This window comes from Hydractinia symbiolongicarpus, chromosome 3 (genome assembly GCF_029227915.1).
Source record: "Hydractinia symbiolongicarpus strain clone_291-10 chromosome 3, HSymV2.1, whole genome shotgun sequence".
NCBI lineage: Eukaryota > Metazoa > Cnidaria > Hydrozoa > Anthoathecata > Hydractiniidae > Hydractinia > Hydractinia symbiolongicarpus.
Window position 1 is genome coordinate 21,469,209 of NC_079877.1, and position 50,665 is coordinate 21,519,873.

Sequence of the window (50,665 nt, forward strand, 5' to 3'; positions counted from 1 at the left end):
TGGGTGTATATTTAAAGTGCGTTAAAATACCATTCGCGTTTATTTCAGGTAATAAAAATCTTGATTGCCGGTGCTCCTTTACTATCAAGACAGAGTTTATAATTCCCCATCGGTTGCCAATATATTTGACGCCATGACGTCAGTATTCCAAATTTAACGCATTATTGATTTTTGATATTTACAGTTAAAAATCTCTTTAAACCTCATTCAAACACTAAAGATAAATATATAATGTCTCAACAAATAAATAAACAAATAAATATCAGGAAAAAATCTATATACATCAAAATAGTAAAATTGAGCTTCTGATTCGTATACTCTTTATTTCTTTTTTTCCGTATGCGAAACAGAAGTGGTTTAAAGAATTTGGAGATACACTCGACTCTCCAATTAGGAGACCCTTCGGTACAATCGCTCTCTGTCTGCTAAGAGGTGCCCACTAAAGAGTCATTTTCCCCGCTCTAATTCGACACGAAACGGCTTTCAAGAAGCCCTATAACTAGGTATCCCACGGTCAATTTAGCTATTTTAGAAGACTAGTCATTAGCCCGTGGAAAAATCCACGGGTTCGCCGTCCTTTTTATACCTAATTGCATTCGTCTCGTTACTTGCGCAGCTAAGCTACTATTTTGCGTGACGGACAGACGTATACGGGTATTATAATATAGATGCTCAGATCGACATAACTCTTAAATTGTATTAAAAAAAACTCTAATAGAATTTGAATCATAAGCCACATGAAAAATAAGTGTTTAAAGTAAAACATTAAAAACAGAGACTTTCCAGTAGCGAAATTCATTTCGTGCAACGGAGAGCTGTCTTCTAATTACAGTGTCCGCTAATCGGTGTCCGCTATTTAGAGCCTTCTATTAGTAGTTGACCGTCGTTTCTGTCCGCTGATTAGGTGTCCGTTAATTAGGGAGTCGACTGTACTAAATATACCTTGTACAAAAGTTACATGATTTTTTATAAGCTTAACGATTATAGGCGTATCCACAATCAGATATGTACCCAGCCTTGGTGAATCCTTCTGGTGTGATTTTTTTTGCGATATTTCTAGACATACCTTCTAATTCGTTATATATAAAAACTTTAGTATAAACATAACGCAAGCATGCTCACGCTTGATTGTGTTTTTTTTTCTGCATAAGCATGTGCCAGCCTGATTTTGTATTTTCTCTTGCTTATAACATAAGCAGAGAAAATGTACTAATTTTCAACTATTTGTAAGTTTCATGTTTCTTAAAACTTTGAATGAATTTTTTTTTTCTAACCTTTAAATTCAGTATAGCTAAATTAGAACGAATCTAAATTTTCTAACTCATTTGAGCTTAATGAATTGTTGTTACAGTCAAACGCTTCTTACTTTCCAACAAAGATCAAATATAACGTAATTAAATAAACTGAATATTTTACGAGGATTTCAAATTCTTGTTTTATTGCATTTCGTCAGAGGAAGGTAGTTCTATGAATTTACTGGACGTAAGAACGACAGCTACATTGCATGACGATACGGAACCCTGTTCTTCTAACCCATAGTGCTCGGACCGCATGTGTCTGTTTAATTTCGGTGTCGAATTAATATGGTCTGATGAAGTTATAATGTTGCGTAGAGGTGAGTGGCTCTTTAAGTCACACTGGATAATACTTCCTTCTTCCTTCCCGGATTCACGAGACTTCACAGGGGAGCTGGTGTTTAGCGCAGTACTCGTGTACTCAAAAGAAGACTCAGGGGATAGAGACTCATCCGGCGAAGAAATGAACCGCTCCGGTGAAAAGTGTGACAAATCTGGCGAACTTGAACGTTCCGACGAAAAACACTTATCATACGACAAATCCATTGAATGATGTAGGTCAGTTTCTACTTCCATATCTGCTGAAGCAAACACAGTCATCGAATTATCCTCAAGATTAATTTCGTTTTCAATACATTTTTCCCTTATGTTTTCTATACCCTCTTTGTGTTGTGTGACAGTGTTACCAAACATGCCAAACAACTCATCTTTAGGAGCAAGCATCCGTTCGCCTCTTAAACCGAAACCCAGCGCTTTTTTTTGAAAATTTGAAGTCTCCTCTTCTAGTGGCGTTTTGTCGTGTTTCGTCGCAGACGACGAAACATTAGTAACACTCGGTATCGACGCTTCCTTGTGATCTGATATCGCAAACTCTAAAGTATTTTTTTTTTGTGGCAACAAATTTCTTCGCAGTGACTTAAAAATAGTTTCCAAAACAGGGCCATGAGTAATTCCTGCTGCTTCCACCGAGCTATCTTCTTCGTTAGTCGAAATTTTTGCATGCCTCTTTCGATAGCTTTTTTTGACATGTTTTGGAGGTGTTGGCGGAGATACTTTACCAAACTTATTATCAGTAAACACATTATCACTAGCATAGGATGAATTTAGATCAGCAGATTTGTCGTCAATACTATCCGGAGAATTCTTGACAATATCAATTTCCGATGTGAACAAGCTACCTCCTTCCTTCTGATTGATCATAGGTTTATCATGGTTTTGCTTTCTGTTTAAGAAAAGCAAAGTGAAATCTCGAACCGTATTCATCTTCTTCAAACTTTCAGCAAACATCGAACGTAAGAGACTGTGTTTTCTTTTTAACAACACTGGTGATGTCACAAAACTAATAAAGAATTCCTTGACAGGTTTTGGGAAGAGCAAATCCTGTACTTTAAAAAACATTGAACTGTCAAAAATGACTGCATTTGTAAAAATATGGGCAAATGTGGATATACCCTTCCAAATATGAGTGAAAATACTGAAGACAGATTTCTCCAAACCCAGGCACAGAATCTTGTTAATGAAAACACAAGCAAAAATAATGGAAAGTAACTTTAGAATGCCCGGATATCGGTAGCTGAATATTACGTGATATTTGCCAGCAGGAAGTGTTACACTCATCAGGTTTGGGGTCACGTGATGCACAGTTACCAACGAATGCCTTCTCGGTCGATTTTTTTGATCATACTTTATAAGAGTGTAGTTCTCATCCACAGGAAAGTAGAAACATCTCCAGAACAGGTGATACGATACCTTCAACAACAAACTTTCTGCCCGTTTATTCTAAAATAAAGATTAAAATGTTATGAAAAAACTAACAGATGTAATAATGATATATATTTAAGAAAATCAATTTCGTTTAGAATAAATAAAACACCAAAATTAAATAAACGCTCCCGTTATTCAAATTTCTAACGTCGATTGAGTAATTCAAACGTTTTTACAACGCAACGGATTCGCAAAACAAATCGCAATTTTGTGATTGAAATTAGTTATTTGATATATCAGAAGGAAAGAAGAACAAGGTGGCACTTTTTCATAATGGGTATGACGTCATAACTGCCACAGACAGCAAAAAATGAAAGTTAACATTTAAAGCTGGATTTCCACTTAGCAGGTTCGGACCGGACCGGATCGGATCGGATCGGATCGGATTTCGGTCCGCGCATGGGCACTATTGACGGATTTGATCCTGTTTTGATCCACACTTTGATCAAAACGGATGTTAAAAAAGTTTAAAAAGTTTCAACTTTTTTCTGATCCGTCGACCGGATCAGGCCGGATCTGTTTTTTCAGATCTTATGTCCATAAGGAATAATTTAGTAGAAATAATGCCTTCTTTCCCTGCTTTGTGGAATACCAGTCTCCGATCTTACAATGATTTAAATAAAAAGGAGGTTTCTTGGAAGGAACTTAGCAGTAAATTGAATATACATAGTAAGTAGCTATTCTAGAATTCTTTTTTATTTAGCTATCCTTTTTACAATAAAGACACCATAGTTACCTTGCTTGTAGCTTCGTATTAAAGTTGTCAAATCACCAATAAAATGTTTTTAATTATACCGTAATGCTTCCAATAAACGCCCCCCTCTATTAAACGCCCCTTCGAATAGATGCCCCTCCTTTTCAGTTATTTTTTAAATAAACGCCCCTCTCGAATAGACGCCCCTCCCTCACACGGGGGGTTTATGCGAGGCGATAGTAATAGTATACTTACTTACTTACTTTTTCCTAAATCTTAGGTTTAAGGAAATTTAGTTTTTCGCTTTTCAAGTTCACTTCCTAAAACATGTGAATATCTTTTATTTTCTGTTGTGAAGATATATATTATAGGTATCCTTAAAAACTGGAGACGAAGTGTAAAAAATTTAATAAATGTCCCCCTCTTTTAAACGCCCCCCTCGAATAGAAGCGCCCCCCCCCAAAAAAAATGTCAAAAAATTTAATAAACGCCCCGGGCGTTTATTTGAAGCATTACGGTAGTTGATGTTTTGAAGAAACAATGGGCCAAATTAGGAATAACTTCAGAAAGACTTTGAGCAAGAGGAAAAAGCTATGCGATCTGGAGCTGGAAATAAAAAAATGCTACCAACTTGTAATTATTTTACGGAATTGTCGTTTTCCGGAAAAGCTTATCAAACAGAACCTGTGAAACGAACATACCCTCAACAAGACTAAATCCCCTGTCTAGCCCCTTAGATATAAATGAAAAATTTGACATGGAGAACCACAATATCAATGATGATCTCCCAGGTATATCACCTATGACTTCACCTTCACATAGCTTTCGTAGCAGTAGTGCTGTTGGCACAGGTTACAATCAATATGCTTCTCCCCCCTCATTAAACAGTCGAAAAAGAAAGCCGCCAAGTGATGAAAGTGCTGATATAATGCTAATAAAGGCTATTAATAGACATTTACTATTGAACTATTGATCCACAGGTTTTACAAGAAAAAAATGAAGACAATGACAACCGACTTTTTTGTTTGAGTTTGGTAGAAACATTAAAGGGCATGGATGCAAAGAAAAATGTAATGGCACAGCTAAAAATTTAGCAAGCTTTATTCGAAGTCAAATTTGAGACATGACACTTATTTTAAAAACTAATACAGTATTATGTGGTGGTATATATACAGATTTTTATGTTCCACATATTTTGTTTTATAAGAAACCAGTTTTTTTGTATTTTCAGTATATACTGAAAGTTTCTTATTGAGTTTCAAATCTTACAGTAGCCAAACAGTCTGATCTACTAAAAAAGGTTAAAAATTCTACTTGCTGTCTTTGTTTTGTTTGTATTTTGATTCAGTACTGCAAATTTCTTAATTATTTTCATGCTTCAGCATCTAGTTTCTTAAAAAGGTTTCTTATAAGAAAATATTTTGTTGCCAATGTACAGCTTCTGCTTCTGTCATAAAATAGTCACAAAAATTATCCCGGACTTCCTTTGCACCAAAAGTATGATTGTTTGTACCAATTCTCCCAATGTCTCTGAATGATTTGTGACAATTTACTTCTTTCTCCAGCTACCTTCTGTCAAAATGCCATCCCTGACGTTGTCAGAAAAACCACGAAGAGAATACATTTTTCGATCATCCATTAAAAAAGTGTGCAAAGCCACAACTGCTTTGGTCGCTTCCACAACGTGTTCAACCTTTCCGATAACTGACCTTCGAAAGATTCGAAATCTCGCAGCACTTATGCCAATACATTCTCTATAACCCTTCTGGCTCTCGATAATCGGTAATTGAATCTAGTTTCCTATCATTAAGCACATTACGCGGATATGGTTTGATTAAATTTGTTTTCAAGGGGAAAAGCCTCGTCACCAACAAAAACAAAAAGAAATTTTGTCATATCGTCCCCATTGAGGAGTCTTGGTTGAGGTAGATTAAGCAAATTTTCGTTTACAGCGTGTCCTATATTCCCATTTGAAAATACTCCTCCATCACTTTGGCGACCACTGTCACCAATGTCAACTAGTAGGAACTTGTAGTCGGCATCACAAACTGCCATCAATACGACACTGTGTGTTTTCTTGTAATTAAAAAAAGAAGAGCCAGTACGCGCTGGAGCCTGCATAACAATATGCTTCCCATCGATTGCCCCTACACAATTGGGGAAATGCCAAAGCTTCTCAAATCTAATAGCTACCTTTTTCCATTCAATATGCGATGTTGGGCATTTTAGATAATCTGCTTCTAACAATTTTGCCCATATAGCATTACAAGTTTCACTGATTATTCTACCAACAGTCTGGTCCTACACGATAACTACTTGCAATAGTAGCTTTGGCATCACCCATTACTAAACATCTTAGTGTGATACAAAGATGCTGGTCTGCAGATATGCTTTCTCGTCTCAGCGATGATTTCCTAATTAAGGGAGCAACGTATGATAAAAGTTTTTCGTATTTATCAAGTAGAATGCGAAAATATTTAAAGAATAACTCGTGGTCAAACAACCGTATATCATGAATAAGCAAATGATATTCTCCTTTTCGTTTACGTTCTTGGAAGATTTTTCGAAACCAAAATCCTTTTTTGTATTTGTTGTTCCTCTTTCTTTGCCGAATTCTTCTTTTAGCAAGCAAAAAGAGTAACAATACTCGTACGTTTGTAGCCGCCATATTTGTTTATGAACTTTTGCCGCTCATAAAATTGATTGAAAATCATTTTGGCGCCAGGACCGGATCGGATTTCGGTTCAGGCCGATCCAGTCCAGTCCGATCCAGCTAAGTGGAAACCCAGCTTAATGATTTAATTTAATAATTGTTTTCTGGTATAAGGTTTACTCTTTGTTCAGGGCACTGAGTTCCGTCTTTTCTCAATAGTTGATTCTAATTCAACAATAGAGTTCTTTTTAAGATTTCGGATTACATCCCAGATCTTAACGATACGCAGCATTTTTTCATTAAATTTACATCTGTCCAGCTTTTACTGATATTTGGTTGGCATGGCTAGCAGTCGATAAAGTTGTATTTTCTAAAGTTTTGTATTTTCTAGAGTTGTATTTAGCCTAAATTTATGCTCTCGTGTTCTTGTATGTTACAGAAACTTGTCTCTTTTTTTTACAAATGACTTTTGTTTGGGTATGAGTGCGTACAACTGCAAAACAAAAATATGAATTGCCAACATACTGAAATTAAACCGGCAACTACCATGCCACATCTGCAATTTTGCCGATGTAAAATATCTTAATCCGGCAAGATATGTCTTCATTGCATTCAAAGTTTTAAATCCTGCACAATGTTATGTTCAATGGTTATTTTGTCTGCTTACTAAATTGAGAACGATTCAATTGGGAGATGTCACAAAATGTGTGAAAACGGAACCAGTCCAAAATTGCTTATAGGATAATTTTTTTCCTGTTTAAAATACCTCAGTAATATTAACAACAAACATGTGAGTACATGTACTAAAGGGGATATAAGCTAAGAGTATCTAGCAAAGTATGAAAACGTACTTCTCGTTCAAAAATATAACTTGGTGAAAATTGAAATAATGACTTAAAATTTAGTATAGCATGTTTTTACACCGATTTGATAGAATTGAGCCAGAAATGTGCACATTATCATGGTTCCTAAATTCCTAATTTTAAACTTTTTCAATGATTTTTGACAGTATATTAATTTTACCAAAGATACATGTGCAAAAAATGATACATGTGCACAAAAGATTAAAATAAGTCAGATAGGGTATAAAAAGAAAGTCATGTGAGTTAAGGCCGAAACAAACGCATCCTACATTTTGATTTAAATGTTGGATGAAATCGAATGTGTTTTACAAGTCATCCAACATTCGAATGTTTTGATTTTGGTCCCAATCATTCTAATTTTCAAGATGACGGACAACGTATGAAAAAAAGGCAGCAAATCTAATTTTAGGTGATTTAAAGGGGCTACGAACCGGTTAAAATGCTCACATTCCGCATATCCCGCGCACATATTAAAAATCCAGCAAACGCGTTTTGCGCAATGAAGAGACCAGCGCACTTTGCTCGCTGGTTCAATATTTTTTTTCGAAAAGTATATTACAAAGAAATATTTCAGCAAGACTCATTCTGGATGAAAACATGACCAAGGCTGGAAAAGATAAAAATTCTAGATATATCTATATGTTTGAGTCTGCAAATTACATACATGCCGGAAAAATAGCCATCTTTGTTTTTCGCCGCCATCAGCTCGACTTTCGTGTAAGTCACTAAAGTGGAAAACCAACAGCCGTTCCGTAGCCCCTTTAATGGTTCCGACGATGAAACAACTCGTCGAGGGGGCTGGATAATAGAAGTGAAAATAAATAATTTAACAACATTATTGCGGTGTTATAATTAAAAGACATCGCCTGGTTTAATAGGATCGGAATCACCTTCACTATCACTCATTATTTTTCACTCCTCGTGTCTTCCTTGCTGTAAGTTAAAATACACCTTTACGATAATTCGGGAAAACAAACACTCCATGGCAGCTTATATTGCGATCGGAGGTGGTAACACTTTTATAAGAGATTATTAGGGAGAAAACACGCTTTATCGTGATAACTTTTCTTGGCGCGTTTTGTTTTTAATGAAAAGTACACAAAGTTGTATCCTATTATGATTAACGTTTCCTGAAAATTTGATAGAAATTAATACAAAGGGTTTAAAAACAGGATAAAACACGCTTTCGTTTCTAAAGGCTGAAATACACTATCATTTTTCAATGATCATTTTCCAATTATCATTGAAAAATGACAGTGTATACAGAAGAAAATGTCATTTTTTACACTCTCATTTCCAATGATCCTTAAAAATGAAAAGTTGAACATGTTCAACTTTTAATTTTTCAATGACATTTTTTTTCTATTGTTTTAAATCGAATCCATTGTTTTCGCACACGTGTTTGTTGCACGCGATGTAGTTTAGGCGTAAATATAAATAAAAACAAAGATTTAAACAAGTAATTCACCCGAGAATGAAGACGCAAGAAGCGACCGAAATTTTTTTTGAGATTTGGAGAAGCCAGCCCAGTTTGTGGGATGTTAAATCCCCGTTTTATAAGAACAGAAACGAGAAGGCAAAAAGTTATGAGATATTCAAAGGCAGACTAGGAATGGAAGGTTTGTGTTATTTCGAATAGTTTGGATGAGAAAAGAAAAACATGTATATTTTTATGATCTGTTTTTCTTTTTAGAGAAATTAGTGAGGAGTAAAATGAATACAATACGAAGTTATTTCAGCGCAGAATTGAAGAAAGTAAACAACAGCAACAAATGTGGAGCAGGACGAGATGATGTTTACGAAAGTTAATGGCCATACTTTCAGTCCTTGCTATTCCTACGTGACTCCATCGTCCCAAGAAAAACAACTTCTTCGATGGTGGGTATAAATTTCAGACAAATTTTTCATGCCATGGAACAGCACCGGTGGAGTTAAAGTACGCACAAAATTTATCCCCGATATCTTTCGCATCATTTCTGTAGTAGTTCAGATAAGATTACTCGCCGTAACCTCTTTCAGAACACCGCCCATTCAATCTCCGATCCCAAGGAACTCTTCAACACATGCCACACAAAATTACCCACCCTTTGTGTCTCCGCCGTTATCGCCTGTTTTACAGAATATGTACCGACACCCAGTGAACATATATCAAAACACTTATTAGAGTCGAGAAAGTTTGTCAGATCTCAACCCAGAAGAGGGCTCACAAAGTGCAGGGTATTAATGTGTGACTGCTAGTTTAGTACGTTTGATAAATTACTGAACGAAATATATATTTACCTTGAGGTATTTTTCTTTTAATCGCATGTAAATAGCTTCGCAAACTTCAGCGATGAGCTGTGACAAAGTACTTTTGTGAACGCGAAATAAATACTGTAATTCGGTGTAATTTATCCCACATGAGAAAAACTTCAAAGTTGCAGCTACTTTGACTTTAGCAGGAATTGGGTCTCGCAAATACGTTGTTTTTTTCTCAATGGCAACTTCTATGAGATTTAGGAGCTCCTCAAAAATATTCGGCGGCATTCTTATAAAAAAAACCTTGCAAGAAAAGACAGCATTGTGAAATCCAATGTAAAACTCAACCAACAACCTGTGTCTTTGATTGCTAATAGATTATTATATACCTTATTCCCGGGAATTAACAGGACACAAAATTAGAATGTCGCAAAGTTACCTTTACCATGATCAAAAGAAAAGCTGCCTGGATTCAACGCCTTTGGAAGAAGGGGTCAGAGAACTCGACAGCCAATTCGCCAGTCTAACACTCAATGGGTCAGGGTGTCATTCATTCTTTGAAAAAAATACAGAGCCAAGTTAGTCCGAAAAATGCTTTGTTTAATGCAGTGAAAATGCTTTTCTTGGGACGACGAGGACAAGACAAAATAAAACGACAGACTTTTCACTTATTCTTAAACACATATGTTATTTGATTTAGTTTTCTGTAACGGTTGTAGTTTTCAAGCTTTTTTTATCCCTGAAGACACACGGTCAATGAAAAAGATATTTGCAGTTTTATTAATTATGTATCCTTTTTTTCTCTCCTGTAAAGGTTAATATAACTAAGAAATCTATTTTCAGAAAATCTTTAGAAGTGGGACATTTTAAGACTTTTTCGAAAAAGTCTCAGCTAACAGAGAGGGAAAGTGAGATACTTGCTAGGTGGGACGAATTTTCACAGTCTCTGGAGTGTCTCACTTAATGGACTGTACTGTATATTAAAGAGCATAAGCATAAGAATAGCGGCTTTTGGTACACCGATCAATATTCCAATCCAATCTCTTATATTAACTAGTAGATAAGCCTGTGGAAAATCCACTTACGCAGAAGAAAAGAATCGTCATTAAAATTTAATGACATCAGCAATGACCCGTTTATATCCAAAAAAATTTTCAGAAATTTTATAACATGTTGCCTCTATTGTATAGAGCTGGAAGTGCTGATTAAGATAATGTATCGCATCATGTGCTTTTGACAAACAGTTAGATATTGGGTTAAAAAGTCGTTTGACGATGTTATCAACCCGTCCATTTCCTGGTTTAGGAAACCTACTAAATCTGGTCCCAGGTTGTATCTAATTACACGGGCAGTGAAAAATGACTGACGTCACTACCCCGTTTCCAAATTATTTGGCCTCAAAATTTTAAGACCATTGTAATGGCTTTATTAATTTAAATTTAAGCTTGATGTTAAATTATTGTTATTAACGTCGTGCCGTAACATCAGAAAATTTAACATTTGAGTCATAACTTTTCAGCTACATCATGCGTATTGAAAATAACATTTACTTACAGAAAAAAGGATTTCAAATCCCTAAACAACAACAGCAACAACAAAAGTCAAAATATGTTCGCGTTGAGATTGAAACTCATTATTGTTTAGATATGATAAATAGGAATGGTTTAATGCCCCACGAATACGTGCACTACTATTTCCTTGCAAAGAACTGACAGCTTTGGAAGCGAAAAGAAAAATTGTTGCAAGGTGGTGCGGAAAATGATTGACTATTACTTGCATCCATTTCTCATACAATCTGCCATTTGCGACATTGCAACGAATTAATGCTGCGAATACAGTATTTGATTCCTTTATTGATTCACATAGCTGACATCGAAAAAGGGCGTCTTTAGATTCTTTGAGAAGCAAATTGTCTCTTTCTTTTACATATAATTATTTGTTCTAGGTGTTTTTTGTATATTCTTATTATCCATCCCTTGATTTTACTACTGGTACTACTGCAATGACGATTACCATTTGTACATTGTTTACAACCGTCTTTGTTACCTACTTCTCTGATGGCTGAAATACTTTCATTGACACCGGTAATTTCAGAAGACTCGTGATCAAATGGTACAGGTTTGGTAGAAGCAGTTCCTCCCCAAGTTCAAAAAACTCAAAAACTTTCCACTATTATAATGTCCCTTGGGAGCATAAGTGGTAGTGAGTAGTGGGTTCTTTTGTGTTTTCTAAACATCTAAAGCAACATCTGGATCAAAATATAGAGACAGAGAGCAATATAACTGTCGCCGATTATTTTTCTCGCTTTTCGTATCGCTGCGATTTCTCTGCGTTTAAGGCAAATTCTATAGAATCCTTGAAATCTTTTAACACATCGATTAAATCTGTACCAATTGTATTTGTCCATTTGGAGTTAAAAGATACTAGAGCAGGAGGCGCTCTCCCTCATCTGCAATTCTTATTTTTATTGGAGCATGCGTATTTTCGCACTTCAATTCTTGTCCGTTCGAGCCAGCCTGGTTGAAACGTAATTACATTAACTTCGAAAACGTTCGGACCAAAAAATGTCGGACATTATCGCAACTATTTTTCGGACATACTTAATGCTTCAACAAAATTAATTTAATGGTTAAACCAAACAAAACAGCAATATTTATCAATAATCTACCCGTATCAATAATCTACCCGTATCAATAATCTACCCGTACCAATAATCTACCCGTATCACACCTCTAAAATAAAGTATCTAATAATAATACAAGGTACATAGTATAAATGTGAAAATGAGCAATTGTTTCCAATAAGATGATACACGATCCAATTAATCGAATTCGATTTGTCGAAATTATATTGAGCATTAAAATAAAATCGAAACTTCACAGGTGATACACAAAGACAGATTTTTGATATTTTCCTTTTGATAAAATGTCTTCAGAGAGCGAAGACGGAGTTGAACTCGCTGCTGTTGCAGTTATTATTTCAGCAAATTCAAGAAAACGTCGGAAACGTCATATGGGGATAAAAAAAATGAGAAAAAGGCGTGTCAAACAGTCGCTACTTTTGCACACACTAAGGCCAGGCAGACATCGTTGAAAAATTTCTAGTCGCATTTTCTAGCACGCCCACACACCTAAATAATCCACTTTTTCTTTTACACTTTAATAATCTATACAAATGTATTATATCTATACCTTTTTAATTTATTTATTTTTTTCGTTTTTATCATGTTATGGTGTTTTTATCATGTTATGGTGTAATATTCCTTCATCATAATTTTTGCAGGTAAAAGCAAAGATCTTTGATCACCACTATCACACCAATCACCACTATTCACTTCATGATGTTAATCATGAAGTGAATAGTGGTGATTTGGGAGAAACGACCCCTGGAGCATAGTATCCAAGAGGATACTATGACTATGAAACTTGCTTTAAACGACAACGGTTTGAAGCTTTATCTGATGAAAGGATGAATGAATACGAACTGCCCATTGAACTAGGAGAGTATGCTAACAAATACATGCAGCGTTTCGTCCTAGACAAGGAATTGAAAGACAGTGTGCTGGAAGAAAATCCAGTTCCTAAAAATATCACCAAACCAAAAAAATTGGATATATTCTGCAAAGAATTGTTAGAAGAAAGCAGAAAACGTATTGAATTGAATTTAGATTGGGGATTGGAACAAATCCAACAAAAAATGTGCAATGTTATGGGCTTTGAGCCGTACTTGGTATGCGATTAAAGCATCACTTGGTCCATCCAGGGAAAACCCTGGGGAGATTTCCTGGAAGGATCTATCTCAATCAGTTGAGAAAACTGAACTGTTATTGGGACAAACCTTTAATACTGTTTCATATCACCGAAGATTAAATATGTTGCCGGCTATCATGTCAGACAAAAAGAAAGCGAAAGTCACGTTAAAAGACGAGTCGAAACTTTTGAAAATTCCAACAGAAGATAACCTTTTTGGGTAAAAATTTCAGGAGCACGTAATCGATACTGCAAAGACACAGAAGAAATCAAAAGAAGTTTATGGTTTGGCAAAAAAGTTCTCATCATCGACTTAACAATAAACAATTTCAAACGGCCTTTTCAAGGGAAGCCCTCATTGGAAAAGAAACAATGGGGGCGTTTTAAGCCAGACCCACGCAACAACCAACAACAAACCAGTAACTTTAAGCAGGCAAGTTTTTCAAGACTTGGAGGTAAGAAATCAAAATTTAAGCAAAACCTTCACCAGGAGAGCAGTTAACCTGAAATTTTCAGTAATAATTCCTTTAAAGAAATCTGCAACACGTTCATCCCTCAGTGAGGCATTTGTTTACCGAAAACAAAACACTGAGTGTCGAAAATACCAATTACCCATTGACGGACTAAAATGTTTTGTAGAAAACTGGAAATTACTAAGAAAAGACATAGAAATTTTGGAGTATGTTTCAGGATTGCAGATTCCTTTCATGGAAAAACCAACGCAACAAAAAATACCTCAGAATTTCCGAATGAATCAGAAGGAAGTTGCTCTAGTGACCGAAGAGGTGGAGAGCATGCTGGTGAAGGGAGCCATTCAGCCTAATGTCATGTAAAAGGGGAGTTTCTGAACAATGTATTCCTAGTTCCCAATAGGGATGGGGGAAACAGACCTGTGATAAATTTGAAACATCTTCAAGTTTGTACCTTACCATCATTTCAAAATGGAGGGACTTTATCTGATACAGGAAATGATACAGGAAGGGGATTATATGTGCAAAATAGACCTGAAAGATGCTTATGTTTCGGACTGGGGCCCGCTCCACGGATATTCACCAAATTGGTGAAAATTCCAATCTTAATTTTACGAAAAATCAACGTTCGAGTAATCATCTATTTGGACGACATGTTGCTTTTAAGCCAGTCGAAGGAAAAATTGTTTTAAGCAAGAGATACTCTCATTTTTCTTCCACAAAATTAGGGATTTGTCATCAATTTGTCCAAGTCCATTCTGGAGCCAGTTAAAACAATAAGTTTCCTAGGTGTGGAGATAGATTCAGTGAACATGAGCATGAACTTGTCCCTCTAAAATTCTGAAGAGAATAGAGGAGAAATGCAAAAAGGGACTGACAAAGCTCTCAATTACTGTGTGGGAACTGAGCAGTCTGGTGGGAAAACTATCTTCAACCTCCCCAGCGGTCATTCCAGCAAACCTACAGATAAGATAATGCAAAAGTGCTTGATAAAAGCTTTGCAATTAAACAAAAGTTACCAGCCAGTTGTTCATTTAGACCCACAAGCTCTATGGGAAATCCGGTGGTGGCTAAACAACTTGGCACTGAACGAGGGAAGATCATTATTAAAATCCCTCCAGGAGGTATTAATTCAAATAGATGCATTCAAACAAGGTTGGGGAGCAGTTTGTCAGGGAAGGAATATAGGGGGGGGGGCATTGGTCTCTGCAAGAATCCAACCTTCACATTAACATCTTAGAATTAAAAGCAGTCTATCTAGCTACACTAACTTTCCACAAAATGATTCCCCTAAAACATATTCACTGTTAAATAGACAATATGACAGCGCTAGCTTATATAATGAAAACAGGGGCACCAAGGACCCTTGCTTGTTTCAGTTATCGAAACACCTGTGCAGTTTTCTATTACCTAAGGAGATCACAATTACAGCAGAACATCTACCAGGGAAGCTGAATGTAAAGGCGGACTGGATGTCCAGAAACTTTGTGGACTCGAGCGAATGGGTTCTAGATCCTAGAATATTTTATGCAAAAGGTGGGGCACACCATACATAGACCTATTTGCGTCAAGACTTTTTCATCAGGTGCCGAGTTACATGTCTTGGAAACCAGACCCAGGTTGCTTAGCGATGGATGCATTGCAACAACCATGGGGAAACCATTACCTGTATGCCTTTCCTCCGTTTTCCTTAATAGGGAGAGTGTTAGCCAAGGTCCCAAGGGAAAAAGTGTGTATGATTTTGATAACTCCTGCTTGCCAAACACAGACGTGGTATGATCCTCTCCTAGAAATACTAGTGACCAAGCCTTTACTCCTGCCGCAAAACCTGTCACTTCTAACAAACCCTCAAGGAAAGAGCCATCAACTTCTGGAAAACCAAACTTCGAGGCTGGTGGCTTGGATAATTTCAGGAAAATTTTGAAAGGTGAGGGAATATCAGGAAAAGCTGCAGAGCTTATCACAAGTGCCAGAACAGAGAGCACACTCTCTAATTACGAATCGTCCTGGAGTAAGTGGGCTAGCTGGTGTGGTCAACAACAAGTTGATCCCGTTAAATGTTCTTTGGTTTATATTTTAAATTTTTTAGCTGAAATGGAACAAGGGTTCAGTGTAGCACTATTAATAGATAGAGATCAGCTATCTCTGCGTTTCATGCCCCTTTTGATAGTTTAGATGTAGGCAAACATTCGAGGGTGTGTAAGTTAACCACGGGTGTGACAAATAAGAGATCTCAACAACCCAGATTCGTGTTCGTGTGGGATGCTCAACAGGTCTTATCTTATTTAGAAAATTTGTCGGAAAATGAACATCGCCTGTTAGTTTTAAAAACTGTCATGTTGTTTCCATTATGTTCAGATCCCAGGGGATCAGAACTGAAACTATTAGATATCCGCTACATGGTTAAACACAAACTTCGTATATTTTCGAACTTTCTGAGAGTACAAAAACTCGGAAAATAGGAAGTCCCCGACCAAAAATTGAGTATCATGAGTTTTTTAGAGAACAGAAAATTGTGCATTGTTTCTTGCTTGAACCAATACATTGTAAGATTCCAGGGTTGGCGTTGTAACCAGCAACGTCAATTGCTACTAAGTGCAGTAAGACCTTATCGTAAAGTAGTTCGTAGTACTATTGCAGGTTGGATCAAGACTGTACTTAAAAACGCAGGGTTAGACATCAAACTTTTCACGGCACACTTCTGTCGATCAGCATCTTCATCTAAGGCAAAGCCAATGGGTTTGTCCCTGGAAAGTGTACTTCATCGGGGACAATGGTCTTCAACCTGGCAAAAACAATATCATAGGCCTATTTTGAATAAGGCTAAAATATACCAGGACAAAGTGTTTGAAAATAAACTTTGAACTGAGGCAGAGCGGCACTCAGGGTGCCATTATGAGGCAGAATGGGCTTGATTATCCAATATTAAATCGTATGAAATAAAATTCCCCGATTATGTAGAGGCGTAGCGCCGCAATGTAATTGAGATTTTATGAATATAAAATTGAAATAAGATCTAATATTGGTTAATTGGGGAATTGTAACACAAAATATGCTGTATTCTCGGAACCACGTGTTGTTTTGAGTAAAAAAGCAAAGTTTTTTAGAGCCGAATAAGAGCTTCGCAATCATACGTTTTTCAACAAACAAAGATTTTACTTAAAATTTTTTACATAATTTTTATGAAAATATTTCACCACTCTAGAAATAATTTATTTGGCTTTCAGAATATATATATTTGTTAGGGTTAATATAGCGAGCAGATGGGATATTTTAAATATACTGAGTATGTGTCTCAGGGGGTGGTTACCGTGTCCTTAACATATTTGGCCCAACATATTTTGACCAAGATTGTAGTTTCTCCAAAATTAGTTCTTTTCTAAGTTTCGAATTAATTCTTTCGCATGCTTTTTTCTTCTCGTCCTTATTCTTGTATTTTTCGGTTTTGACGTTTCAGAGCGCTTTTTCCAACATACATTCACTGCTAAAATCTCTTGAAAACATTTTTTGAAGACCTGATTTTTCTGAACGCACATTTGATGTACATCATTTTACTGGTTAAAAACCTTTCGATTTATTGAAAAAGCAGACTCTTTAAAAATATAATTGGACAATTCACGATTTTTACATGATACACGATCCAATTTATCGAATTCGAAAAATTGAATCGTGTATCGCCGCCTTTATTGAATATTTTGATTATGAGCTGCTGAGAATTTTTCAAATTATCTTAAAACCAACAATCCAATAATCCATTAAGTATAAAAGGGTTTCATCACAAATAAGGCTGGTAACGACAATATACAGATTAAAAAAAACACCATTAAGCAAATGTGGGCAATTAAAAAGTTCGAACATAAAAAAAATCGAACACATAAAAATTCGAACAATTAAATTTTGAAGTTGATGTATATGAAGAAAACATGTGCTGAGCCATATTGACAAACGGGCTGGCTCGATTGTGCAAATTATCGAGTTAAAGAAGGTGATCTAGCCCGCATACAAAGCCAGCTGGCCTAACAGGTACTATACAATCATCCACACAAAGAAATTCTGGATCATGCGACAACACTTTCTAAGCATCTCTCAAAAAATCAATTTACGGAAATTCCGTTACTGGCTTTTGTCAGCAAGACTTATCGTCATTCCAATATCGCATATCGTGCTTCTGAATTTTAAACTTAAACTTAAACAAAAACCTGGTCAGTGTTCTTGCTTACCTCGACATGTTTGTGTTGGATGTTGACAAGAGCATGGTACTCTGTAGCGTATCTTCTTTCTTCAACAACTTCAGAAGCAATTGGCTCATTTGAGTAGAGGTCATGCAAATAACGCATGGCTTTCTCCGAATTTATGTTTCGATCACATAGCTTCCAAGTAACAAGCGGGACATCGCTTGTTGGTCTTTCTTGGTGGTAGTATGGAAAACCAACGACCTGTATGTCAAATTAAAATGATATAGTAAAAAAATTATTTAAAACAAAAACCTTAATTTGAGCATAATTAAATTTTTATTTCAAAGGTATCGATTCGACTTTCTCTTTTCAAAAACGTAAAGTTATGAAAAACGTTTTTTAAAAGCGTTCTGACATTTCTCCTTAAAAAAATATAAGGCTAAAATTTATAAGTTATCACCCCATACCTTTAACACCCTCCTGCGAATGGATAGTACCCTCTCCCATCGCAAATAGAGAATACCATTTTCTTGACTTAAAATTAAAGAAAATGGGGAATTAGGTGTATATTAATGTCTGAGCTATACGGTAACGTAAGTTAAGCATATTTATATAATCTTGTTTGTTATGGGATGGTGACATTGAATAGTTATTGTTGCAAAAAATGCCATCCTTAAAAAACCGCCCTCCGAATAAACATCCAGGTAAAAAAAAAAGGAAAAATTGGCCCAGTAGTTAGAGCCAGATTTATTACAAAAATTCATTAATGTAACGACATTCACAATTTTGTTTCCTACACTAAAACGAGCTATTTTATAGTTTTTTAAAAATGTTATTGTTCAAGACGTGTTCCACTTTTAGTAAAATATATTTTGCTAATTGTTGGAGCACAAAAACGAAATTTTGTTAACACAACCTAAAAAAGCACGAACCTGTACATTAACCATGCCGTTTTCTCGAACGTGATCTAATCGACTCGGATTCAAATAGAAAAGAACATTCTGCGAATACAAGTCCAATATTTCAACAATTGTTTCACGAATGTTATTTAGGTCTCCGTCGATGAAACCAGGAAGGTGTACAAAATTAAAATAACTATAAGGATTTTTCTCTGGGTCAATTTTATAGAGCTGAATGCCGTTGACCGTCTGAATATGCTGAAGATTAGGTATGTTCAGGGATATGCGATTGAAAAACACAGCAGAGATAACAATGTAACGCACATTGTAAAGTTCCAACAAGGTAGCAGACTTCTCAAGAGAACTGTCTTCTGCAGCTATTTTTGTGAGATAAAATGTTGAAAAGATGCTACCCTGAGCCAATGACTGCTTGGGTAATCCTATAAAAGTGATAATGACTAACAACAAAAAAATTTAAAGCTAGCATAGAGATTTTCGTCAGCGAAGACGCAGTTTAGCGAAAAAACATTCAGTCACTATCTCACCTGGTTTACTGGTTAAATGTGGAATACTTTCTAGATGCCAAGCTCCATCAGCTCCATTAGTTCCTAGTAAAAGCATTTAGTATCAAGTAAACACAATGTAAAAATAAAATTGATCAGTTTAATGAACAAAGAAAAAATCAACCATTACCCAACTGATCATACACTAACACCCTTCCATCAGTACAATTTTGATTCATCCAACTCAACATGTTCTGAATATTTGTACTTATTTCTACCAACGAGACTCGATCCCTAAGTCTTTGTCCACCGGTTTTCATCATGGCTAGCGAAAAGAGTGCAAGAATAAATATTCTTGTCATTTTTCTCAACTGATCATCCTCCACCAACCATAACAATGTGTTAATTACAGACCCTGTTGACATGGCAGCAAGAAGCAAGCCACAAAAATGCAGGCCAAGTATACAACCATCTCTCTTAAAATCTGAAGGTATCATCCAATTGATTGCTTTTACAGGAACATCGCTCAGATATAGAAAAGATGAAAATAACGTAATTAACAGCAACCACGTAGAAAATATTTGATTATGATTTAAATATGTCATGCTTGAGTTTCTTATGTCATATAGTCGCTTCGTAATAACACAACCACCAAGAGCTGTTGCCATGGTAAACCACATAGCTTGGCGCTTATTATCAAACAAGTGACCATTCGTGTAAATATCAAGTAAGCAGGCAACAGACACGCGTTCTGGCTTGGTGTCTGGCTGTTCTCCATAATCAGGATAAGATAAAATATGCGGTATAATCCAACCAGATAAATATACAAAGACACCAAGATGAAGACTTGTAAATTCCTTTAACGAATTTTTTGCATACTTTTTGCGGAACTTTTTAGTCATCAAGTACACAAGCACGGTGCAAAAAGCTAGCATTGAACAGTAAAGGCCTAATGTTTTGTGACACAGGTAGGTGAGGCAAAGTAAATATACAGGTGATGAAGACCCATCGGTACCAATACGCAAACCGCTAACATATATTCTGGAAGCTAAAAAAAATACAGACATTAATGTGAAATCTCACTAGTTATATTTTTGAGCTAACTAAGTCTTCTACGTTCGAAAAGAACAAAATTACCAGTTAGAGGTAGTAATACCATGCCAAACAGCTGTGGATAAAGTCCATGCAGGAAATAAGCATCTAATTCAAGTCCAGTATGTTTAACACTGTCAATGCAGAGTGAAAACATCGCTAGTGCTATGCCTTCCACTCGTGACAACATGAATATACGTGCTCCTCTATACCATGTTATTGGAATCATTGCCGTAAGCAAAAGAATGAGCCAACGGAAGACACAAAGATTTGTTACATAACTAAAATGAATAGAAAATTTAGGTAAAAAGTTATGGCTAAAGTTATGGTAAACCCAGTATTGAGGGCAATCAGAATTTACAAAACTACCTTAATAAGAGTAGAAATTTTGCGATCCGCAAAAAGGTTGGTCAAAATTTGCATTCAAGATAATTTAAAATATTCGATCATTCGCTAAATTAAATCTACACGAAATTTAAAACAAAGTTCACCAATTCCTTTATAAATAAAAACGATATTGCTCTGGTTGATTTTAAGCACAATACTTTTTGACAGAATATTCGAAAATACACAAGCACGGTATATTATGCATTACGCATGCATGTCTTGATTTTTAAGAAAACTAATACTATTCTCTATTAATCGCTTTATTAAATCTACGCCAAACTATATCAAGGTAAATTTAAAAAAAAAGGAAAGGGAAATGTAAAAATTTTATCGTACGTTTTATATCATTTGCTATTACCCTTGTAAAAGTCAAAACCGAATGGTATAGGCAAATGTTATTTTTGGAATCTCTAAAATAAAGCATCTTCTTTCTTCTTGTTGTATCTTTGTTGTTCTCCTAAGCGTACCTCATTCACAAGCTAGACATAAAATACATAGCTTTCTTACCTTTTGCACAGAAAAAAGACTATTTTACGCTAATGGCTTTATTCAAACTAGCGAACGTTGATATTACATTGCTTGAATAGATATAAAAGTAATTAAAAGTGACAATGTTGTTGGTTGAGGTTAATATTGTTGTGTTGAATTATTTATTGTGGTTGTGTTGTTTAAATTTTTGGAGTTACGTTGAGTTGAAATTTACATCACTGAAGATATTGTTGTATTAATCAATATCGTGTGGGACATTGAATCCAAACAATTGCTAGTAGAGAAATAACGGCTGCTGGTAACGATTATAGAGCCCAACTATTGCTAACTGAAAACATATCTTTTGAGGACTGGAGAGAGATACTCTGAACCCTGATACCGATGTTAAAAAATTGCGCGAAACTCCAGATGGACTATTTTAAAAGGATAACCTGCAGTTAGGTTTTACTACCTACGACAACTTGGAACGCTTCCGATAGTGACAGTATGTCCATGAAAAATTATATTATTGAATTCGAACATTAACATTCTAAACCTAAGCAGTACGGACTCGAACCACCTGACAGAACTTTAGCTTACATACTGTTAATAAATGCATCCTTGCTTGAGCAATATGAAAAGTTAGTTAAAGCAACAATAAAAATAGTCAGCATACCATAAAGCTCATTAGACATAACGAAGGATTGGCGAGGGAGTGCGAGCAATGGGAGATTTAGTGGTGATTAAGAGAGATTTTCGACCAAAAAAATACCATGGATGAAGATGGCGAGGTTGGTCAATGCTCAATACGTGGTATATCTTATTGGCGAAGAAAATGTCCCAATTCCAAAGGAAAGAGGCAGAAGTGACATTACCCACAGCTGTTTTAGACTCTGGATGTTCGTAAACTGTATGTGGTGAAAGTTGGTTAGAGGAATATTTACATACTTTGAATAGTGTTGAAAGAGTGACTGTTTCAGAAAAAGAAAGCTCTGCGATATGCAAGTTCGAAGATTGGAGAGAAATGAGATTTGTTAAACAGGTAGTGTTACTTGCCAGAATTAGTGTGAAAATTCAATATAGTTACTGATATAGTGAAAGGAGATTTACCGTTGCTCTTCAGCAAAGATGCGATGAAGAAAGAATATGCGAAAATTGACTTTTATAAGATACAATCGAAGACAAATGAAGCAGAAGGTATTCTTAACATCATCTGGACAGTAAAGTGACTACCTCAAACCTCTGACGTCTCATCACCACCCAGCAAAATGCAAACACCACCCCAAAGCAATACGGACCCACATGTGACGACTACTTTGTATACTCAAAAAAAAGTGGTCGTCTTAGGCAAGTGGTCATCTTAAAAGCACTTCTGTAAGACGGCCAGCCTTTGACGTGGCTGTTTCAGACAGGTTCTTTTTTATTCTTCACCACAACTTGTTGAATGCAAAAAAACTATTTCAAATTATGCAAGCGCTGTGATTTTTTTTTTCTTATTTAAAATCTTTTAGGGTTAAAAATGGTTTATTCTGAACATGGAAAACTACTTCCTTTTTTTGTCAGTTTACCCAAAAGTAACATACATTAACTCGAACCGTTTTAACTTATTGAGGGCATACTTATTAACGAATTAATGGAATAGTATAAAAAAGGATAAGAAAGCAGCGAGAAGAATAGGTTAGGAGGTCAAATGAAAAGAAAACTTGATTAGAAATCAACCCTCAATCTCTGCGCCACTCCAAAGTTATTTTTAAAAGCATAATTTTTCATTCTTTCATTCTTTCAATTGATGTCTGTGCAACAACAAACTGAGTTTATATATAACATATTTATTTCATTAGAGAAAATAATAAAGTCTGGGCGTGACTAACCTAATCCAAAAATCAATTGGATTTTCGGGCAAAGTTCAAATTGCAATTTTTTATGTGAATTACGTAAAAAACGAAAAACGTATTCAGACAAATATAATATTTATAGAAAAGCATCATGGATGTACATAAAACTGTCTTGTTTACCCAATTCATCTTGTCTCATATCCCCAAACCACCCTGACTTGACTGAGGATATATAAATAGGGGGGGGGGTCAGTCTCATTTACTTTCTCATCTGTGGCTGCAATTGCTTAACAGTTTTCCCACCCACCCTACCCCACGTCAGTTAATTAGCTTTTTTTTCTCTTTATACGGCATACCTGCATCGCTGTTGATACAACGTGCTCATCGAGGCAACATACCATCGTCATGCGTTAACAGCTGTCCAATTGCTTTAGGTCTCCTTGAATTGGCCCAATTTGACTTAAAAGAACCAAGGGTTTTTAGTCCAGCGGTGGAAACAATTGCCAACCTTGCTCACAATCGTGCTGAATTGTTAACGTATATTTGTGGAGTTGCTGGGCTGCTACAAGGTGAAGAGATGCGCTTGTACCCCTGGAAGAATATGGCGAATACGGTACAGATGCGAGCATACGCAAAACAAGTACTCACATGAGTAAGACATATGAATGAGAAAATAACAGGAGTCGGATGCTTCATGCTCCGACACGTGTAACAATTCATGTGACATGTGTAACAAATGCAGCACCACGAAGTGTAAGATAAAAAAAAAGTTAAAGCTCAAAAAAGGGTTCTTGTGAGTTAAAATAGAAAAAAATCATAGAAAATGAATTCCATATATGATTAAGAGGCTCAGTTAAGATGGAGAACACTACAAGAGAAGAGCTCCGGATGTAGTGTAGGAGTGAATTTATACAGGGTGCATTCACTTGTTAGTTTGACAGTTTTTCTATAGCCTAGCATCAAATTATCCTAAGTTTATCTTATTTATAAAAATCGAAATAAATTTTCTCACTCTTGAGTTCGTGTTTTTGGGAATAACATCAATAAATATTTGTGAGAACCACAAACATAGTAACATTACTAAGGCAAAAAACATTGTACATACCTTTCTGACAATAGCATTATTACAGCTGTTGCAAAACATGGTAAAGGTTCATTGGAGATAAACATAGGATATCCTAGTGCAGTGTCACTGAACCAGAAATTCAAAGTTCCATTTCTTAGCAGCTCCTTCATTTGAATTGCTTCATTTAAATGAGTGTATAAATGTATTCCATCTATGTATGCTGTTTTACTTGACAAAACGTTAGGTAGCTTCAAATAAATATGCACAGGAAAGTAGAAAAATAGGATAACTAATACCAATACTGAAAACCATTTAGGGATGTCCCTGCGTATAAGATTTTTGTTTGGCATTATTACTTTCACTTGATCATCCAATGAATATCTATAAGGAAAAAATACAAAAACTTGATCCAACACATAATAGCATATTGTAACGAAGTTATCTCTCTTTCATCAAGGAAATCACAACAATGCAGTGCAGACCATGTTTAAAAACAAATTTTCTACTACCACACCCCACAGATTCAGGAATTTCAAAAATTGTGCACATTTTTAAGTCATCATATGTTGCTAGCGCAACATTAATATTGGAAGGATAATAGACAGCTAGCGTTTTGTTGCACCTAAAAAAGGTAGTGCAGCACAGGAAGGATCCTGATCAGCATTTCCTGTGTTAGGCATATTAGAGTTATATATTGATAATTGTTATTCATAGCTAGCCATCTACATTAGTCCTTTACAAAATGCGATAGCAGCAATTCTGGTACTGTTTGTTACTTTTGTGTGTAACATTGTCTCAGCAAATAGCAGAGCTGCACAGAAAAGCAGTTTCGTGATGCAATCTTTTTTTTTAACTTTAGCTATATCTCTTTCCACACCTCAGCATGTCATTTATTTTTCTTAATAGGCCCTGTAAGAGAAAGAGGTTGGAAATAAATAAAAAAATGTCGCACTTTAAAAAATTCTTTTACAAAGGTCGAAACTGAATTCCAAAATAAGTCAAAACCAGTCATCCACAAATAATTTCTTCTGCGAAATATCTTGTATTTACAACAATTTTTACCACAAATTCATTTCTTTGCACTTTGAATTAGAGCCTGATTATATAAGGCAAGTTGGCTCGGTGTTGGCTTGCCACATGCTCAGCATGATAAAATTAACAGCTCGGCATAATGGCAGATCACTACTAAAAAACATTTGACATTATATGAGGTGAGCCAACCTGCCTAGGCAAGCTGGCTTGTTTTTCAACCCAGGACGGGTTGGTTAGGGGGGTTGACTCGGTTCATATAATATCACTTTGCTAAGTCAAAGTCGGGTTAAAAAATAAGAGCAAGCACATTGCGATGCAAAACAGAAGAAAAGACAATAATGGCGAGCGAAGCAGCTAACAAGAAGTTTAAATGGACTTTCTTTAGAGCTTGTGGAGCAGATTACATGGATTTCCCTGTTGGTGTTACAAACGTTTTAAGAGTTTTCCTTTGTTAAAAAATATGTTAATGTGTTCTGTATTAGGCGATTTCTCTGAAGCAATGACAAATACAGAACACCTTGGATTTGGAATAACAAACTATTGGTGACCAAAATACTTAATGATGATTTTGATTTAATTTCGCTTGTTTGTTTACATCTTGCATCCACCATTTTTAAAATACAATTCGCCCCTTTTTTTTCAACCCGGCAGCAGTGTAGGACTTGACCAGGATTGACTTTTCCCATATAATATGTAATTTTTTAAAACCAATAACGAGGCAACTCGCCTCACATAATCAGGCTCTTATTGTAGACCCTAAACCATTGAGTTCTTTGTTGCTCATTATTTTAATAATAATTTTTTTTATAAAAGCTATGTTAAGCAAAATAGTGATGTTGCCACTAACAAAATTACTAAATCTTCAGCAACTTCTTAAATTAATTCCACAAATTTTGGAAAATAAAGCCACCTACAAAAATATATTCCACAAATGCACCAGGTTAAGCAAAAAATTTGTACCTGTAAGGTAAAGTTAATACAAGGTCAACAAGCACAGTACAAACAAAGTTCTTTTAGTCCAACTAAGTAAGAATAAAATCTGAGAAATAATACTGCAGTTTTCAAAGCATTCATAATCCAGACTGTTAGTGATTAGAGGAGTTTTGCTCAGGAATAATGGGCATGGGCATTGACAGTGTAGCAAAAGAATTAAAGTTATTTAAATGTTAAATAAATTGCTTCTAAAATGATTATATGCATGCAGCTTATTATTTTATGTAAGACTGGATAATAAATCTGTTGACAATGATTGCTAGGCCTTATTTTATGGCACAAGGAAAAAGAAATATAAACCTTTTCAAAACTAATTTTTGAAATGAGTATGTGTTTGTGCATTTTGTAGTGTGTTAGCTCTCTATACCACATTGTCGATAAAAAAGGTTAGGATATTCAAAAAGCACATAGCACCATACAGGGCTAGCTATTGTTTGAATTGTACTTTTCAGAAAATCTAAAAATGAGTTATATAAAATCAAGGAATATGGTAAGAATTATCTGAGTTAACTTTTTTGTGTTTGTTACTTGCTCATTATTTTAATTCACCATTTACCTATAAAATAAGTACACACACATTCAATTATCCCTCACATGTGCCTTGTAATATTTTGTTAAAGCATAGTTTTCACTATCTTAGATTAAAAAATGTTGGTCACCAAGTATAACTTCTAATGTTTATTTCACCTTTTAATACTGGTAGCAGAGGGTGTACTAACCTGTTAAAGACGGGGCACTACAAAGCCTCACCGACACTTGGTGATAGCACTGATATATGTGTTATGAAAACTGGAAGAAAGAAGTACAGATATAGCAATTGTTTACTTCGCTAGAGAAGAAGATTCAAGCACCTGCTGTTTTTTTTTTACTTTGACTGGTCACGCAAGAGAAGAAATTTAGAGATTGAATTGAAGTTTTAAGTTCTGATAACGGTATTAAGGAAGAAGTTAGATATTTTGTATCTTAAGGACTCACACTATTCAGCTTATGAAGCATATGAAAAGTTTGAAAATTTTTGCAGATCCTCATCAATGAGGATGAATAATTATATTATTGAATTTGAAAGACTATACAACAAGATCTATCAAGAATTAAGATATGAAATTATCTGAAAGAGTTTTAGCTTATCGTTTTACTAACAGTTAAAATATTTCGGAAAAGCATAAGCAGCTTATTAGATACACGTCAAGAGCAGGAAAATAAAACAAGACAAGCACCAGATGAAGTTCAGGTAACCCTTATTGAAGAATGCACGTTAAGTCTTGTTGGAAAAACTTTAAGCATGGCAATATTAAACTCTGGTTACAAAACATTATGTGGCGAGGAATGCTTGTAATTTTATCTAACACATTAAATGATATAGAGTAAAGAAGAAGTGCAACAAAATTCAAGCTTGGAAGTGGTAAACATGTGACATCTGTTAGATAACATCACGCTTTGTCCAGCAATTAGTGTAAGTACGTGACATTCTAACAGATGTCACATGTTTACCACTTCCAAGCTTGAATTTTGTTGCAACAAAATTCAAGCTTGGAAGTGGTACAGATATACCATTACCCTTATTGCTAGCCAAGGAAGCTATGAAAAAAATAAACACTAAAAAAAACTTTGCTAACGATAAAATATATATTTTTAACAGATATACCAGTTTTTTTTCCTGTGGTCACTACTGTATTCCACTAGGAAGTGTTGAAAAGTTTAGAGAAGGAAACATTACAGAAGAAGCAGTTACGATATGTGATGTTTTACAACAGAAAACACCACTACAGAGGAAGGCTGCCGCAGTCAAACTTCATCGCCAGTTCAGTCATCATACTAGTTCAAGACATAAAACAGTTGCTGACAGATGCAAATATTAATGATGTGAGATCTTTAATCATTTGATGAGCTTGAGCATTCCTGCCAAATATGTTTGGAGTACAAAACGTCAAAGCCAACTCCGATTGTATTTTTTTCAATGGCAAGACGATTCAATGAAACAGTAGCATTAGAACTTGTAGTATTATAATTATATATTATATTTCCCCTTGTTCTTTTAGTTTAACATTTATTGAATGCATATATAAAGTATATAGATGAAAAGGACATTTCTTCATGTTAAATTTATAACTTACTGGCCTAATAAACATTGAGATATGGTTGAGATAGAGTGCCATGTACAAGGTTGTAATTATAAGACTCCGCATAAATCCTCAGAGACAATTGCATGTACCTTGTTATCTGCACACAGTACCATTTACATGGGCTGTGCACCGGTAACCCATGGGCCAAAGTTTATTACATACTGATCCAGGAATTGTGTCCAAACCTACACCGAACGTCCTTGTTGCAGTGAAAAAGCCTTGCTGTAATTGTTGTCGCAAAGGGAGTCACACGTGTGGAACTCATAGTCATGAAGCAAGAGTGCGATGAGCAATTCCGAACATTTGAACAGATGTTCGTGGTAAAGCCGAAATCTGCAACTACAGAAGAAGATGCCAGTGCAATAACGAAGTCAACTTCACTGACTCCATTATTCGCAATGTGCTTATCGCTGGTATTGAGGACACTGATATTTGTAGAGAAATACTTGTTATGGTAGACATACTAGACACTCCAATAAATAACATAGCGTTAGTTGAGAGTAAGGAGATGACATGAAATGATCTTCCACCATCTACAGTCTCAGAGGCAGCGTCATAGTTATACGGTAGACACAAGGGCAAGTCACAAGAGCACCCTGGGAAGTTATGCGGAAACCCTTTTTCTCAATACACAGAGGGGAAGAATGGTTTGAACACAAAGCCCCACAAATAATGCAGTGACTGCTACCGTGCTAATCGTTCACGTCGCCAACACAGACCATCGCATCATGTTCAAAATGCTGCCAACTCTGCTTTCGTACAAGTTTCTAACATTCAGCCATTGTCACTTGGACACCATATTTTCTCGAAAGGTTGCTGGCGAAAGGCTCGTTTTCTGCAGCTGCCAAGAAAGACAATCACCATATCAGTTCTGCCTTGCAACTACCGCCAGTTTGGAAGGAAGTGTCCTAATGTCTTGTCAACATAAATTGATTCTCTCACAAACTCTGGCACTCAGGCGAACCTCTGGTCATTGTTGGAAATTCTATAGACTGATGATCTCATACCTTTTTCCATAGCACTAATTGCTGCTAATAACTCCCCAATCACTGTTGATGGTGCAATTGTTGCTTGTATGAAATGTCAATCCACTAATGGCTCAACCAGCATTGTGCCTCTATGGTGTACATCAGTACGCAAGCTTGACAGTTATATCTGTCTGCCATAATGGACCTTGGCATCTTACTGTCTAACCTCCCTGCTGCTGATAGTAATACACCTGACAACGACCCTGTGACAGTTTACATGAACGTCCTGCAAATGCTAGCCACGTGCACACACCTAGTGATTCTCCTGTAACCTGCTGTGCACCAAGAACAACCGTCCTTGATATGCCTGACCACTTATCATTCGCATGTGTCCCTGAAAACAGCTCCAAGATGAAGCAGTGGCTGCTGGATTACTTCTCCTCGTCTACCTTCAATACATGCCCTTTTACACCTCTTCCATGTATGGTTGGCCCACCTTCGCCTCTATTACACTGTTTCAGGCAACTTGCTGCATCCCGCCTAATACGTGGCAAACTGTTGTAGTCGACTGGAACGGGTATCACAGCGTCCCATTACGTGAGTCTGAGAGATCTCTGACCACATTCATCACTCCGTTCAACATGGAGGTATTTGACGACTCCCCAGAGTTTCGTTTAATATGGAGATGCAATTTGCAACACCAACATCCATCATGGACATACGCAGCTGGTTTAGACTGGTCAACCAAGTTTTCAACTTAGGTCAACTGCAAGACTTAATGGCACCGTTCAAGCCCTTCCTTAGTCCGAAATACTCTTTCAATGGACCCCAGAACTTGATGAGAAATTTCGCTTGTTGAAACAAATAATTATTGACTCCACTGTTCATGGGATAGAAATCTTTAAATATTTGAGATAAACATGCTTGTGACCTGACTGACTTCGTCAAGGTATCGGCTATTTCCTACTGCAAAAACATTGCAACTGCGTTTCAAATTTACCTGATTGCTGCAACAGGGTTTCCACCGAAAATATGGTATCAAATTTTCTGACTTTCCCTGACTTTTTGAGGTCAAATTCAAGAAATTCTACAGCCAAACAGAAAATTAAATTAACTAAAACCGTTTAAACCAAGTATGACGCAACATAACTTACAAGATCAGAAACACGGCATAACATTAATAAGGCATGCAATTTTTGAATTTATAGAAATAAAGTTCTATCAGTCTAAGTCAAGTTAAAAGACAAAAAAATCCCTGACTTTTCCCTGATTTCCCTAATGTCCCTGACTCGGTGGAAGCCCTGTGCAACAATGGTTGGAGAACAGTATTAGCTGGTTCCTGTTTTCTTTCTAATACGGAACAAGGTTACGCACCAATCGAGGGCGAATGCCTTGCTGTTGCCTGGGCCCTCGAGCAAACGAAATATTTTACCCAGGCTTGCCCTAACCTCATTGTTGTCACCAATCACAAGCCCCTTAAAAATTCTTGGGAATCGCACTCTAGATGAGATATCCAATACATGCATATTCCAACTCAAACAGGGTACACTACTATGAAGCTTTGACATCTACCACCCACCCACCCCCCACCCCCCAGAAAAACCTATCCAGCTGCTGATGCCACCTCTCATTTACCCTCCGTAGAGTTAAATGTTGTAACTGTTGCAGCCATGCTATGAACTATTCCATTCGCAGTGAGACATGCAGTGTATATAACCTCTCGTGGGAGCTGATCTCAAATGAAACCTCTAACGATCCCACCCTAGTGTCACTGAGAGGTGCTATCGAAGGAGGCCTGCTAGACAACCCCCCTCACCAGATTTACGACAATCTGACTACTGGCAATACCGTGACTCCATCCATGTCCTTGATGGTGTTGTATTGTTTTGTGATCGTGTTTCATTCCTCCCAAGCTACTTCTTTCAGTCCTAGATATCATGCATTCAGCTAACAAGGCGTTACTTCAATGAAATCCCATGCTTGAACCATTTTCTGGCCAGGTATGACAAAGGACATTGATTAAAGCGTAAAAAATGCATGACCTACAACCATATAATGCTCCTACACAAGCAATGCTTGGAAAGGCCCAGGTAGTGTCATAGGACAAGATGGGAAACAGGTTTTAATAAAGTATGGCAGTTCGTACGTCATCCTTGCCATATCCAAAGACACAAAGGTTCTTTTCTGATTGATGCTTCTCCTATAAAAAGTTGCAGAAGTGAACCACATCTGGTGATCGTGTTAATGCCAAAATAATTGTTGATAGAGATAGTTATAACAATGGCGAAGAAGAAAATTTAGATATTGATTTGCACAATTCCAAAGTAATAGACCAGAAACAAGGGATACCATTAGAAACGAGAGGCAAGTTGCATCAAATTACAAGTATGAACTTTTTATTGATATATATACAGTTGGTAAATTCCCTAATTGATAATTAAAATAAATAAATAATAAATACACTAATTAAAAAGGTACAAAGGAGCCGAAGTTATATTCTTATTAAGTATAGATGGGTTTGTCTTTTTGAATAAAAAGAGTTTCTTTAATCTCCAGAATATAATTTGGCATCGGATGTCAAAACTGTGAAATTATCCAAGCTAGCCTGGTGTGACGTCAACAATAGATGATCGTTAGCCAAGATAGAGGTTCTTTGTCCATAAGATGGGAAATTTCAAGGTGCTCACAAGATCTGACCTTCAGGTGTCGTATAGTTTTGCCAATATAAGATGATTGCAGCCACTACACGAAAATTTATATACAACACCAGAAAGTAAAGACTTTGGAAGACAATCCTTGAAACGAAACATGGCATGCAACCTTAACAAATACAAAAAACAACCTGTAAGGAACAACTGGGCAAGTGTTTACAGGCTATCAAATGCGACCCTAGCTATCGCGAATCCATTTTGATTCTTGCAACTACCACTTCGCGAATCCACCGAATCTAGTTGCATTCTCATGATTTTTACCTCTTGTGATTCCAATTTAGATTCTCATAAATTCAATACGCGAATCCCATTTTTATAAGTTCTTTCTCTAGTATTCTTATGATATGAAACACTTTATTTTCTTTATAGGTGAGTGGAAGATCATTATCACAGCTGACTGTCTGGCCGAAACTTGCCTTCAAGAAATGCGCCATTTTGATATTTTGCGGTTTGAGATAAAAGGAAAAGTACCGAATCCACGTAAGGGAACTATACCTTACTCAAGAAATGCGTTATTTTGATATTTTGTGCCTTGAGATTAAAGGGAAAGTACCGAATACCTTACGGAAATACCCTTTGAATACGGGGTCGTGGGAGAGACATGAACTATCAAAACCTATCATCGAGACGAGACGTCGTTCATTTAATAAACTTTGGAAAAGATGATAATAAAAAAAAATCACACCTTATGATTATGTAATTATATAGGAACATTCCTAATTCTTCACAAGAAAGCAACCTTGTTCCCAGTACTTCTGTTTATTTCGAATATTGATGGGACAAAGTATTTTAATACTGGGATCAAGGTTGAATTAAACAGTTTTTCTTTTATCACCAGCAGTTATCCTTCCATTTTAGTTGTCAAGTTGAAATTTTGTCTGTTGCCATATCATCATAATTTTTGCGATTATTTGACCAAATAAATAACCATAAATAAATAAATAAATAAATAACCAAGTCTGGTTATTGAAGTCAATAACCAGACTTGTCCCGATAATTAGGTTCCAGATGATCTGCGCACAAGGGCTTGATGCTTGATGATCAATAACCTAATTAGCAAATATTTCTTGGGTTTAAGGCAATAAATAACAAATTAAATTTGATAAATTTTCTCCCTGATCTTTGTCAGAGCATCTTCAGATCACAACTAAAAAACGTCTTTCAACATGCATGTACAAAATGTTAAAAATTCTCTTGACAAAAATAAAATGTATAAAAATCGTTTATTAACAATAAAAGTCGTTAAAAATTATAATATGTTTTCCCAAATTTCAGATAATCGTCTTATTTCATCTTTTTCGTTTAATAAATCCGATTTGTGTTGTTTAATCGCTAATGCCTCTTTAAATTTTCTTTTAATAAAATTGTTTTCCCTATAGAGAATTTCTATTTTCTCAAAGTTCATTTCGTGTTTTGTTTCTTTAATGTGTTTGGACATTCCAGAGACGTTTTCTTTATCGTTTTTTGCGCCATTTTTGTGTTCTTTTATTCGTGTTGTCAACTTCCTTCCTGTTTCTCCTATGTAATATTTTCCACAATCTCCACACGTTACTTTATATACAACACCTGATTCATTGTCTTGGTTTCCGTTTTTCAATATTTTGTTGCCTTTTACAACATTTTTTAGCGCTTTGTTTTTCGTATGTGTTAATTTTACATTAAATTATAAATATAAAAACTTTAACGAGAAGAGCAAAAACCATTTGCACAGAAGAAACAGACCTCAAAGAAGAATTGAATTATATACAAAAAACTATGCAATTAAATGGATTTTTCCAAAAGAACATTGAACAAAAATGATAAAAGAAACATTAAACAAAGGATGTAATGGAAGAAACCAGACAGATGACGACACGAATTCAATTCGATTGTTTTTACCCTATGAAAAAGGCATCTCAGAACAAATCGCCAGAGTATGCAAGAAATTTAATGTAAAATTAACACATACGAAAAACAAAGCGCTAAAAAATGTTGTAAAAGGCAACAAAATATTGAAAAACGGAAACCAAGACAATGAATCAGGTGTTGTATATAAAGTAACGTGTGGAGATTGTGGAAAATATTACATAGGAGAAACAGGAAGGAAGTTGACAACACGAATAAAAGAACACAAAAATGGCGCAAAAAACGATAAAGAAAACGTCTCTGGAATGTCAAAACACATTAAAGAAACAAAACACGAAATGAACTTTGAGAAAATAGAAATTCTATATAGGGAAAACAATTTTATTAAAAGAAAATTTAAAGAGGCATTAGCGATTAAACAACACAAATCGGATTTATTGTACAAAAAAGATGAAATAAGACGATTATCTGAAATTTGGGAAAACATATTATAATTTTTAACGACTTTTATTGTTAATAAATGATTTTTATACATTTTATTTTTATCAAGAGAATTTTTAACATTTTGTACATGCATGTTGAAAGACGTTTTTTAGTTGTGATCTGAAGATGCTCTGACAAAGATCAGGGAGAAAATTTATCAAATTTAATTTGTTATTTATTGCCTTAAAAACCCAAGAAATATTTGCTAATTAACTATGAAAAGGCAAACCTATAAAGAATTCATTAAGATCAATAACCGTTCTGTAAAGTATTCAACTTCAATAAAGGGAAAAAAAGGTAACCATCAGCAGCGAATGGTGGACCCTGGCGGTGAACAAAGTGCTTGTTCGTTGATTCACCAATATTGGAAGAGTAGAAATAGAGTAGAAATATGGTGACTAATGTTATTAATAGCGCAAATGTGATTGGATTCGTGGTATCAGAGGCCACAAGAGTCAACATGCGAGTCAGATTTGCAGATTCACATTGGATTTAACAACCTGGTTTAGAGAACACTTTTCTAAGAAGAGACCCAGCCTGTAATAAAACTGTTTCTAAATATGGTAATACGACCGATACCTTCTTCTTAGGCACATCAATACGTAAAGGTATAGCATGTGGTCTTTGTGCCTTATGAAATCTGAAACAATAGTAAAACATTGAAATAATAAGGAAAAGACTAATCCATATTTGTAACACTTTGGAATAAAGCTAGTAAAATTCGTGTAAACACCACAGTTTCAAAAAAAAAAAAAAAAAGAATGGTGACAAACTTATTATTTTCTCTACTAATTTTTACATTTAAAAAAGAAAAAGAGTTATCTTTTTCTTTTTCAAAAGTAAAGTTAATATTCAAATGCTTTGATTCCTATAATCTTTAAAACATACAGGATGGTTTACAGATAAAAAAAACAAACAAAATAATAAAATCAATGTACCGTTTATACCATAGAGGTTTAAATGCATTTGGACAATATTCGATCCACATACCTTTATAAAAACAAAGGAAGACATTTGCCAAGGTAGAACCTTTAATTACTGACACTGACGTTGATACAATTTACAAGTTGCATCAGATGAAATTGATGAAAGTTTACATGACATCAATAACCTAGCCAGTAGCATAAGTCGACTCTCCTTAGATGTTAGATGTAACAAGCAGTAACACACAAGACAAAAAGTGGTTTGGTGGTTCCATTAAACTGAAAGCTAAGTCGTTTGCAAAGTGTAAGTTCCCGAACTGTGATACAGGTTAAAATGTGGAGTTTTTATAAAGATGTGGTAAAGAAACTGGTAAATAAAAATCCTATTGGAATAATACAAGATATGGATAGTAATTCATTGTCATGTGTTGATTGGGGGGAAATTGAAAGATGGAAGCCAATGACCTGTAAAGAGGTACTTCCTTTCGTAAGTAACATTTGCAAATATAGATGTTTTGGATGCTAAAATTGATGAATTGGAGAAACAGAAAAAGAACAAGGTTTACGAAAATGTTGAAAACCATGGACAAAAGGCATTGTCGGTGAGATGGTTTAAGACTGAGAAAATACTGAATAGGAAAATAAAGATAAAAGCCATATTAGTTGCACATTACATTTTCAATGACTACCCAACTTGCTCAAAGAAACGTTTGCATTTGATACTCACCCTCATTGCTTACAATAATTCGAGATGCAATTCTATTGAATTCAAATTGAAAGAACTGTTTATTTAAACCTCCAAAAGAAGTCAATAATGAAAATTCCTTGTGAAAGCTTAAAAAGTGCATTCAAGGTTAGATGGATGCTTCTCGCTGTTGGTATTTGCGGGTAAAAGAAGAGCTTATAAATCTCAATGTCTTGGTGGGCAAGAGTGATCCTGCAATATTCTACTGGCACCATGTTCAACAAATATCTGGAGTAATGGCCACACATGTTGATGATTTTTGTTGGGAAGAAAATAAGAATTTCATTGAAAAATGTTATACAGTACCACCTGAATGTAATGCTTGATAGTTATTACCTTTACACGAGCTTTCCGTAGCGTCAGAACTTTCATTTTTAATATATATCCATTGTTAAATACATGAACTATTTTTGCATGTCAAAAACAATAGAGTTCATGTCCCACACATGAAATTCAACAATCACATAAAATTTTTGTGTGGCTTGTTTTTTTATAATTACTGCAGCTGCTAAGGGATTAACACAAGAAAATATTTAAAATTTAATTACCCTTCCTGTATCTATTGTTCAGCACACGAACATCTTTTATTCACACATGAATTTATTTGTTAAAGTATCTCCGATTTTGTATACGCGTATCCGAATGTTATTGTTCTGCACACAAAAGAAATGTTGTATCTTTTGTGTATACATGCAACAAAGTTATAAAGAATCTTTAGTCTTCTCATTTTAATGTGTTCGTTTGCACACGCGCGCCTCTGCACACTCCTAAAACCGAATTGGGCTCTTGCAATTTTAATTTCTTTACGTGATTTGCAACAAGAATTAATAATCTTACTACGTACACTACATAGTGAGATTATTTTTTTGCTAAAATTGTTATTCTTTAAGTGAAAAACAAGATTGATTGTTATTGTCGTAACACCCTCCTTCATTATCATTATTTGTTATGGTAAAAATAGGCTAGTTAAAATGTATATTCTTTTGATTAAAATAGTCGATACCATATAGGAAAAATGACATAAAAGCAAGGCAGAATAAGCTTGTCATAACATCCTCCTTTGTTATGATTTTTAAATAACTTCAATGCTGCGAAAGACTTAAAATAATAATAACCCTAACGATAAGAAAAAACAGTTGCAAGAAAACCAAGTAAAAAGAGTGTTAATATTATCCCTGAATATTATAGTTGATATTTTATGATTGTTAGCACATTAAAACAATAACATGCATGTCTTAAATTTGAACCAAAGTTTTTCGTATATATTATTGTTTACACACGCAATTATGGATAACAATAAAAACATGCAAAATACATGTGATAACAATAGACACATGAAGTTCTTTTATGTAAACATGACTTCATTCTGCGATATCCTGAAATGCGTGTACATGTAACATTACATTCAGGTGGTACTGTACAACCTTTATGGAAAGTGTTTCTTGTGGGATCTGAGTGTTCAACTATCGTACGTTATCTTGGGTTGAGCTGCAGCCAACAAAGTGATTTTGATAAATTTCAACTGTTATAACATATTTTAAAAAAATTTATATTGCATATAGTGTCAGCCACCAAATCTGCTCACACTTATAAAGATGAGTTTGCAGTCAGGAAATACATTCATTTATTCAACATTTCTCTGTTACAAAATTGATTAGGGGTATTTTTGTTGGTGGAAAAAAGTCTAATAATATAATGTTCTTGTTTAGTACTACTACTAGCATTACTACTCACTTATTTAGTATTGCAGATTAAAATTATAATGGCAGCTAAAAGCTAAATGAGATGTGAACCTATGTATGTATATATATACACATGTATATATATACACATGTATATATATACACATGTATATATATACACATGTATATATATACACATGTATATATATACACATTTATTCCATGTTGCACACGAACCACGATAGCCCACAATGCGTATTTTTTAACAACCGTGTACTTTACGATCATTTTTCGTGGACTACACAAACAAAAATTAAACACTACACCATCGCGTCCACGATAGATCACTTTCATTGTGGAACAACAAAGACTATTAGTTTATCAATTAAATTAAAACCAACAGCAAAAAAATAAATTAACATTGGTTGTTTCACAGGGTTCCCACTCATTTTGCAAGTAACTTTTTTACGATATTTAGGAGAATTTTGGAGGATTTTAGCTGTTTTTTAGGAGATTTTTTCAATAATCAGGAAAAAGACATACAAAAATTTAGGAGATTTTAGGAGAATTTTATTTTTTAAAGATTTTTTAGGATTTTTAGGAGGCGTGGGAACCCTGTTTCAATTCTTTGTCATAAGGCTAGTTATTTTATCGTTTTTAATCCTTCGTGAATTAAGCGGCATCAAAAAGGTATTAGACAACTCTAACTTAATTAGTTGTTGTATATACAGGCAGTCAATAGTAGCTCATGGTCGGTTGGCAAAATAAAAATAATTTTATCGAGAATTTATGGTCGGAACAACAAGAAAAAAAAGAAAAAAGAAAAATGGAGGAGGGTGTTACGACAAGCATATTTTTCTATGTATTTTTTTAAAAAAATTTTTGTCTTCTTTTATTGTTTTTTGCGTTAATAATCATAACAAAGGAGGGTGTTCCAAGAATAATAATATATATAACTATTTTAGCGAAAGAAGCTAATTTAATTACATTAAATTAAATTAAATTACGGAAAGTCAAACAGCCGCTTATAATGATATATAAAAAATCTTATGTTCGATGAATCATAAAAATTATTACCTAAAAGAATATTTCATTATTAATTAGTTTTAACGGACATGGTGGTTTGCAACACATCATTCAGTAAGAGACAGAGTAGGCTGATAACATATGAGTCAGGTGGTTGTAAGACACAGATAGATTACTTCCTGGTTAGAAAGTCAGACAAGAAAGTGGTGAAGGACGTGAAAGTTATATCGGGGGAAGAGTGTGTTTCCCAGCATAGGTTGCTGGTTTGTGATATTATCTTGAAGAGTGTTAAAGAAGCCAAGGGAAAGTACAGGCCCCGTCGAAAAGTCTGGAAGCTGAAGGAAGAGATTGTAGCAAGACAATTTAGTGCAAAAGTTCAGCAGTTAGCCTACAATAGTCAATGTGATAGTGACAATGTTGAAAGTACTTGGACTACTTTGAAGAATTGTCTTCTAGAAGCTTCTGATGATACCTGTGGGTGGACGAAAGGACCAGCTAGACATAGACAGACCTGGTGTTGGAATAATGAGGTTGACTAGTGTATAAAGGAAAAGAGGAGACTTTGAAAAGAGTGGAAGTCAGGTGGTAGTAAAAATAATTACTTAGAAGCTAAGCGTCGCGCTCGTACAGCAGTGTATAAGGCAAAATCAGAAGCAGAGAGAAACAGATTTGCAGATGTGTTAAGAAGGGAAGACCAGCGCAATGAGGTATTCAAGATAGCAAAGCAAATGAAGAAGACTAATCAAGATATTGTAGGTGAGAAGTGTATACGTAATGATGAAGGTGTTTTGGCTAGCACAGAGGAGGAGAAAAGGGTAGCTTGGAAGAATCATTATCAGAGGTTGCTTAACACTGAGTTTGATTGGGACGAGGATAATTTGTCTTATGATGATGTCGTAGAAGGGCCAGCTATGCAGATCAAGACAGAATGGGTAGTGGAGGCTACTAGGAAATTGAAGATTGGCAAGGCTGCAGGAGTATCAGGTATTGTTGCAGAGATGGTAAAAGCATCTGGATATATCAGAGTTGAGCTTATTACAAGTCTTGCTAACCAGATTATAAAGGATGGTGCTATTCCGAGTGAGTGGCAGTCAAGTGTAATAGTGAATTGTTTCAAGGGAAAGGGTGATGCATTAGAAAGGGGTAACTATTGAGGTTTGAAGTTGGTTGATCAAGTAATGAAAGTTATTGAAAGAGTGATTGATAAGTTACTTAGAGAAAGAATTGATATAGATAAGATGCAATTTGGTTTTGTTCCAGGGCGTGGCACTACAGATGCAATATTTTTACTCAGACAGCTTCAGGAAAAGTATTTAGGAAAGAGAAAGAATCTCTATTTTGCCTTTGTAGATTTAGAGAAAGCTTTTGATAGAGTGCCACGTAAAGTTATTTGGTGGGCTATGAGAAAATTAGGTGTGGATGAGTGGCTAGTTACGATGGTACAGTCTATGTACAGCAATGCTAGAAGTCGTGTCAGGATTAACGATTCACTTAGTGATGAATTTAGTGTAAATGTTGGTGTACATCAGGGTTCTGTACTTAGTCCTTTGTTGTTTATTCTAGTCTTAGAAGCACTGTCGATGGAGTTCAGAACAGGTTGTCCATGGGAGTTATTGTATGCAGATGATTTGGTTCTCATAGCAGAGTCGATGGAAGAATTAGTTGAAAAGTTTGAGAAGTGGAAGAAAGGACTAGAAGAGAAAGGGCTGAAGGTAAACACAGCAAAGTCTAAAGTCATGATAAGTAGCGTTGCAGCCAAGTGTGACCTTGTAGTTGGAAAGTGGCCTTGTGGAGTTTGCAGGAAAAGTGTTGGTAGTAACTCAATTTTTTGTCAGACTTGCAAGCATTGGGTACATAAGAAGTGCAGTAGTATTAGTGGAAGGTTAAGAGCTGACATACAGTTTGTATGCAAGCGTTGCAAAGGTGAGATTATAGAGAATGAAGTATTTCCAGCTTTAATGATGTACAACAGTGGCTCGTTAGAGATAGTTAAGAACTTCTGTTACTTAGGTGATATGTTGGGCAGTGAAGGGGGTGTTGGAAGAAGTGTTACTTGCAGGATAGGTTCTGCTTGGAAAAAGTTTAGAGAGTTACTTCCTTTATTGACAAGCAGAGTCCTGTCAATTGAGGTAAAAGGTAGGTTGTATGAGGCCTGTGTAAGAAGTGTTATGTTGTACGGTAGTGAGACATGGGCAGTGAAGCAGGAAGATCTTGACCGTTTAGAAAGGAATGATATGAGAATGGTTAGGTGGATGTGTAATGCCAGTCTGAGAGACAGAAAGAGTTCAGATGAGCTAAGAAGCAGGCTAAGTCTCCGTAGAATTAAAGATGTTATCCAGATAAGAAGATTGAATTGGCTGGGGCACTTGGAAAGAATGGAGGAGGATAATTGGGTAAGAAAGTGTAGAGACTTGATAGTTCCTGGGGCAAAGCCCAGAGGCAGACCGAGAAAGACTTGGCAGGAGGTTATAAGGACAGACTTGATAGAGAGGAAGTTGAGTTTAGATCTAACACAGTCTAGATCAGATTGGAAGAGGGTCATTAATATACCCCGTCCAACCCATGCTAGCATGGAACACGGACGTTAAGCCGAGAATGATGCTGATGATGACTTTTAGTTATTTATAAGCTTAAATAATGCTGTCTTTCTTCTAAATTCTCCAAAAGGTGACCTTACAAAGATTAAAATATTGCTTCATTTTTTTATAAAATCATTAAAATGAAGCTCGCAAAGCCTTAATATAGCGTAATAAGGACTTATTCTGCTGCTTTTCATTACTATTTCAGAAACATTTGGGAACAAGGCAAAAAAGACATCGTAAAGTAAAGTTGCATGCCGTGTCAAAATATTTACAGGAAGATCAATCTTCAAAACTAAAACAAATGGATCACTTTAATTATCAGATTCCTTGAAATATTTAGCTAACTCCTCGATTTGGTCAACACCGTATGAAGCATTGCCTGACCGGTTTTTTGGATCAATCCATCGCATGCATCAACAGGGTTTTCAAAATTGTCAAATTTGTTTTGGAATAATGTTCTTAGTAAGTCGGCTAAGGCATTTTTTTTTCTTTTCAAACGAGACCTCTATCGCTCTTTCGTCTGCTTCAGTCATTCCTGGTTCGTGTGCACTACGCTTGTTACACAAATACAATGTTAGCAAACCTTTTAATAGTACTGTAACTGCAAAGGAAATTAAACACATTCACTTTTCCTGTCAGAGACAGACAAACACACTCTTCATATATTATATCAAATAAGCAAAAAACTTTGCTTATATATATAAGTTTAAATAAGGATTTCATGCGAAGTCACTTAGGCCGCCATCAAAAATATGTTATGTTTGCGTCCTCCAACGACTTACTCTTGGTAATAAAAACCCGAGTTGGTAAGTCAGAAAAAACCTGGAAAAATATTTTGCGACATTTTGCGACAAACTTTTTTTGCGAGAACTAATTTTCACAAAATTGACAAAAACTCACAAAAATTAAATTCCATGAAAATTTATTCCTTTAGGGGACTCCTGTGGCTACTGAAACTTTACAGGGCGGCAAAAAAAGGGTCTGCAAACGATGTCAAGTGGCGTTATACTGTTTTTCAGCCCTGTGTGTAAAATTGATAATAACCATAGATAGTGAAACGATGTACACGTACACCCACCAGTTATAATGCTACACTATAAAGAAACAAATAATAAACATAATGATCAACACTAACACACGCCTTCCTTTTTTCTTGTAGTTCGTAGAACGCCCATAATGTTTGAAATGTCTGCAACAAAAGGAGGTACACAACCTGTGTGCACAATGAAATAAAATGAAACACTTTGATAATAGTCAATTTCAAAATGTCACACATCAAGTTTTCCAATCGACAGAATATCTTGTAAACTCTGACAACTAGCACCATGTTTTGTCAGACAATCAGCCAATTGTCTTTCGGTGGGTATCCATTCCACTGTACTGATTTCTTTATGAATTAGCATCTCTTTTATTGCTGCAATATCAATACACAGTCGTTTTTCACTTATTACTTTCGTTGAATATATAAGGGAATGTAGATTTTTATTATCAATCTTGGCATTTATTGTAATTTTCTTTACGTCTTTTCTTAGCAATTCCTCCAGCAATTCAGATAGGTACAGTGCATCATCCAACTCATCTGATAATGCTAAACTTTCTGCAGCTGTGGTACTCTTCACTAGCCTTTTAATTTTGTTTGATGACCAATTTAGTATACAACAATCATTATTTTCTCCAACTAATAAAATGATATGTGCACCTGCACTAGATGTGCACCTGCACCATCTGGCAAATTTGCATGGGAAGACATTCATTTTTGAATATATCAGTTTAAACTGATCAGACTTAATTTTCTTTACCATTTTGTTAGCTTCAATGAGATGTCTTACTTATGGACTCTGGTTGATACACATGCTAAAGTGCAAAACATCAAAACTAACATCAGGCCTGGTCTGACTGGTCATCTAATTTGCCTTTCTGAGAGCAGTTTTCATTTGATCAAATAACTGCTCTTTCTTTGAGTAATCAACACCTGTTAACACCAGTTGTCTCTCCTTGTGAAAAGGTTTTGAAGCATCAAGTAGTTTAAATGCTGAAGAGACTGAAGAAGGCAATTTCATATCTTTTTGCATTATTCGGTTGTACCTTTTTTCAAATTCCAATACAAAAGTCTCAACTTTCTGGTTAGCTTCACGTATGTATCTATTAAATATGGTATACGAACGTTAGTCGAGGCACCTGAAAAATACGCAAGGCAGAGGCCTCTTGAAAATACTCTACCATCAAAACTGACAATAGAGATTGTTTCTCTGTGCTCTTTTAACTTCATCAACAACTTGGAATATAATACAAAGTAGCTAACTATTCAAAACATATATATCGCCCGTTGGTGGGTTATAATTAGACATGTTCTAACATGAAACTGCAAAAGTCGAAATCAGGTTTCCCAAACACTCACAAGATTTGCGACGAGAGCATCATTATGTGCGTTCCGCACTTCATTTCACTTTGTTTTGGTTTTCCTGTGGCTAAATTTTAAATGTCCCCAAAAAGATTAAGCTTAATTCGGGCAGATACCACTATATAAGTTGCGTTTTCTTTAGGTGCCCATATATTTGCTTGATCGCCAAAAAATATGCAAGGCCTTTATGTAACATAATTTCTTTATTTAAATCATGAATAAAGCGTTAAAGGTTACTGTGATGCTGTGATATTGATTTTAACGTATTTCTTTATTATTTGCTAGAATACTATTATAACTATTACCATTGAAAAAAGTTTTAAAGAGCTTTTTTGGTTATATATATATATTGTTGTGTTAGGTGTTATTGGATAATTTTTGTTGGAATATTGTAAGCAGAGGTAAGTTTTTACATTTTTGTTTTAGCGCTAGTGAGTAATGTTGTACTTTCTTGTCTGTCTCCCTGCTCTTTGTGAATTGAATGGATAGCAAATAATATATTACACAATTATATTCTTAATTCACTCCAGGTTAACTAACTGAGGTATTATCATTGACTGTCCTTCATCTTTGGCTATAGAGGCAATTTTGTAAGCACTTCCTCCTTTTTTGGTTTATTTTCTTTATGAATTGAATGGTTAGCAAACAATCTGTACAGAAAATTTTATTTTTGATTGATTTTAGGCTACAAAACTGAGCGATTATCCTCCACACTGTCTGTAACCCTTGGTTATAGAAGCAATTTTGTAAGCATTTTCTCAACTTTTTTATCTTTCTTCTTCATGAATTAAATGATTGGCAAATAATTTATTTAAACGATTCTCTTTAGAGCTTTAACCTTATCTCTCAGTCATGTCTAAACGCAAATTGCAGAAGAAAAAAAGCTAGGAGAGAAAAATCGTGGAATAAGGCTGACATGGAAGAAGCAGTAACGGAAATATCAGCAGGAAGCCAAATACAACCAACTTCCAAAAAATATGGTATGTCAGAGGTGGTTTTACGACAAAGAATAAAGAAGAAAGCTGAGGGGAAAGTACTTGTGGGATCAGGACGAAAGAATACACTGAGCCCAACAGAGGAAAGCGATTAGCAAAATGTATTGCATCGCTATGCAATCTTGGTTTTAGCCCTTCCAGTAGCCAAATAAAAGATTTTGTAAAGGACTATGTAAAGCTACATCGTATGACAACTCCCTTCAAAAACGATCGCCCTGGAAAGAATTGGCTAAGTCAATTCATGAAAAGGAACAATCTCAGCAAAAAAAAGCCAACATGATTTGTGCTGCACGTAAATCTGTGACCAGCAACCCTTTCATTATTTATGATTTTTATGATACAATAGAAAAATTGTTCAATGAAAAGCAATACACCCTGGCACAGGTATGGAATTGTGATGAGTGGGGATTCCTAACAGATCCATCAAGAGCGAAGGTCATTGGACCTAAAGGAAAGGTTGCCAACAAGCTGATATGGGGTGAAGGCCATGAAAACATATCAACATTAGCTGCCTGTAGTGCAGTTATTACTGAAGTTAAAGTTATTACTGAAATGGAGTACCTCGCCAAGTTAAAGAAAATAGATGAAGAAGCAAAACAAAAAGAGGAGAAACGTCTCAACAGAAAAAGAACTCAGCCATCTGTAGCAGGAAAAAGACCTACAATAAAGAAGAAAATCAAATTTGGGAAAGGTAATGGAAATGACAGCAGTATCGAAGAAAGTACAGATGAAGAAGAAGAAAAATCGACAGATTCTGATGATGAAAACAGTAGCAATGAGAGCAACAATAGTGATGACAGCAGTGAGGATGACGATGAGAGTCAAAAGGAAATGACAGCGGAAGAATCTTTGTTGGACTTATGGAAAAGCTTAAATCCCCTTGCTGAGGAGAGTGATGTTATACAAAAGTGGTATGGATGCATTTAAGAGACCAAAGGAAAATCCCGCCTTTATGTTGGTAAAGCCATACGACGATTTTTGATTGAATGGAATGGCCCCATATCTGCAATGGAAATAGAATGTTTAAAACCACATTCCATTCTCGAGTCTGTTCCTGAGCACCTTGGAAGAGATATAGAAGTGTTTCCTATACACAATATTATTGGGGGACTGATTGAAATGTTGCCGTTGAAGAATAATCGCTGGAACGTGCCATCGTATCCACAACTAAAAACGAAATTTGAAGAATATATACTTGAGAGTTGACAGAAAAGCTCTTTTTACGAAATTTCAAATTGTAGCTAACCAACAATAAAGGCTTTGCTTAAACATTGGATTGTTCTTTTTTTTCACCCACCACCCCTCCACTGTTGCTCCGTTATTCCCAACTCCCATCAGAAAAAGGAAGAATGAAATTATTGACAACTACTGATTCTTTGTATTTTTGATATTAAATAGAAAATATATAAGCACATATTGTCATTACAAGTTATAAAAGCACAGCTTTGATTTTATCATACAATGATTAAATACTTTTAATCAAGCTTCAATAAATTTTTGTTTGAATACAAAGGCTACCCTTAAACACCACTCTATACTATATTTTGAGATGCATATATTCAAAAGTACCCAATGCGTGTCTTTCAGAGACCATGCGTATGTTTTAGCGGTAAGGGGTTCTGAAAAATACGCAGTGGAAAATTTTAAGGACCGTTGCGTATTTTCTATTGGACTTGACTTTTAAAAAATACACACATATTAATGGGATTTATTGCGATGGTTAGGACGTAAGAAATTTATGTTAACGCAAAATTTAAAGGCTGGGAAACTATCAATTTTATATACAGCCGCTCTGGGTGTAACAAAACAAAGAAATTCGAAAGTTTGAGAAAATGCGTATTTTTTAGGTGCCTTGACTATAACTCATCTTTTTTAAAAAGTTTATCCAAATAATCAATAAGTTTCTCTACGCCATCATCGGCATTAATACTTTCCAGTTTCAGTTCATTAAACACTTTGTCTCCAACACCACTTGGATCATCTTCCGGAAAAGACAATGCTACTGCAACTCCCCGTTTCTTTTTATCTAAATCTGTAACAATGCACCAAGCATGTAACTCTTCACAATATCTGTCATATGGTTTGTCTTTGCTATTGAACACCGGTGGGTTTTTTATAGCCACTCATCTTCAAATTCTTCAACTACCCTTTGCTACCATGTAAAATTGATAATAATTATAGTGAAACAATGTACACATTTATTACACCCACCAGTTATAATGCTACACTATAAAGAAACAAATAATAAACATAATGATCAACACTAACACTGTGAACGAATTTATTTGCTCCAATCTGAAGATCCCTGGAAAAAATATGCCCGACTCATTTTTGCCGGGTCTTCCAGACGCGAACATAACATATTTTTGATGGTTGCCATAAGGTGAATTTCCACTCAACAACAATTTATAATGAATCAGAATGGACATTTTGATTTCTGGAATTTGATTGGTTGATAAAATTTTCCATGATTGGATTTTGCATTGAGAAAAATGGACAAGTGCACGCATGTGCACAGGCAAAAAATATAAACAACAGAATGCGACAACTGAAAATATTGAGTGTAATAAAATAACTGACGCTAAAATTGGTAAAGTCTGCTCTTAGAAAGACAGGATAATAGTTGAGAAACACAATACCCATGCATTTTCAACCTTATATTCGAGATGATCGTTTTGTGTTGTTCCTGTAGTGAAGAAAGGGTCATTTTATAAGATTCGTTGCGCTAGCTTGGCTGTTTAAGGAGTACGATTGTTTAATGGTCTACCAAGGGCAATACGCATCCTATCTGATTGCAGCATAGACTGTTTCAAGTAGAAGTTGGATTGCTTTCTTGCTACTGTTCCTGATGAGCCACTGATACCAAATTATGTTCAGTTTCGAAAGGCCAACACGAACAGCATCATTGACAAGATGAACATTGGACTCGCCGTGTTGGATGCGTGAAGATCTCACAAAATCTACTTCAAAGTATTCAAAGTAAGTATATTCCCAAAAATCTATAAATTAGCATGAAGAGCTAATTTGGCTGTATATAGCTACGGAACTTTGTAAACATTCGTAACTCATCTAAAAGTTTTGCATGAAATGATTCCTTCAATATCTCAAACAGAGAGAGAGAGAGAGATTTATTTTTTATTAGGAGTTTACAATGAAAATATATAATATGAAAAATATATTGAACATTTACCTAATAAAAGGATAACTAGCACAAAGCACTTTATGTGCTTAAATAACGTGCTAGCTACCTGGGAGAACAACAGGTAGGACGAAGCCACAGGACAACACAGGGACAAGACGAACATTCAGACGAGGATATCACAGAGTCAAAGTCAAAAATAGCATGAAATGTCTGGAAGCTGCTTAAAACAAACCTTCAAGCAGGAAAAAGGAATTTGGACTGGGTGAAATAAAATAAAATTGTAATTAGATTTTATATGTGTTAATAAAGTGACTATGTAAAAAAATTTTTAGCTCAGAGGTATTTTTACTCAAGATTTTAAAGGGTAAGGAATTTTGAAGACGGTTCCATGAGTTTATTGCAAAGAACTTAACAGACTTTTTACCAAACGCAGTTGAATGAACAAGAGGTAGATTCAAAAAGCCTTTGTCAGCAGCACGGGTGTGGTGGGAATGGGCGAAGTCGATTGCGAAAGTATTGATGAGGCTAATAGGAAGAGTTTTATAATAAAGGTTCAGTAGGAAAATTATATTATGTATACAGATCATGTCAGAGAATTTAATTAAGTTAAGGTTCCCGTATAGTGGGGTAGGAGAAGCATTGAAAGTACTAAAAGAGATGATACGGATAGCATGGTTTTGTAAAATTTCTATTCGACGGGTAAGAGAAGATTTTTGGCCCCATACCAAGGAGCAATATTGTATTTGGGAGTAGAAAATAGCAAAATAAATTTGACGAAGAACACATTTTGGAACAAAATGACGAGCTTTGGCAAGTGCTCCATTAGATTTTTTGAGGTTGGAGATGGTGATGTTAATTTGAGATTTCCAGGAGAGGTTTGAGTCAAGAGTTATACCAAGGTATTTGACAGTATCACTAGGAACGATTTTAGTTCCATTGATTAGAAATTTAAAATTAAATAAAATTGGTTTTAACGGAGTTTTAAAAATAACAAGTTCAGTTTTAGATTTATTTAATGAGATTTTATTTGCATTGAGCCATTGACAAAGGAATTTGAATTATTCATAGAACACATATTGCGTTTTTGCTAGCTAATGATTATCTGACATAAAACTCAACAAGTTATGAAACAAGAACTATACTAGGCAGAATTAAGTCAACAAGATTAAAACTTTATTACTTTTTTACTGTAACACGTGTTCGTAGCCCATAAAAGTTGTTTTAGAAAAAGGGTAGAGTATAATTTCTTTGTTTTCATTCAAAGAAAAACTATCGCGTGAAGTAAAACTTTGCAAAATAAAATAACAACAAATGACTGACCGTTGCTTCTTGCCATATGGCTGTGTATGTAGCTAAATCTTTACCACTCACATTAGCAAGATACCCAGTAAAAGAAATATAAGAACAGGAAAATTCTTGGAAATCATTAACCCCTCCTGCGTTGGGTTCACTTCACAGAAAACCAAGTCAGGAGATTCGGCATAATTTTTCTTAGCACCAAAGCAAACTTATACCTAAAAAACCTGAATAGGCTAGGACGGGACGCTGTTTTCTGTTTCAATTTCTTCCCAGGGCAGCGAGAAAAAATCGAGACAACAACAACAACAACGATGCGCCAACAGAAGATATAGTGAGGGCTGCTATGTTCTGATATAAAGCTTCGTGTGCACATGTGTGTTAAAAATGATTTTTTGATTTAAAGTTGTTCCTTAGGTCCCAAATTACCAAAAAAATATGGGTGGCAAACTTTTTTATCCCATCGGACCAAATTAGATGACGTCATCACTTTTACAGTCAGCAAAAAAATAATTTTACATTTATATGTCATATTATATATCGTTGGAAAGAGGAGATCGAATGGATCAAAAAAAATGTAAGAACCATGTCTTCAAAACGTAACGTTCGAAAGATATTACTAGTCAAACTTTTTACAAATTACAGACCGGTAATTTACTGACCCAGCACAAAAATGACTATAACCTGCTCAATAGCGAAGTTTTTTTGTTGAATTTTAGTATGGTATTGGGTCACCCTAATGTCTTTCTGTTTGATCAAAATTTATTGTTCAAATCACTTCAAGGGATAATTTACAGACCAGTAATTTACAGACCAAAGCACGTGTTTAGTTGTTTACTTTAGTTTTGAAAAGCAAGTAGCGAATTTCACTTAGACATTTTGTATGTATTAGTATCAGTATAATAACAAGTTTTGTTTTATAATTGTTCGATTTCATAGACATAGACATAGAATTCGAATTTTCTATTTCTAGAAAACATTCTATTGTTCAATTTCATAGCTAGACTGTTTAATTTCGAAGTGTTAGTGAAGTGTAATGTGAAGTTTATAGTATAGACATACATGCATAATAATAAAATGAATAGACCGAATTAAAATGGATGTTAACTGTGTAAAAACAATAAATGTGCTGGATTTTGGGAAATGTATAGTGTGTCAGAAAGATACATCAAAAAAGGTACCGCCTTACTTAAACATTTTTTCCCATTCCTGTTCTGAGTTCTGAGAGTTTTGAGAGAAAGATTTTTGTTTGATACTTTGACCAAGATGTCGTATTTTGTTGTTGGCAACCCAAAAGAGCAGTATTTGAAAAAGTTATTATCATGTCTGGAGGAAAGAGTTAGTTGTGGTGATTCGAAGTATCTAGATTGTTGGGAAAAACTGAAGTCATATGATATTGTACAGCTTGTTGAAGGAAAGTCTTCATACCATTCTGATTGTTACAAAATGGCCACAAATAAAACAGAGATAGACAGGTTAAAGAAACGGCCAGTATCAAAAGAGTCTTCGGACAGTTTTAGCCCATCATTTGTTGTATCTGTGAAACAAAATGAAAAAAAAACATTGC

General features: G+C 35.3%; 2 protein-coding genes across 3 annotated transcripts; one reads left to right on the top strand and one right to left on the bottom strand.

Moving 5' to 3' along the window:
* Window positions 1-206: 206 nt before the first annotated feature.
* LOC130636185 (uncharacterized) lies at window positions 207-49,541 on the bottom strand. 2 transcript variants are annotated; one of them, XM_057445825.1, is made up of 8 exons: window positions 49,123-49,541; window positions 24,191-24,532; window positions 20,441-20,676; window positions 19,494-20,351; window positions 19,346-19,408; window positions 18,834-19,240; window positions 17,947-18,162; window positions 207-3,074 (listed from the first exon to the last, which is right to left on the bottom strand). In XM_057445825.1, exons 2-8 carry the CDS (start codon window positions 24,499-24,501, stop codon window positions 1,437-1,439), a joined length of 3,729 nt encoding a protein of 1,242 aa, XP_057301808.1. In that variant the 5' UTR covers window positions 24,502-24,532; window positions 49,123-49,541; the 3' UTR covers window positions 207-1,436. The 2 variants fall into 2 exon arrangements, with proteins under 2 accessions (XP_057301808.1, XP_057301809.1); XM_057445826.1 differs by lacking the exon at window positions 49,123-49,541 and adding an exon at window positions 23,442-23,676 and having other exon boundaries at window positions 24,191-24,331.
* Window positions 43,880-45,587, top strand: LOC130636936 (uncharacterized). The gene is made up of 5 exons (XM_057446785.1): window positions 43,880-43,897; window positions 44,027-44,066; window positions 44,350-44,411; window positions 44,495-44,645; window positions 44,827-45,587. The coding sequence occupies exons 1-5, from the start codon at window positions 43,880-43,882 to the stop codon at window positions 45,585-45,587; spliced, it is 1,032 nt and encodes a 343-aa protein (XP_057302768.1).
* Window positions 49,542-50,665: the final 1,124 nt, after the last annotated feature.

Coding starts and splice junctions, on each gene's coding strand:
- LOC130636185 (XM_057445825.1), bottom strand. CDS start 24,501: ATGCCAAACAAAAATCTTATACGCAGGGACATCCCTAAATGGTTTTCA. Junction 20,352..20,440: donor GGTATTACTACCTCTAACTG/GTAATTTTGTTC, acceptor TATTTTTTTTAG/CTTCCAGAATATATGTTAGC. Junction 19,409..19,493: donor GTTAGTGTATGATCAGTTGG/GTAATGGTTGAT, acceptor TGCTTTTACTAG/GAACTAATGGAGCTGATGGA.
- LOC130636936 (XM_057446785.1), top strand. Junction 44,067..44,349: donor TTGGAATATTGTAAGCAGAG/GTAAGTTTTTAC, acceptor GATTGATTTTAG/GCTACAAAACTGAGCGATTA. Junction 44,412..44,494: donor TTGGTTATAGAAGCAATTTT/GTAAGCATTTTC, acceptor GATTCTCTTTAG/AGCTTTAACCTTATCTCTCA.